The following is a 61392-nucleotide window of genomic DNA, read 5'->3' on the forward strand; positions in this document are numbered from 1 at the left end:
CTAGACTCTCACAAAATAAGGGTCCAAATTCATAGTACTTCCTTCCTTTCCCACACGTTGTGTGACAGGAGCTCCCTCCAGAGGAACCAATCAAGGTGCTTTTAACTGTGAAGAGCTGTCAGGAAGAAATTCTGCACACACAGTTCAGCCAAAGTAGTTTCTTGTTATTTTACTTAATATCTACAGGCATACCTGTCCCACCTAAGTTGCAGTCAGCAACACTCCCTGCAATTTAGCGAAAACTGAAGAGAAGAAAAATGAAATTTGTATACAATTCTTAAAATATTTTTTTAAAGTGAAACAAAGACAAGAAGTTGATTCATACATGCAGTTAGCAGAAATTGGTTAACCATTATCACTATTCACACATTTTGAGCTTGGTCTAAAAGCCTTTAGAATTTTTGCTGAAAGGTTATGCAGACATTATAGAAGCTGAAATCATTTGTTACTTTGCAGGATAAAACTTATACTCTTATTTCTTTCCTAAACTGGCCCATAGTTACAGCAATGGTTAGGAATGCATATACATCTGACTAGTTAAACATCCACAGCTTATTTTACAGCAGTACTGCTGGCTAAAAAGTTTTGGATCTCTGAATTGTGGTTTGTGGGATCCTGCAAGGCCTTGCAGACTTGTTAGAGAATTTCTGTAGGGCTAGATAAACATCCTGCAGAGTGCTTTGTTGATTCTTCATAATTTATGCCAATTTTTTCAGTTAATGCACAAGATTACATTATGGCTAGCATTCAGCAAGTGCTGGATATGAATGCAAAAAATCTTACGTTACTTTTATTTGCAAGTAAAGAGGTTCAAGAATTGCTCTCTTGTTCCTATTAGCATAATTGAATATAATGTTTTATCACCAAATATACACAGTAATCCAGCAGTGTAGCTCAGATCAAACAAATAAATTACCATACCAGACATTGATGCTGTCAGGAAGTCAGCATCTTAAACTTATGGTGCCCAGATAGAAGCAGTATCAAGTTCAGCAAACCTGGAAGCAAGTTTGGCTGCTGTACTGAGTTTAGCACTAAAATATTTTAATATCAATGCACTGGAAAATAACACAAGCTGTAGATACAGAATAAAAATACTGAAGATACTGGTCTCCAGGGAAGAACTGGTCTTCCAGTTTAGCCGGAAGAAAAACATATTGCAGATAAAAGACAAATGTAGGATTTTTTCTTTTTTAAGAAGTTCTCAGAAATGGAAGTGCTTCAGTTCCTGCCATACTCCACAATTCACAGAATCACAGAACAGTTAAGTTTGAATAGGACATCTGGAAGTTATACAGTCCAACCCATCTGCTCAAACAGGGGCACCTGGAACAGGCCGCCCAGGACCATGTTCAGGCAGTTTTTGAAGATATCCAAGAAGGGAGACTCCACAACCTCTCTATGGAATTTAATTGAGTCTCAAATTCTCTCACAAATCCAGCAATAGACATCCTTAAGACCAACATCAATATATTTCCCAATCAGTGCTGAAGTCAAAATCACTATTGTTCTCTTCCTTGTTTTCTAGGGGAACGGGGAGTGTTAATCTAAGGAACTTCATCCACAGTTTCATATAACAGAATGATTACCTAACAGTTTTTTGTCAGTAATTACACAAGCACTGAAACACACGCACCAGCATAGTGCCCAGATTTTGAGAACACTGGCTGAAAGGTGAACATCAAGGCGTGGATATGCAATCACGTACTCAGCAGTACATGAAGGACCCACTGACAGACCAACCAGGCTGAAACGTAGCTACAGTCTGAGGAAGATCAGACATTTAAATTAGTTTCGCAATGATAAGACCTGCAAAATGAAATGATTTAGATCCAAGATAAAGCAAGCATTACATCGTGTTTCATACTCAAAGCATAAACAGACTGTTGAGCAAGAAAGGACTGTTTATTTTCTAATGTTGTTTTCCTTCTCTAAAATGAAATAGAAATATAATAGTTATAGGAAAATTTAACCTAATTAAGTATTTTCCAAAAATGCAATGCTAGAACATTTTAGGATGACAGTTTGTAAGAAAGTAAGCCAGAACTGCACTTTTGAAGCAACAGCTTTTTATGTAGGGCAGAGTTTTATGGATGCGTCCATCCGAGTTCCCAAACACATGTTCCCTACAGGGAATCAAGCATACAAAACTCCTCTGGAAGCATCAGAAAAGTGGCACAATTCTAATGGACAAAGTAGCTAAAAAAGGAGTTCCTTTCCCTTTTCTCTCTTACCAGATTTCAACCTCAATTTTTGAGGATTTCTATGGACCTCCCACAGCATCAGACACAAAATCCTCCTCAGAGGATCAGCATTGAAGCTGAGCTTTTTGAATATTTATTTTCCTTTAAATTCAAGTTCACATCAATTGAAACTGTCTACTGCTATAGATACCTGTGCAAGCACTTCTGGTGAGAGTTTCAGTGCCCTTGCTGTTGCTTGCACCTGACCCTTCAGCAATACCAGAAACACCAAAGGCAATTCCCAAGTCCACAGCAGAAGCTCTGTGGCTGGATGACCCTGGCAGCATACTTGTGCAACTCACATCTGAGCTGAAATACATCATCCCCCCCAACCCCAAAAAAAACAACCAACCAAAAAAAACCAACAACAACGTAAACAGGTGTACAAATAGCATAGATATGCTTCAAGTTTTATTCTTTGAAAAGGAATATAAGGACCCCGAAAGACTTTAATAATCTCCAGAAAGACTAAGAAATAATAGTTAATATTTTACATTTAAGGATAAGAAGTTTCTTCCTTGTTAATGCAAGTGAATGTTCTTCTCTGATTATAAGAATTCTGCACAGTGCTTCTTTCAATATTTTCTGGTTGCTGTATTTCTTTATGACTCCAATAGAAACCATGGAACTAATTAGCATCCCTGCAACTCAGTTCCAGGATCCACTGAAACACATTTGAGTATGTTTTTAATTATCACAAACATTGATGTATTGTTTTCTAATATTAGTCTACAATGCCTCAATTACTGCTTTTTTCTTTTTGTTCTTATACTTAGTTCCTCATATCCTGCCTTAAGAGAAAAATACTTATCATATTACCTCAAGCTGAAAGATATCTTACCTTTAGCAGATTTGTGCTGGTCTGGTCTGGACAAATGTAAAACTATTTTATTAAGATCCTTTATGAGTAGAAATAGGTTTATTTAAGTCAAGCTAAATACAAACTTCCATTCTGTATTTTGAATTTTAAAATATTTTGTTACAAAAACATCCTGAAGATCCTCTATGACCACATTTAGTGAACTCAGCCTTTTTTTCTGCTAGTTAAAAGGTACAAGATGACTTTATTTCAAATAATTTATTGACTATTAAGCTGCATTGCTGAATGAGTTGAAAGTATATTTACTATACTATTTTGAAATATATATGTTTATATAAAAGCATACAACTGATAGGTTTAGCCATTCAACAGCACCCTTCAAACATTCAGAAAGGCCAAAGGTCATGCACTAGCTGATATCTTCAAAAAAATACTTACGGGCTTTTCAGATGTTTAAGTCCAAAGACTGAAGTGTGACAAAAGGCAAAATGTCACCTAAAGATACTAACAACACTCAAGTTGAAGCAAACTGGTAGATACTGCATCCTGAGAAGATTTGCTATTAAACAGAATAGCTGAATGATTGTATAGCTGTGGCTCACCTGTGAAAGAGAAGCAACAGAAGGAAGCAAGAAACAACAATCTTCCCAGAACACACCCCAGAAGTACTCAAGTACTTGTTTTTACAAGTGGAAAAGAGATTAGCTTCAACAAGCCCACACTTTATCTTAAGGGAGCAACAACACAGCATATTGTTTTGACCCAGTATTCATCTAATTGTTAATCCAAGCCTCACAATTAATCAGGTAAAACTCTAGGAATTAGTAAATCCATTATTTGTGTGTAAAGCATAAATTGAAACTATATGCTACTGCTTTCATTATTTACTTTTTGAGGCATATATGGCATGTAAGATTGAATTAGTTACTTCACTGTGTTACAGCACAGAGGGAAATATTTTACTTAGGTTTTTTAAAATATACATTACTGTTCTATTTTATCAATATAATACCATTACAAAGAATGAAGATTCCATACAAAAATGTAAAACGACAGTTTGGGAGATAAGTTTTCTTATTATCAATATAAACTGCCACATAATCTTCTTACAAGTTCCAGGACATACATTAGATTTTTCTTCAGGGATGATTTTGTATTTTAATAAATAAATAAATAAGAACCAACTTTCAAGAATAAAGGAATGTGACACCTCACTTCTTTCAGAGTTGGTACTGAATAGTTCAACAGAATGCAGGAAGCCTTAAGGGCAGGTGAGAAAACCAGTTCAGTTCTGACTATTATCAGATTGTTTTCTTCCCCAAATATTTCCTTTCTGTCTTTACTAAAGATAATTGCCAATGAAATTCTGCCTCTCATACAAAATAGCTCGGTTTCAGTAAGTTTTGAACAGCGCACGTATCTAGAGGCAGATTTAAAAATAACCAGTAAAAGTAAACAGGGTGACTTTCCTGATGTTTTTACACTAAATGCAGATTGGTACTTCTGCAAATTAATTTGTCGTCACTTTGTAACTGACTGAATACCATGAAATTGGAAATGCAAAGCTGTTTTCTCTTGAATTAAGCATAGCAAAGTCACAAAGGAGTATGCGCTAATAAGGACAGCAAAAGACAAGAAGCCTATAATATTGTCTCCCTGGCCCTAGGGATAAGATATTCCATGACCCTAAAAGGGATGACAAGTATTTGCCCAGTGAAGAATTTTCCTAGATGGTCTGATTCTGCACATGTCCCTTGTTCCTCGCTGCTTAGAGCATTAATGTCTCAGCCTGAATCAGGCCCTTTGCTTGCTGGTGTGATGATCTTTATTAGCCAAGACCACCCTGCTAGTTTTGGATTACTTATCTATTGAACAAAAGAAAATATTGACTAACCTGTTTAGCATTACATCCAATGGCTTAGAGGTGTGATATCCTCTTCTAAACACCGCTTCAAGGAGAAGGCAGAGATAGGAAAAACTGTGGGTATTTGAACATGTGCAGCATTCTCTGAGTAATTAGGAAACTACCTGTTGGGAAATAGATTTTACACGTCAGAATGAGCAAGTAAAGTCTTGTGAGGGCATTTTCTTACTCTGCATATCCCTTTATGTTAAAACTGGTGTGACTGTCTCATTTTGTGTTCTGCATCTTATTTCAGTTGCAAATGCAGTTCTAATGCTGTGTCAGACTTATTTTTCTTTCAGTAGAAACATTCTATTTCAGTAATGACTTGTCCTTCTGTAGATGGCTTTCTTATTCTCTTCCAAAGTCAGGCCTTCCTGATTCATTGCATTTCCTGATTTTATAGCAAGATGTTGTGTATGGTATATTTGTTTATTTTTTTTCACATTCTACTTAGAAGTCTTTGAGTTGACTGTAAATGTTTTATTATTTTACATTACATTTATGAAGTTTTGCCTCATCTTTCTTCAGAGCTACAGAACTTCATTTTAGATTATGTGATCTGTTTTCTGTTGCCTTTAGTTTTAGAAGCTCTCCTATTAAACTTTGCAGTAAGTACCAACATTCTTTCATCTCCCATTATACAGAACCCATCCTTCTGTTGTAAGCTGCATTTATTCCATAGGACTCCCATTTCCTAATGAAACTAAACACTTTTTAACTCCTACCCACGCAGATTTTATCCCTGCACATGGTTTGTGGAAGTATTCTGGAATACGACGATTGTCTTTAAACACTGAAAAAAGACAAAAAAAAAAGCTGTGGATCCAGCATCTCTTTTCTTTATCCTATCATTGGCTGAACACAGGTGGCTACTCAGAACTCACTGAATCTGTCTAGTTAGTTAGCTCTGCTACATTTGCACTTGCAAACAAGATGCTGGGAGTTTCTTTGCCAGTGTGACAAATATAGTGATTGAAAGAAAATGGTAAACAGATTATCTAGAACTAGAGAGGTTTCCAACTGTAACCCCATCTGTGGAGGGGTAATCTCAGTGCAAATATGATCAAATTAAAATATGCAGTGGGATTTGTTGTCATTAATTTTGTTATACATGATATCTGGTCATCCTATTGCTCCCAGAAATGTATTTAATATAGATGAAGTGGGTATAAACAAGAAACTAATGTTTATGTCAGCTTTCCTATATTTAAAAGCAGTGATCATTACACAACCCTTTGGTTGGCAGTAAAATTCCTCTGTATGAATACACATTTAAGTGAAGATGAAAACAGTTCTACTTTGTAATGGAGCAAAAGTTCTGAGACACAACTCTTTATCTCATTTGTAATTCACTTTGGGTAAACCATCAATCTCTTTCTGTTCCCATATGTCTCTCCTATGGAAATTCAACCAAAATCTGACAGAAGGAAGCACAAGAGAGAAGAAACAGCATGTTTAATAGAAGTTGCATTTCTAACTGATATGAAAGGCAAACAGTAGGCAGGTGGGACTCCTTGAGTAATGTGATAAGCACTGTTTCAAGCAAGAACAAATATGGTCATCATTTCAGTAAAAGCGGGATTGGGAGAAGCAATAATTCAGTCCTAAAATACCTGCCAAGCATATAAAAAAAATAGACATTGAGAAGAAATACTTTTCTTTGTTAACAATAAAAGAAAACCAGGCGTAGAATCTAAGCTTTCCTCTGATTGAAGCTGTGTTACTGACACTCATGGCAGCAGAAGGCATTTCCTGACCATGTTCCTACACGCAGAATTTGTATACCTCGTTGTTGCCAGAAAACTAACTTTGGAATAACAAAATCATTGTCAACCTGGGGATGAAGTGGGGACACCAGGTCTAGCGAGTGCATTTGGGACTACAAAATAATGTTTCTTAAAAATAAAGAAATAAATCCACTTGGACAAATATGGAAAAACAGTTCATTAAAAAAGAAACAAAATGAAATATGTTAAATTCCCTAGTGACTTCTCACAACCTTTACTGCATTAGTAGGAGTACAGACCACAGCATGGCATCTGAACACTATTAAAGGATGCAGACCACACAAACAGTTCAACAATGCTTCCTTGGGATAAAATATTATTGCTCCCAGTACTAGTCTTTCTGACCATGTGTGTTGAGGGTTTAAGGAAATGTTTTTCCCACTTTAGGAAAAGACTAGATCATTTCATTAGGCCAAAAATAATAAATAAATTTTACTTGGAGACATTTTGTCATCACTGCACAATGTTTTGTTAAAAGGTACCCAAGTGAGCACTGAGCAGATCAGTGTAGCAGTACGAATTTCTTTAATCAAGAGAAAACCTAAAGCAGAAAGAATATCAGTCTGGCTCCTAGAGCTCACAGGAGATTAATTTTCAGTTTGATTATCGTTTTAGGAAGCTGTTTTAAAAACTTTAAAACTTGTCTACAAATTACCTAACAATTATTAAAGAAAACAGATCTTAGCAGTAGGGTATTAAAAGAATACTTTGAAACATTCTAAGTCAGTGACTACAGGTGGAGGCAGTACAGAAGGTCCTTTGGATGCTACACATAATTTAGATATGGAATTGTTCCCTAACTGAAGCAGACTTCTTTCTCTTCTTTGTTCCTTTAAGAACAACCTCTTGTATTAAAGGAAAAAAAATGTTTTTCTTGAACTAATAGATATTTTTGCTATTACTTTGTAAAAAGTTTCCAAGGTCATAAACACTTGAAAAGGTGAGCTATCTGTATCCTTCCCTTTAACATTTGTGTTGCTCTTTTTTCCATTCTATCATTGTTTTTAAAGGTAGTTAAATGTGAAAAGCATAATCTTGTTTATGAGGAAAATGTTATTCAACATAATCAAAACCTTGCTATATGATTCATTTTCCATTTCAGACATATATTTCAACACAGACAGTGACATCTGGAGTTATACAGTACGTACAGGCCCTGATCCAAAAGCTTTTGAGAACAGACTATGTTAATTTCAATTGGCCCTGGATTGGGTCCCTAATCTGTATCATATTGGCTCTTTATTGCATGTATAATTAACATCAGAAGTTTCTTTTTAACATGAGACATACAGCGATTCACCAAGGATCTTAAAAAGTTGAATTTTAAACCTTTCATTCAATTGGTAAGCAACATGATATATTAGCAATCATGGCTTACCACTGCCTGCTACTTTTCAATGTAAAGCCATACTAGCTTTCAGGAGCTCTTTTTTTTTTTTTTTTTAAACATCTAAATACCACATGGACTACAACACATAAAGGATAAGTGAATTCCTTTGCACCTTCTATAAAAAGGTACAGAAATGGTCACAGAACCATAGAACATCCTGAATTGGAAGAATGCACAGGGAAAGCTGAGTCCAATTCCTGGCTCCACAAAGGACTAACCAAAATTCTAACCAATTTCTAAGAATAATCAAAATGCTTCTTGAAATCCAGCAGTCTTGGTGCTGTGACTACTGCCCCAGAGAGCGCGTTCTGGTGACTGCCCACCCTTCTCAGTGAAGAACCTTTTCCTAAGACCCACCTAACATATCTCCACGTCATTCCCTTGGATCCTATTCCTGGTCACTAGAGAAAATATCTTCCTCGTTCATAAGAATGTGGTTATTATAATTTTTATCTTTTTCCCCCTCTAATGGGAATAGAAGGTGATGTTTTTTGAGGAGAAGACTCTGGAAATCATACCCTACCTTTCTGTTACAGAACAAAACTACTATTAAGATGGATTTCTACAGTATGTTGCGTTTCCTTATGTTACAACAGACTGATCCTTCAGATAAGGTATCATGATTATCATCTGTTCTTCTGAAATTAGTGGGATACAAGTTGAGTAAATACAATGGTATTTGACCCTTACTTGATAATGACGATGATAGCCCCTTGTCTATAAAATAGTACTGATCACTGAATTCAGTCAGTTCTAAAAACTATCTTGGTGTTCTTACCAAATTTGGCCTAACAACCACCACTCCCACCCCTCAAGATTAAACTAAAAAACCCAAGTCCTTTAACAGTGTAAGGATTCCTTAAAAGCTGATCTTGTAAGCTTCTCCTTACAAACAGTGGAATTACTGTTTTACCAAGACAATCTGCTAATGTTTGTTTGGCAGGAATGTACTTTGGTTTAATACTACCTGTGGGTAGATATGGACTCAATCTTAACTCATGGTGACAAAAGAAATTAATCCTTGCTCTCTACTATATCCAAAATAAACATAATTAATCAGGACACTGTTAAGAAATATCTTGCATACAGAAAGTCACAATCACCATATCTCAGTTTTCATATATTTCAAGGCCACCTCACAGTTTAACTGCCTATCTAGTTTTTTCTCTCTTCCCCAGAATAAGTGGTCAAAGGGTAGAAGGTTACTGCTACTGCAGAGACTATGCAGAATGTAGTCTAATGTTGTCGTATGAGACTTGAAATCCATTTCATATTTCGAGGCTAAAAAAAAAAATGCTTGCTTCAATAGAAAGCTTGTGTTCTTATAAGCAACAATGCTGTACCTCTCCTGACATTGGCTGAAAGACAAAGTAGTACCAAACTATTAAGTACTAGATCCAGTACTTAAACTATTCAAAATCCTTTTGAGTCTCACATGCAGCTCAGCTATTCCACTGCACCTTTGTTCAGCGCATACTGATGAATCCATAAAGAAGCTGGCAAGTCCTTAAGGCACAGTTCAGCAGCTCAGCAAATGGGCTAATTCTCACTAATACATTCTTTAAAAAATAGGAGGTAAATGTACAACATTGATTTTACAGTACCAATATTTTTATAAACCTATTTTAGTCCTATCAATGCCTTGTCAGTGCTTGAAACACACAAGAAACTCTGTTCACGTTACCAATATAGATATTGAAAGACAGGTTTTCATCAAATAGTGAAACTCACTAAGAAAACCTCTGCTTTCACACAATATTTTATTTGTAAAAAATGTTTAACTGGTGTTGAAACTCACCTTCACCACCAAAATTTGTCTAGTTACAAGATCAATAGTTCCATAATCTAAATCATCCTTTTGTTCAATCTGAAAATGTTTTGTCAGAAGAAACAGCTTTAATAATTTCAAGATGTTACTGGAATAAATGCTACTGGCTTGAATAGCCATTCTACTTGGCAAATTTGTGTAACCAGCGTTCACCACACCCTGATGAGAAAGAAAAATAAGTAGTTGTCAAAGCTTTCATGTATTATCTTGGAAACATTTCACATGTTCTCCACAGACTCAGTGCCTGTTTTATACATGCTAGTAAATCAAATTTGCATATTACTGTAGACATGCGTTAGTAAAGCTTTGTTTCACAAGTTAAGAGTTCTGTTTAAAACTAATAGCTTACTCCAATGCATGGCCAAAGAAAGTCAACAGTTTTGTCAGGAAGCCAGAGACTAAATGAGCTGAGAGGCCAGTCAGGGAACTAGTTACGAAACCATATGGTGCTTATTTTTGAGAATAAGAAATCAACTACTACTTCAAATTTGAAAACACCTCATGACTATCTGATAAGAGTCACATCGTACAGTGTGTTTCACAGTTTAACTGTACTCTAGTCAATCCCAAAGAAGGAGATATAGATACCTTTAGATTTAAATTCTTTGTAAGTACTTCTAGAGAAAGATCAAGTTTCTTTTGCATCCTTTCATATTATTATGCAGACCATCAAGAAAACCAAAAGAACTCTAATACCACGCTATGAAAACAAATCATATTGAATTCTGATCTTGAATACTGTGCCCTAAATGATCATTTCTTCTCATTGCATCATTCCAAAATGGCTATATTGATGTTGCAGTTGCCAGTTCATCCCAATTTACAAGGTAAAATTGAAGCGCTTTTAGTTGGAAGGTTCTTTTCACCTAGCTTTCCAGAACAGGACAGAGTATTTATTTACTGTTATGAGGAAAATATAAAATGAAAGCTGCAAGTATTCTGTTATTACTTTATGCCCATCTTCGCAAGTTGGTTTCTAATGAGATACCTTGCCTCAGGAAAATTCTCGCATACTTACTGAATTACTGGCATTTTTATTGCTTCAAATAATGGCTCTCTACAAAGGAAAACAAATGACAGTACTGCAAGAGAGAAAGGTTGCAGCATTGCACTTATTACTAATGAGGGTAAGGCAGAAAACAACAGGTGCCTAGAGCATTTTTCTTATTGCGCATAACAGAATTTGAATTATTTTTATGCTGCAGGAATCTCACAACTTTGGTAAGTTTTCCCAATCTGTAAGCTATTTAAATGAATAGGTAGAACAAATCTTTGAGCCCCACACAGGTCTTCTGCATGCCTAAAAAAATCCACTGCAATACCAACGCGGAGTAATGTGGAGCACGAAGTATAAGAAGAAAATCTAGGCAGGGCACATAGGGAAGAGATGCAAGCAACATCCAAGCTATTGATTATATGTAATATTAGATAAGCTTTGGCAGATACAGCCTGAATGAGAATAAAAAGTAAAAGGAATATTTAAGTTTGGAAAGAGATGCATGAAAATTAAGTATTTCAAAATTTCAACAGAAAAATAATAGAAAGATTTCTTTCTCTTGGAAAAAGGCAAAACTGGTCTTTTTTCATTAAATTAAAATAATAACAACAAAATTCTCATTACTTCTGCAAAGTGTAGAGTTGGAAATTACACCAACTTTGCTATTTTTAATCAAGACCCAAAAATCCTGATTTAAAATAATTTTGGCAATTAATTTAGCAAAAAGCTCTAGAGATGCAAAATCAAGGGACAAAAATCAAGGCTCATCAAACAAAGCATCACTTTAAACTTGCAAGTTTATGAATAGTCTTGATTTCAGCACTTTTATTATGTTTCTCAAACCTGCCAGCATGTTTTGGCTTCTAGAATTAGGTCATTACAGAAAAATAACCTTCCATTTAAAAAAGAAAATTATCCCTGTAACTAAGTTGGAAATATGACACCTGAAGGGGATCGTGAAAGAGTAAGCTGATTACACCTTCATATATTTTTAAAACAGTCTCACAGTTAGGACTGCACTGTTTTGAAGAAATGAAAAATTGTATGACTTGAACTGTTTAGATGGCATTTCAGTATGTATTGATTCAATATAATATTCTGGCAGTAGCAAAAAAAATTGGACCTTTGTAATACCATTATACACTGCATGATTTTATCAGATCACATCCAAACTTAATCTTCATCTAAAAATGATAATCTTGAGTTTAATTCTACCATGCCTATTGTAAAATAGTGACACAGGATGAGATCTTTTAAAAATATTGAAAACAAATGTCTAAATTGAATTCACTCTTCTGTATTTGGATTTGGAATGCTCAAAAGTCTTGCTAATAAAGCTCTAAGGATGAATTTAAGGGCATGTTTAGTGTTATTGTTAAAAAATGATGTTACCATGCTTGTAAAAGTCATAACAAAATATTCAAGGATGGAATGGTGTCTGGATAGCATTCTAATTTGTGGTTTCATTAGTTAAGAAAGAAAAGATTCTGCTTTAGAACTCCACAACACATTGGTAAGAATGCCATAACAGACATACAGCCTCTTCAAGGAAAAGACTGTCTTCATTATTATAACACAGGTTACTTTTCCTTTCTTACAGTAACATTGGTATTGTTTATATTTCCCCTGCACTTGAATTTGCTGATTTTTAATCTACATACCTTACAAATGTGAAACTCTCCAGGATAAGTCATTTTTTGGTTTACTTTCATCCTAGCTCCCCAATTACTTATCATTCTTTCAATGATTCCATCATGCTGTTAGCAATTTGAATCTTAGCTCTATTTTCCAACTGCACATTTATGAAAGTAAATGAAACAAGATCAATAACTCTAATTAGAAAAAAAAAGGAGTAATTGGGTAGATATATAGTATATGTGACTGCCTCCAAAAGAAAACAAGATAATAATCACATTGTCTGAATATCTAGATATATGCTTAATTTGGTAAGCATATTGTATTAGTATGGACATATGTTTATGCTCTGCTATAGTTATAAGTAGTATATAACTTGGTATAATATCCACCTCTTCAGGCTGCTTGGCAAACATAATACCAATCCTGCTTCAAGACATTCTTGGACATTTCTTTTGAATAACTTCTAATACTCTTTGCTGTTTCAGTAGTAATTCCTTTTAGAGATTCTTCTCAAAGGAGTTTGAACTGCTCCAGTTCTGGAGCAGAAAGAACGGAGATCACAATCATGGGATTCCATTCTGTTTTTCCTAAAGACAGTCGTTGAAGTATTAACAGAGGTAAGGCAATGATGGTTAACAGATTCTCTCATCGTAACCAGATCTGTTAAAGGAAAAGTGGCAAACCCATCAATTCTGCTTAAGAAGTAGGAAATCAGGCTATGCACACTTACCAGCTTTACCTAAGCAGCTTTAAAATTTCTATTTGAAACAAAAATTTCAAAAACAAAATGATCACTACAGTTAATTTCTTAAATTCCAAAATAATTATCTGAGTGTTTATTTTACTAAAGAAAAGCTAAAGTTAATTAGTCCAAACTAGAAAAAGGCTGTTTTTGTTAAGAAGTCATTTTAAGGACAGACTCCTTAAGCATCATCTCATCATAAATTCTCCATTGGAAAATCTACCTGCCTTCTCAAGTAATCACAGTTACTGTTCTCTTAGATAAACTATTTAAATTCTGCAGCAATTAAATGGCACATTTTCTTGTTGGAGATTAAAATACATTATAATCCATTATCAATTATTAAAGCGTTTTTACACCGCTTCAGTTTTCTGCTACAGATACTGTGGTAGTCAGTCTGTAATAATTCTATCTTTCAAGTTGAAATGCTACTCAAGACAGAAGACCTGAGATCTATAAAGAGGCACGAGGAGCACTGCGGAGACAGACAGCTGGGGACACAGATGCTCTCAGAAGCAGCATTGCACACCAGAGTGCAGCCCTGAGGGCTCTGGGGTCAGTCATGTGGGGCTGCAGCCACTGGGCAACCCTGATAGACCAAACTGGTTGCAGGTAACCTCATCCTCAGAGAAGCTGAGGAGGATCAAAGGTGACGTAGGGAAAACAAGGGAAGTTGAGACTAGGAGAGTAATGGGAGGAGGGAGGTTTCTTTGGCTAAAATTGAGCCTGAGGACTGGAAAATAAATGCATTCAAGTGTTTAATTAATTTCCTTCTTTTTCCTTTTTCCCAAATACCCAAATAAGCAATCAGAAGTTTGTGTTAATTAGCAGTACATTAAATCATGATAAAATTATTGAAGTCAATACTTTTGTATGTAACACTTACATGTGTACCTAACAAATTGTTTTTTCAAAGGACATCATTCAGTACAAATGACTGCATACATTTGACTGTAATATTTTAAAGTGTTAAGTAGTATTTTAGATTCTAAGCTGTTTTCTTACTTTACCCTCTACTAAATCCTTTCTAACACCTCTCACTTTGTAGCTCCTGCTGCAGCCAGCCCAGTAATGTCACCAGCAATTATCAGCATCTAGAGAGATCAAACACATAGTAAAGTGCATTCTATGTACGCTTATTCCATTTTATGCTCTGTCTGCAATATGCTTTATCTTCAAAAGCACTTCAGGGTATCAGCAGCTACAACCTTCAGGGAAGCAAAAAAAAAAAATCTTTTCTCAACAGTGCAACATAGTTAAACAGCTGATTTTAGGCTGTAAGAGCAGGTGGTCATCCATACAATGTGCCATATGTAAATAAAAATAAAGTTAAATAAAACCTTACTAGAGACATTTTCCCATTCCACAGTATAAAGACTTCAACTCTGAAACTTCAATAACAAGAAATGCTAATCCTGATTTGATCAGCTACACAGTGGTTCTCCTTTAATATAGCTCTTCTCAGATATGAATTCTGACAGGTGCACTGAAATTGGTATCAGAATGCAAGTTCAGCCTCCGAATGAAAAAAATATATTTTGTTTGAAGATTCTTCATACATGTTTCCAGCACAAGAACCTACTGTGTAAACATCTGTAGCAACTATACCTTCACAAGCAGAACTTGTCCTGAATGCATTATCTGACCAGTAAAATACCTGCCAAAATGGTCAGCAGACACCATGGCTGATTTCTATCTATAACCTAAAAACAATAGATTGTAAGTAGTTACATTCTTATAAGAAAAAACACTCAAATAAATGCAACAAAATTGTGCACGCAAAATGTTACAAACTCCAGAGCTCAGATGTCAGTACATACATTACAGAAGCAGAGTCAAAACCTCTTGAGGTAAATGCACAAACCAAGTTAATTAGATAATTAATAGAAGCCTCTCAAACAGTAACTATGAAGAACAGATTAAAGCAATGTCTTGAAACAATACATTAAAGCACCATTCCAATTTATACCAGTAGTTTGGAAATTAAATGCTTGATGGAGAACAATTGCTGGGAAGAGGACACACATCAAAGGTGTTGGGACATAGAATAGGTAAAGTGCCACCTGAATCTGCAATATCTTTATTTTTTATTGTGCAGAACAGCTGATGTGCTTATACTTGACTGTCTTCCCACTTACAGAGAACGTAGACGTTGCACAGAGCTGCTCCCAGCTATTCCAGGAATTCACAGAATAGATTCCATTGCTAAAGTAACCAGTTGATGATTATATGAACTTTACATGAACTAGGAAAAAGGGTAAACCTTTCAAAATTACCTCCAAAAGGAAGCAAATGTTTGAAATGTGTAAGTTCCATCCATAGATATATGCATCTTAAGCATTCTTCTGTAATTTATTCCTCCCAGTAAGCTATTGCTGAAAAATCTTTTCAGTGTATTGGTTTTTGTTCAGAGAACAGGAGGTAGCTCAAAGTATTCATTAATTTTTTTTCTCATCTTTATTTTCAGTCACTATGTGGACCACACTAGAATAAAGATAATATAGAAAAAACTAATACAGCAACCATATCTAATACTTGTCTTGATTTTTTGTTTGATTGTTTCCAGCTTACTGGGGAATTAAGCAAAGAATTCCTGACTACTTCACAGTGCTGCAAGTATTTAGTATTTTGAAGGGAGGATTGGGGGCTGTTGTTTTCATAGAATGGCTTTGATAGGAAGGGACCTTAAGGATCATCAAGTTCCAACTCCACTGTCAAAGACTGGGTTGCCAACTGATAGATCAAGTACTAGATTAGATTGCCTGGGACCCCATCCAACCCGGCCTTTAGCACCTCCAGGAATGGGGCATCCACAACCTCTTTGGGCAGCCTGCGCCAGCACCTGAGCTCTCTCACAGTGAAAAACTTCCCTCTGACATCTAATCTAAATCTCCCTCCTCCTTTAGTTCCTCCTTCCTTCAATATTTAAAATAAAACTAAGATCAAGAATAAAGTAAAACTCCTAAACCAAAGAGTAACAGATATAAAACCAAATTCACGTAATTGGACTAAATATTACAGCTAAGTGCACTCAGTGCAACATTTGATTGTCCAGATACGGATGGCAGAGAAGTTAGCCTACTGTCAGGTCTGCAGGGCAAGATAAGCAGTCATTCTGGGAATTCCTACAAAACCATACAAAATAAACAAGTACAGAGTGATAATTCATCCCCATTTAAGTTAATAGCAAAATTTGTACTTCACTGAAATCAACTTTTGCCCAGAAGAAAACAAGAGATCAGTGAAAATTAGTTATTCATCGCACATGTCTTGCCCTGAATCAACGTGGATTTCTGTATTAGTAAAAAAAAAAAAAAAAACTATTTTTCTTCTGTGGGTACCGTTTAATAGTTGCAGACATACTGTTCTGAGATAATAATTGATTTTGGTCCACAGAAAAAGAATAAATGTTAAATATTTCAAGATAAGTTCATATAAAAAAAATCAGCATTGTTTAGAGCCCTGTGTTAGAACCACTGGATGGAAATCAGAGAGCTTGACACTAGGTTAATTAGATTTGAATCATTTCACAGACAAAGAAGATAGAATGCGTAACAGGAAAATACTATTCATCCCTGTAGCCAGATTGATTAAATTTACTAGAGTTGTCATCAAAACCTTTTGAAGACTGCATTCATGATTTTGTTTATGGTTCTGTAAAAAGAAACAATATTGACTGCTGACATTATCATGGCTTGCAATTTTTTCCCCCTTAATTTCACAATGGCTGAATACACGAGAACTGATGCAACTTCGTCTCCTTCTGAAAGCAAACCAAAACAGCAGCAGCTGCTTTTAGTAAGGTGGGAAGATGCATCTCCAAGACACATCTTAAGTCATGAGGTTCAATGTCCTTCAAAGGCAAATGCCACACAATCTTTACCATGAACTTAATTTGCCTTTGGAGATACGTAAGCAGGAAATGTTTCCTACTGTAAGCTTACACAGATACCATTGAAGGTACAAATTTACTGAACCAAATTTTAATGCTGTGGAAGATATTTCTTCATCTGACATTAAAAACTTAAAACATAAGGTACTAACCTTATCTGTTACCTACCACAGTCTTCACACAGCGTGCTACTCTCTTAAGTGTAGAGTGTAAGGCTGAAGGTCTCAAGAGAAACACTAGAAACTGAACCTTCAATGGAAACGAGGGTGATAACACTGTGATAGTAAAATGGGAAAAAGTGTAAAATGGCAGGGAGGTCTAAATCTATATTAGTTCAAAATTCTTTGGGATATCTAAGCCTGCACATACACAGCACAAAAGAAACGGGGAAATGAGATTCATAATCGAAGCAGATACAGAGTGAAGACTGATGTGACCTCAAGTACTTACAAAGTATTTCAAGCAGTAGCAGCATGAGAATATAGGTATCAGAGATAGTGCTTTCTCTTATCAACAGCTTAGCTTTCACTTCTAGTGTGAGAATGAAGGCAGAACAAACAGCAGCTCTGCAAACTGCTGTAAGTGCTGAGACACTGTGTTGAGCAGATATTCTATAAAGCAATATGAGATCTTGGTTTGAATTGTTCAGATTCATAAAAGCAAACTAATGGTTTGATTCATCTCAGTTCTTTACACATCCCATTGCTGTTTTGTTAGAACATTAGCTTCCGAGTATCAGATCTAATTTCAGATTAAAATTAGGCAAGGTTTGGCAAAACCTTACAGAAAAATACAGATTTGATAGAGTTTAACCAGAAAGTTCAGTTTAGTGATTTTCAAGACAGAGATATCCATGTCCTGCACAAGTTTTGCAGAAGTAAGAAATTTTTGCACATCTGATGTTAATTAAATAGGAATGACCCAGGGATAGGCCAAGCATCCTTCCTCCTATGAAGAACTTATAACCTTTTTGGATATGCAGAAAGCAGAAAAGAAATGCATAAATACTATAGATGCTGTATACTGTAATACTATAGATGAGGAAAACATTGGAGATATATTTATGAATGTCATCCAAAGTGGGATGTTATAATATCATAAGAAATAAAAAGATGCCTAAAAAGATGACTTTTGAACAAAATATCAGTGGCAAACAAGTGGCAGTGAAAATGCCTTGTTCAATGAAGCACTTGTGTTTGTTATCTTTACCAATTGATTCTGCTTGAGATGAACTGTTCAAATTTTAAACCATTTCAATATATAGTCTATGTATTAAATAGACAGTATTTAAATTAGGTTTTCTTAATGAGTTTCTTATATAAGTCTAAATGGCCTTGAAATAATTTCCAAAACTGAATTGTTTCAAAATGTCTCTTGCACTGAATATTGACTCGATGGTTTGGCCAGTAATGCAATGGGATACTGCACGGGGAGCTGAAGCTCAACTAGCAGGGAGAATATTGCACCTTCGGTTGTCAGAGGCTGTAAGTTTAGGAGCAGTAGCAAATTCTTTTACTCAACTCACACTGTCCCTCAAAATAAACACAGCAACTTCAAAGACAGCTTGGACTGGAACCCATAATCCCAAAGATAATCCTGCCTGCCTGTTGTGACCAGTTCACTCTTTCGTTTGCAAACAAACTTATGTTACACTTCTATTTACATAAGAGATTATCATAGAAAAATAACAAAAAGTAATATGTTAAAGCTATGACAAATACAACACATTTATCATGCCACCAATTGCATTTCTTACCATTCATTTTCCTGGTGACTCCCACACCCGGGTCTTTACAGCGTACACCTACAAAATAGAAGACAAAAATACAAAGACTTTTCCCTCTAATTCATAGTCACTTAATTTTTAATCAGGTCCAAGGACACAGATAGCATTTCAACTTTCAGTGGATTTCAGTATATACAAGTTATAGAATCATAGAATCATTTGAGTTGAATGGCAGCTTTGAAGGTCACCCTATCCAACTCCCCTGCAGTGCACAGGGACACCTACAGCTCATTCTGGTTGCTCAAAGCCCTGTCCATCTTCACCTTCATTGTTTCCAGGAATGGGGCCCATCCACAACCTTTCTGAGCAATCTGTTGCAGTGCTTCAGCACTCTTATCATAAAAAATTGTTTTATTTAATCTAACCTAAATCTCCTGTCTTTTAGTTTGAAACCATTTCCTCTTGTCCTATCACAACAGACCATGATAAAAAGTCTGTCTCCTTCTGCCTTATAGCCCTCCTTTAGATACTGAAAGTCCACCATCAGGTCTCTCCAGAGCCTTCTCTTCTCCAGCCTGAACTGCCCCAGTCATCTCAACACCTTACAGATTTTGAAAACTCCATCCATGTATCAAATCCAGTAAAGTTTTATGTACATAAGTAATCCTTACAGAAATATAATCCCTGGCTGACCTTAGTGGGATTGTTAGCGTGAGAGAAGGTGGCAGGATTGGTCTCTACATTTTCATAAATAACATAGAACATCTCCAGATGAACGTTCCGCTGTTAGTTTTTATAGCGCCTTCCACAGCCAGCCCACATGGTCTCACAAACACATTTGTAGCTGCCAAAACAATAACAAATTAAAGTTTGGTTTATAAAAAGGCCTTGGCCCAGACTCTGCATATACAAGTTCACATGCTGTTTACTCTGAAAAAGGTGTGGAACTGACCACAATGAGGTGACAACCCCAATTCCACTCACACATGAGGTGGGAAAACCAATAACACAACTGCACGATGAGGAAAGGACACTTTGTTTTTCCTGGCTCACGCGTGAACAAGCTGTGTTGTATTAATAAAGAAATGAGGTCATTTTGTAAAGCAGACTGTAGAAATGCTGCCTCTTCCCCCTTTGTACATATCTACATGTGAATACGTATTTATGTATTTCTATGTAAATACAGGGTTTGATTAAAAAGTAATGCCTCCTCTTTTACTGTGTTGACCCACAAAGCAGAGGCAGATAGTGGCGGTATGGCAATAGAGACTGAATCTTCCTACCAGTAGTGTTTTTGTGCTCTTTGTATCTGTCCTAGTTTCCATGCAAGTAGGAGAAAATACTTTGATTGATCTACATGTATATGTGCACACATTCCCATGCTATGTTCCACATTGTTCAATATACAACTGCATAAAGGACCACACATTTTAATTCATAAATTTAATGACATTTTTGTTAGTCAAGAAAAAAGCCCTGTAGATCAGTGTTCCACAAAACATGTATGAACTCATAGCTATCAGGAAGGTTCATGATCTTACCTTATTTGCACTAGAATTTATAACTGAGCATCTCTAGTTCTTTTTCTTAAGAAATTTCATATTTTACAGGTCTACAGCTTTGGTAAACATGGTATGGCAGGTGCAACTTAATTGCCAAGTAAAACTTAAATGCCAGAGTAGCCCAGATGTAGTTCTAAATTCTTAATATTCTTCTACCTTTCTGATTACAGGATTATTTGTATGTGTAGTAAATGTACACATTGTCAATTTTAATAATAACACTGCAAGATTAGAAAGAGTTTCGTATTAATTTTTCATTGATGGTGCAAGGCTAAAGGAACCAGGTCAGTAGGCAACTCTGCCAGCTCATGTGTAGGAGACAGATTTTATTTGAATACCAATTCCTGAAAAAGTCTTGGTAAAGTGGTGGAAAACTAAGAAGTCTTACACAAGAAATAAGAGCAGCATCTCAGCACTGACACATTCAAAGGTGGCTACAGATGGTAAATGCATAAATGGAAAAAAGTTTCCTAAAATATGAAACCTGCTGGCAGTTGTTTGATTTTATTTCTTTTTTTTTTTTTAAGAATATATTGAGGAATTTTGATCATTCAAATCTCCAGCATTTCTTCATACTAAAATAAAATAATCAGAAATGATGAATAAAGGCACTTTTATACATGTTGGCTGGCCACCTATGTATAACTGATTTTTATTTTCTGTGAATTTAAGAGGTGCTGGCAAAGGAACTTCTGAGATTTTTATTTGCTTTGGTTGCTCAAATAGAAATTAAAATTCCTTATAGTATAACTTCCTCTATAAATCAAATAGGTTACAAGTTTTCTGGAAACTGACATCATTGTCAGAAAATTACAGTCAGAAGCACCCTACTAAAAAGGCAAATAGGTCAATCTTTATATGCATCTCTAATGCACTCATGCTGTCCGTATTAAGTATATTAAGTAAGCTATCACAGAATTTGTTCAGAGAATTGCAAATTGGGATTTTTCCAGATAACTGCTTATCTTAGTAAAATCTTTTGAGAAAAGAAAAACATACAGAATTAATTTGGGGCTCTTACCATTACTTTCATCTCTACCATCATAGTTGCAATGTTCAAGGTAATCTAGGGATCAGGCATAAAGTTTGTAGTCAGATTATTAGACCAACAGGTATAGCTGAAAAAATGAACACCCAGACACTGACAACCCACATAGAAGCAGTCAAAGCCCACACAAGTGTCTGTGTATTAAAAAAATTCCTAAAGAGGAATCCTAATGTGTAGTGATCACTTCCCATAATTTAGCTTTAAAAATTCTTCCATTGTTTCACATACATACGGGATCTAACAAACAAGATGCAAAACTGAACCATATGAACACATATACAAATGCAGATATGAAGTACTATTTTGCTTTTAAATGCCAATAATTGCTGCTACATTTCTATTATACAAGAAGTGACCTTTAGATAGCATTTGAATTTATATTCAGATACATTCTGTTAAAAAAAAATATATATATATTATTACAAATCCTTTGTATTCACCATTATATCAGAAATAACGTATGTTTTGTGGTCTGTCAACTTCACAAGGTTTAGAAATCACTTCGATTGCCATCCAGTTTCTGGGTGTAGTATCTCAAAACTAACACAAACACATACTGAGCAACTGATAAGGCAATGCAGTGAAGTCACCCATCCTGTTTACTGTAGCCAAAATAACACTCTTCAGTGCCCTTTTTGTTGATCCAGCTATCTTGGAAGTATAAAAACATTAACAAAAAATCTACTTAGTTAAACCAGATCACATCAATTTTATGGCCAAAGAACGTTTGCTACATGGAGATAGGAAAGAAAGGAAAAAGCAATCAGTTATCCTTTGGAGGAATGAACGTCTATGAAAAATGAAGCACACACTGAAAATAATAGAACAAAGAGTACTATATGAGCACTCTTCATCTGAAAGAACAACATGAAGATACAAAGCTTTGTTATAATACAACATCCAGACACTTAAGATGTCATACAGTAACTTCTTGAAATGTTAATTTAACATTCTTAATGCACCCTTGTTTCTCTAAAAACCTATGAGTACGTCCACAGTGAAAGTAACTTCTTTAGAAAACAATATTTCTTCATAAGGACTACCAAAAAACCATGGACAATGATTCTTAACAGAGGTTTTAAACATTCATTGCATACAATAGATTACTCAGCCAACGGAAGACAGAACATTACTCAGCTACTTAAAAATGATATTAACTGAAATCAGTCTGGTTTGCAGCAGAAATAGGGAACTCTTGACCTACCAAGTATGAGACTTGGTTGTGGTTTGGGTTTTTTTGTTTTGTTTTGTTTTCTAATTATTACACTAGAAAGTCTGAGAAGAGCCTTGACCAAAGACAAATGAATACTACATTACCACAACATAACCACATCCTGTGTATTATTGCACAGTCTAACTTCTGAGATGTTGCACATATATTTTATGAAAGTGAATTATAGCAAGTTTTTTGTTTATTCTACAAATAACTTCGCCCTCCAAAATATTTTAAGTATACAGATTTCATAGCAAATGGTCAAGTTAATATTTCCTGTGGGTGCTGTGATGATACAAGTATGTTAAAACCAAAAATATAACTTGCTTATCCACTATAAATTCAGTGGAAAATTTTAATAGAAATCAAAAATGAAAAAACAGTGCAAAGATTAACTACATTATTTGATACCGTGTGCAAGTGATGTGGATTACATATTTATTTTTAAAGTAATTTACCCTGATTTATAAGCAACTTTTGGTTAAAGCTGTTATTTGGACATCCAGAAGCTGCTAAAGGTTACAGGATTGGGAACGGAAACATTTCAAGGAGCTGTACATCCTATCCATGTTTCTACTGACATCATCCTTTCCTCATTCTCAGGTTATTTACAGTACTTTCACTGATTGATGTAAATATTTTACTTTCAGGAATTAGTGAGCAAACTTGACGCAGTTCATCTATTTTATTTTAGCTGGCACCCCCAATCTTATCCAGATGTATATTGATACATCATACAGCTATGCATGTATATCACTACAACTTAAATGTACTTTTTTTCCCACTTGGTGAGCTAAGTTGCATATAAATCATCATCACTAAAGGTGTTTCTTGCCTTGAAATACATAAGAACCATCAAACATTTCCATATGAAAAAGCTTTGCCAACAAAAATCACACTCACAAGATTGAAACCAACTGTTAACTAGCAAAATCAATAAGTAAATAAACCAGTTTTTCATGGAATCTTAGGACTTGAAAGGATAAACAACTTCCTCTAGACTACCTTCTACCTCAAAATAGTATAAGGTCTACCTAAAAAATTGCTGGCAATGCCAAGAATGACTATTCCACCATCTGAGAAAACATATACAGTTCTCTATTCTCTTCATTCATCAAGCATCTAATTTGATTCAGCTACAATTACATATGCCCTATTCACAATTGACATGAAAAATCAATTTTTGTTTTCAACAGCTTTTTACATACCTGAGAGCTGATATCAAAGTTCAATTTTCAGTGAAGAATACTCAGTTTCACCTCTCTTTCCTTTAAGTCATGCTTTCAAACATTTAATTGTTCTTTTCAGTATTCTCTTTTCTATTGAGGGTCTGCACTGACCCTCAAATGTAACAAACAAAACCAATCATACTAAAGTTGAGGATGTACTGCTCTTAATAGATCAGATAGATTACTTGATATTGGACTGTCTTTTTAAGCACCTTGAATAACGTCTCCTTTTCCTTACAACTTCATTCACTTTTAACTCACATTAAATTTTAACATGCTATGGCACCAACATCTTTTTTCTATAGAACTGTTACATGCTGAACTGTTTCTATCACTGCATTTAGGCAAGAAATCTCCTAGACTCTGAGAAAAGACTTAAAGACACAAACAGGTCATTAAACCTCCAAATCTGAATCAAACCAAAACTCTGGAAAAGAAACCCACAAAACCAACACACTCATGTACACCATTTACTAAGGTGAGCCAAAACAGCAAAAAATATCCATGTGAAGCATACTGTTTTTTTCTAGTGTTCACCAGAAGCTTTCCAGTACTACGTAATTCTAGGAATTGTAATCAAAGGTTTAATTGCTGCAATTATTGAAAAACATCCCCTTCTACAGACATGGAAAGGTTATTTCCCAAGGCTCAGAACACTAACATATTTTCACAATTATTCATGCTTTTACACAATCCTTGATTCTCTGTTTTCTGGAGCTGTGCCAGCAGCATTAGGAGCTGTTTCCTCTTCTAAAGTTACCACTGTGTGACTTTTGGAATATATACTGCAGCTGCAGTTCAGAGTTTTCTCTCAATTCCTCTACCTGATTGCACTTCCAACACCTTATATGTGGACAGAAAAACCTACAGTTCAAGGGATTCAGGGAAGGCATCTCTTTGCCTTCCCCCTGCCTGCTAGATCAAACCACCTTAAAAGCCAAAGCTATCTACTTCTTTCTGATCTACTTTTCAGCATGAGGAGACTGCAATCAGCTTTTAATTTATCAACAGTAATAACTAGTCTACCAATTTTCAGCTGAACAAGAGGTGTGTGTAGAAGAAAGATGGCTAAAAAATCATGACAATTTCAATGACATGAGCTAAGGGGCATTAAATGGGAGTAGCAGGCAGCAGGCACAACAGGGAAAGGAATATTAATTTGTGAAACTCCTTGCTGCAGGATATTGTAGGTGTTGGAAGACAAAGCCTTTGGCAGGTATTAAAGCACAACCTTTAGTGAAAGTCCATCAGCTGTAAATTGTTGGAAGTGAGGAAATTAATGTGAGAAAGCAACGCTACACAATTACCCTAGCTTTATAGTCTCTATAGCTGTTTGTTGTGGGACACCTGGGACAAGGTTCCTGACAAGACAATGCAATTTGTCTGGCTTGTTTGGCCATTTTTAAGACCTAGTAAAAATTAAACAGAGGTGGAAGATTTTGCCCAAAGAATTTACAAGAGACAACTGAATTCTGCCAACACATGTACAAAAAAAGTTGTTAAACTAACAAAGATTGAAAAGCTGACTTTTTTCCTATAGAAATATATTTTTCACTAAGAAATCTGGAAAGGAAGAATCTTAAGGCTCATCATTAAGGATGATGAAAAAGATTAGACATCATAGTTCTTTAAGTCATCATTCTCAAAATATTTGAGGTACTCAGTAGACAAAGTTCAGGATTTGTGCATTAAACAGCTCTAACTATCATCTCCCCCACTAGTGTCCCTGAGCAACATATTAACTTAAAACATGTTCAGCTTGCAAGGACCCCACTCTCAACCACTCTCGGCCCTCTCCACTGCTTCTTAAATCACCTATCGGTTTCCTGAGGAAAAAAGCCTATATATCAAGCATTACGAAAAGATAAGAAATATAGATTATGTCTTAAAAAAAAAAAAACAGGAAATTCCAAGATAGATTTTACCTTGGTGTAAATGCCTATTGGCCATCTTTTTTGGTGAATATACTTTATTTAGTGGTAGTCATGCTGTCAGCACTTATCTACACACACCTTAAAACCACAAAGAGAAGACCTGGGATTTACCTTTAAATCAAAACACATGGTTCTCTTTTCTTTGCAAGTATAAAGCAGAAGAGTATAAAATGATATAGTAGTATGTCTCAACCAACTTCAAAAATGGAAAAGATCATTCAGTGTAGTAACTGATAAATTTTTTTTCCATAGTTATTTTTTTTTTATGAATCTCAGTAGTTAAAAAAAAGTAAATATTAAAATATTTAGGTACATTACGTGTAAAAATCACTGTTTTCTTAATGTACAAGCTTAGAAAATACAAACTAACCCAAGCAGAGGATTCATGAAAGATAAACTAGAAATCCACCCACGGGAAAACATAGATTACATGGAAGAATTAACACAAGTACTGGCACCTTTTTAAATAAGGATGCCTGCTATGAACAAGCTAGGGCTGTGAAGCACTGGGCAAATAAAGCCATTGGCCAGAACTGTTTCTATTCCCTCCTGGCCACTGATGCCAAATCCTGTGTGCACACCTGAAAGCAAGAGTAAATGTACATCTGCTGAATAGCTGAAAATCAGCTGCCAGCTTATTCAGCTATCACATAGACAGCATCAGGCAACAGGTATAATTTCTGAAAATGGAAAATGTTGTCCTAGACTAAAGCAGACATGAAATAGAAGAGGGAATGATCTCATTAACACTGGCATTCAGTGTTTATACAGTCCCTCCAGTGTCAGTAGGTTAAGAAACTTCCTGTGCAAGCCAATTATTTTATTGTGGTTATTATATAATCAACAGTTTCTCTTCTTTATCCTTCCACATCCTCTAATTTTTTTTTTTTTCCTTTTCTGTTGTTGCCTCTAGAAGACCACTTTCCATCCTCCACAGCAAAATAAATGAACTAAGGCATTTTTACATATCAATAGCCAAGTTTTTCTGGGTTTAGATAGCAACAATAAAACTCTTAAAGTAAGTTGGTCTGTTGTAAAATAATTTATTTTGTGAATATTCAGGGGAGTCTTTTTCTGCTGTTTTCCTACTTCAGTAACATGCCACTGGAACATGGGGTTCTGGGAAGTTACAGGACAAGATTGCTTACAGAAAGATGAAAATGTGAACATGAAACAACCATTATAAAGAAGTTATCTTACTATGAAATTTTACAACTTCCCAGCAATTAATGATTTTTTTTTTTTAATTATATAGTCTCACATAGCCATTATGTGTTAAAGAAGAACGAAAGAAGCACATAGGTTGCTCTTAAAGTAATATCTATTTCCATGGAAACTACAACAGATGCAAAGAGCACATAGACCACTATTTGACTGAGCAAATTATCAGCTACAAAATACTTTTTTCCAAAATAGCCACCCCCACTAGCTATTTTCTCTATGTTCAACCTCCACACCACCAGTATCCACTTCTGACACTGTGGGCCATAATAACAAAATAGGAGGCATTAGCTTCAGAAAAGCCTTCAGACAACCAACTTGTTCAAGTCCTTCAGTCATATTCTATTATCAGTACTTAATGTAAATATTTTTAACTATAGCAGCAACCGTGCATTTTAGGAAAAAAAAACCTTTGGAGGGCACTGTGAAAAAATACACTTCCCTACAAATTTGAAAGATGACTAATGTTATAGGACAAGAAATCCATCATGAACTAGTAAACACAAAGAGAACACATCTTCCTGAGACAGAAGAATAGATTGGACAAAGGAAGCTGCACAAGCAATTTTAAATGGTCACCTTATTTCTTCTGCTCTTTCCCAGGCATCTGCTTTTGGTTACTACTAAAGATAGGACCCTAGATTAGACATTTAGCCTGATTCAGGTTAGGTTCACCCCACACAAATATATTTCTTTATCACAGTTCCTTTCAAGTGACAAATAATGGTATCAAGGCAAGTCTGATTTTTCTTCCTCTTCAGAAATGGAGGAGTGTTTATGATTTTTCTCAGTAACAGGGCTGCTATATATCAACACTTTACTTTCCAAATTTGCCATTACTTTTGATAACGCTGTCAGTATCTTCATCTCTTATTATCTTCCTGTGTTTCCTAATCAGCTCTACAATTCATGTATTTTGTAAAGGAGTGACTTACCAGGAGTTTTACACCTGTAGTCAACTTGCAAAAAATTTCTTCTAATTAGTTCTAATAGCAGAACCCTGAAAGTTTCTGGTAAGTCACCTGATTTTGCAACTACTATAAAGAGATGATGTGATGTTGGTCATTTCTTGCATTTAACCACTGGGGCGTTGTCTTTTCCAGCAGAAAGTCAAAGGAATTTTTAAGTAACTGAAACTTCTACTAGAAAAATTTCATTCCTACTCAATATCACAACCCATCCTCTTACACAAATGTAATCACACATACAGCATACTTAATCACAATGCACAAAAGAAGATTATAGAATTCTTGCAAGGTGATTTGATTTCACTTCTATCTACTAAGCGCTAAAAATAAAACTCTCTAAATTGGCTGTTCAAGAAAAACCTTGAGCTATCCAGCTGATACTGAGAATTAAAAAGTAAACAAAGACTTAATAAACTGAGCTGAAAACTCAACGAGCATTTAGCACAGGAATGTGCATTTCTCTAACCCAGTACTTGGAAGCACATCCTATTGTTAATTTCTACAGTAGTGTTCAGCCATACCCTCCAACAGTTACACATTCGCGTTCATATCTCATACTGCAGCTAACCACATATACAATACAGCCAGAAACACAAATTCTGCTTCAGCATAAATATCCTAGAATTTAATTTGTTGTGAAAGCTGTTATATTCCAATAACGTAAAAAGAAATATCTTTCTGAAATGAGAATATTAGGAATCTTGTGGAAATTTTGGAGTACTATAAATCACAGGATACAAGCTGTGAAATATGAAGAAAAATACACAGAAACTATGAAAGCAGACCCAGGAAGTCAGAAGAACAGGTAGAGACTAAAGCTACTAAACTTATGTCTTTTAAAGCAACAATATTCTCAAGAACGAAACTGGAAGCTCTGTTAAATCAGTGGGGCAAAAAAATGTGATTTGTATTAAAGAGTTCAAGCCTCATCAACATAAAAGTAACATAAGTTACTATGACAGGAACCAGATTTTATAAACAAAGCAAGTTGTTCTGGCATTCCCATAAAATGCTGATATTTATAAAATCCACTGGAGGTGATTTAATGGCATTAATTTGATGCAGCAATGATTTTAAGGTCAAGTTGTGCTCTTTTAACAAAATCAGGAAAAACAGTTGTACTACATCTGCCTACTTACATTTCAGTTAATTGGCACTGTCCTGTGCTGCTCATCTCACACAGCAACAGTAATGATATAATACTAATTAAGAATGGATAGTCTCACTATAGATCTAGATAACTTTAAATCTGAAAATGTTTATATTCATGCAGCATGGGAAATAAGTAGGAGGAGATAGTTTTCTAGTTGCACCTCAGTTTCTATGATCTACTTGCTTTTACAGAAACATAGTGGGACAAATCACAACTGGAATAATATGATTGAGGGCTACCAGCTTTTTCAAAGAGATAGGCAAGGTAGGAGGAGCAGGATAGTTGCTCTCTATGTTAAGGAGTAGATAGACTGTGAAGAGCTGTCTCTGAGAAACAGAGGCAAGTCTGGGTTCAGACTAATGAAGGACATTTGGTGGGCAGGGTCTACTACAGGCCACCTGAGGCTTTCTCACTGCAAGAGGTGTCACCCTCGCATCCTCTCTGAGGGTCTCTCATCCTGATGGGGAATTTCAACCACCCAGACATCTGCTGGGAAAACAACACAGAGAGCTGCAAGTGGTCCTGGAGGCAGGCTTGGCTATAGCAACCACAGCCTGGTCAAGTTTGTGATTTTGAGGAACATGGGCCTGGCAAAGGGCAGAGTTAGGATCCTGAACTTCAAGAGAGCAAAATTTAGGCTGTTTAAGGAATTACTGGATAAAACTGCCTGATATTGTACTTGGGTCAAGGCAATCCCAGGTATATGTATGGACTGGGAGAACTCAGAGTAGCCCTGCTGAGATGGACATGAGGTTCCCAATGAATGAAAAGATGGATATGAGCCAGCAGTGTGCCCTTGTGGCCTGGAAGACCAACAGTATCCCAGGTTGCACCAAAGATGGGATGGCAGTGGAGTGAGGGAGGGGATCATCCATCTCCACTCTGCCCTTATGAGGCCCCACACACTGAATACTGTATCCAGGCATGGGGCTCCCAGCACAAGAAGGATGTGGAGCTGATAGTGATAAGAAAGGGGGAATGGTTTGAAACTAAAAGAGAAGATTTAGGTTGGATCTTAGGAAGAAATATTTTTTACTCAGAGGATGGTGACGTACCAGAACAGGCTGTCCAGAGAAGCTACAGACGCTCCATGCCTAGAGGCTTTCAAGACCAGGTTGGATGGGGTTCTGAGTAGACTGATGCTGTGGCTGGCAACCCTGTTCATGGCAGGGGGTTGGAGCTAGGATGATTTTGAAAGTCCCTTCCAACCTAAGCCATTCTATGATTTACAATTTGGGGGATTTCTTCAGTTTTGCTTTTAGAATATTCTACAAAATAATAGTGATACAGTTACAAGTTATAGTGATACTCAGAAGCCTTCCCTGGATGAAACACTGATACAGATGAAACGCATAAGCAGTTTTTTTATTGTTTTCCAAATATATTACTCTTATTGCATAAAGGAAAAAGTAGTTATTTTAGGTTATTCATGGTACATGCTAGATAACCTACTATAAAAGCAAGTACTGGTAGAATATGATAGCAGTAGGACATATTTGAGAGTCTGCTCATTTATCTCATGAAGACAGATCCTTTATTTAAAACAAATCAATATCTGTTTTTCCCCCTCTTTCTTTTTTTCTTTTTGGTAATGCTAAGAATAACTAATATGTTGTTATACATAACTACTATACATAGTTACTTTAATTTAGCAAATACTCAACTTAAGCATTTATAATAGAGATAACTTAAAATAAATTATTCTCAGCACATCTAAATTGTATACACAGCCACAGTCCAATATAAATATGATTCTCATAGATCACTTCTGCTGTTTTATTTCTCCCTGAAAAAAAAAATACAAATATGCTTTTCAAAAGATAGCACAGTTACTTGTTCAAAGAATAAGCTCATACAAAAAATACATGGTGCATTAATAGCAGAAATCAAGAGCTCATCAGTAATGAGAGTAGTAACAACAATCAAAAAGCCTTAAAATGAACACTGGTGACCAGAGGTGAGCTGCTGCTTTCCCCTTCGTATCCTCGCAGCTGGGACACAGCCACCACCCAAGGACAGGCCTACTTCTGCTCGCTGATGGCCACCTGGTGGTTGAACTGGCAATTCAAGATAACAGTGCATTCCAATTAAAAAAACCACCTGAGTAAAGACACTGTCAAAAAGAGAAGCAAAGGCTGATCTCTGCATATGAAGGTGAACAGTTAGATATGTCTTGCCACAAAATACTGCACCAAGATTATTAACTGAAGGAGGAAACTACTTGATTCACTTAATTGAACAGGCTTAACAAAATGCGGTCACAGTTCTTTGTGTAATTTCACATCCAAGATGTACATTCATTAATAATGAGTTTGAGATGAATAGATTAGTGTGAACTAAACTGTCTTTATGGCAACCGTGAAGCAGTGTAAATAACTACAGAATTATGACCATTATTAAATGCTTCACACAATCCTGTATGCGAAGCAGTTGATAAAACAGCCATTCTGATGAACATTCCATGTATTCTGACATTAAAGAAGGTCTTACATACACATTTTGAATAAGATACACTGCTTTGGCTGAGAATATAGCTTTATTTGTCCTAACTGGTCATTGAGTGTTGTAGCTAGAAATTGAGCAGGTATTTCTTTGAGTAGAGTTTTATGATCCAAATTTATGAAGGAGCTGTGACAAGCAGCAACAACATTGAGAATAAACCACACAAAATCACTTCAAAACACCAAAATGTATTTTGAAAAATGCCTGCATATGCAGTAAGCTGGATGCCTGCTACTCTGCCAACTTACCCTCTGCTCAGAGGCACAGAATTGATAACTCATAGCTGTTACAAACTCATAAAATGCAAAAAAAAAAAAATACAACCCATATGAATTTGCATAAGTTCTTGTTCAGAGTTGCACATGCAACTTTACCTGAAAAAATTAAACAGAGGAAAAGAGTACTTGCAACTAACATTCAATATGAACTGGATGCAAAAACTTTTTAAAACAAGCATTAGACTCTAGAATAACATTCCCCCTCCAAAGAGAAAAGGAACAGTTCTCTTTGTGCCATAAGAATTAAGTTACACTAAAATATAAGAATTGTCATTCTGTAGATGCATATGTAATCATTAAAGCTATTTTAACAGTGGTGATGGTGACACTTTACTGAAATGAGCCACAGCATGCCAGGTGGATTACATAGCCACAGTGAAAAAAACAGCAACAAATACACAAATGAGAAACAGGTTAAAAAAAGGTAAGAGCTGGAAGAAACTGCTGAGTGTCATGGAAGTTCTGCCAGTATGAGCTACATTAAAACTTCAAATTGCTCATCATTTACACTGGTACTGCTTCCTCTATTTATCTCACTTCATGAAATTACTGTCCTGTAACAGAACTGACTTGGTAGTCATCATATTTCAGCTGCTAGGGGACCATAAACAAGTTCAGCCGCTGTGCACAAGAGGAGAGAAAAGGAAATAATCTTAACTTTAAGCACCTGAACTGAACACACAGATTTCCCAACCTACAACTCCAGCCAATAGAGACAAGTCAGCAAATAAGTGAGACTTCTCTGAATCATTTGTTAGAGGACCATACACTTCCACTGATTTTGGAGGAAAACTGGGAAAATTTCACAGTTAATCACATCACCTGCCAAACTTGACTCATGTGAACACCTCCAAGGCTGCTTACACAGACTGGCTCACAAACAAGACATCCTTTTGCACTACAAATGAAGAGCTCTAATTAAATCCTCAGATAATAGACTAAAACAGAAAACTAGCCAATAAGATCCTTATCTTCCCTCTAAACAAAGATTACACATGGGGAAGAACATGACTCATTACGCTTTAGAACTAAGGTTCCAGATTCACCTGATAAGAATTGTTTTTCTCCCCCCAGCAAAAACCCAATCTTAAGCTATCACAATAAACAACCTACTCCTAGAGTGAGAATCAAGCATACATCATTAAGAGTGAAATCATGCTACCTATCCTTTGAAACATTCATCCACTATTTCCTTAAAAAATTCACAGTGCAATATCTAGGGGAGGAGAAAAAATATTGTATTTCCAGTCTCTTGCTTATGATAGAGCTCCTTACTGTCTGCTGTGTCATAAGCCAGGCTGCATTTTCAGTGGCATTATGACAGAATACTCTTTATTTCTGTAAATGCTTTGGTAAAAATAGGAATGATCTTCTGGTTAAATATTGTGTACTGCAGACAAAACTGTGGCTCAAGACAAGTACAGTGCATGTTTAACCACAGAGCACAGCTTGTGTTTATTTAAGGATTGTACTGGAAATGCCAGTGATTCTTTTCAGCTGTCCCATTGCTTTCCCCCCTACCCCCCTCAATTTTTGTTTAATTTTTTCCATGGATGTAATAAAGCAATGCTCAAATTTGGAAAAACTAGAAACATACAGTACTGTGTAGCAGATGACTGGATATTCTAAAGAGATTCCATTAGCAGTGCCTTGGACATCATATGATGCAAGACAAAAGCAAGCACTCATAGCAGCCAACTGGAATTAATTCTTCTACAGTGACAACAGAGGTTGCAACCTACAGCTTGGAGAAACAAAGAGCTAAGAGTGAAATCAGAGGCCACCCACATATACAGAGGTGATATAAATCAAGTGTCCTAAGCTTGGTCACTGATTCCAAATTAACAAAGCATCTGTCCTTAATTCACATACCCTGAAGGTTAAGAGTGAAGCACAACATAAAATGTCAAAACTGAACCACACTGGTTAACATAAGATTACCCAACCCTGTAGCTTGCTGCAACATGCAGTAATTATCTCAGTCTAAAACACATTTGGTTTCACCCAAATATACATTTTGCTTTGATAGAAGAAAAGTTCGTTCAAATTATAACTGTTAATAGAAATACCATCTAAGATCCTGTCAGGCTGCAATACATATCACAGAAATGTTTCTCTTCCTTGCAGATTTTTGTTTTCACTTTGAAAAAACCCCTCTAGCATGAGCTGTATGTTTTGTGTTATGCCACTACACCGATACTTAGAATAACAAAGGCGTAATTCACATGAAACCTAATAAGTAAATATTTAAGAAAAAAAATGAGTAAGAACTTTTAGCTGATTGAGCCCATTTACCTCTTGGAATGAAGTCACAAGAACTCATAGAATCACATTGGTTACAAGAGACCATTAAAGGCCATCTGGTTCAACTCCCCTGCAGAGAACAGGGACGCCTACAGATCAGGTGCTCAGAGCCCCATGCAGCCTGACCTCAACTTTCTCCAGGAAAGGTGCACCCATCATCTCTCTGATCCAGAACTGAATTCTGTTTGCTCTTTTCTCCACAACACCAGGTGGCTCAAGTGAAAACAGCAAAACAGAAGATCAGATCTTATGGTTTCCTGTTTTCATCTTATACTATTTTATATTCTCATACAATTTGGTTTTAGACACATGCAGTACTGTCCCTATCTTTATAATCTCCATCTCTTCACAAGAAAAGACAGCCTGTCCTGGAGAATGAGTGCTGCCCAAAAGTAGTGCCTCCTATTTTATGTCAGCCCATGATGTTGCCAGAGGCAGATGTTGGCAGTATAACAGTAGAGATTGAACCTTCCTACCAGCGTTCCATTGCACACTGTTGCCATGTGACAGATGGCAGCAGAGGGCAGTCTGATAAAGTGGTATCCGACATACAAGCATGTATGAAGCAAAGGGGTGGAATTGAATTTCTCCAGGCACCTACCTGGATATTCATTGATGCTTGCTGAATGTTTCTGGAGGCCGAAGAGTGAATGTGAGCACAGTGAGGTGGTGGGTGGTGCATTTCAGCAGTGGCAACAGCTGATGCAGATTGTTCTGAGTACAGTACACACTTGTATAGCACTGGTGAAAATGCACAGTTAATGGCAGTGACTATGTTGAAAAACAGTGTTTTGTAGCTGACAATCTGTCCTATTCTAACAGTGTTATTGTGCCTATTGTAGTTTCCACAGAAATAAAAAGGAGACAACTTTCAGAGTGACATCGGTATGTTCAGAAATGGTGCTTAACCTGTGTGCTCTGAATAGCGATTTGGAAGAGTTTCTTCTGTTTTTGAACATGCAAATATCTGTGGAGCAAAAGCAACATATTCCTATGAACTTCTTTGGCTATCCGACAGGTATTCGTCCATACTGTTCAACCTTTTAAGATATCACAATATTTCTCCCAGATATTACAATTTACACTGTATTATTACAGTAAAAGAGAACCAAAGACTAAGAAATCACAGGATTGTTGGAAAGAGGCAAGTGTTTCACTCCTCAGTAATGCTGATTTTGGTTGCCTATTTTGTCACAGCACAGAAGAATCTTAATTGTAAGCAACTGTCATTAGATGTACAGAAACAAGTTTATCAATGGCCCATTTTAATACCAGCTCAAAACAAAATTTTTAAATCCTCAATACTTGAAGATTCTACAATATCATACATGCAATGGGGCCTTTTCATAGCTACTACTCCAAGCTATAGCCATCTAGAATTCCTAAATTACAACTCCATTTCTCTTATGTATTATAAGGCTAATCTATTTTTCTTTAACTGTATACTATTCATTTGTAAAATGGTTTTACTAATTCACAGGCCCAAAGACACTGAGCGTAGAAAGCTAAGTCTTTTACAACAGAAAAGCAAAGAACCAACCATGAATTCTCGCAGGTTAGAGAAGCCAAAGTAGCATTTGTATGTTTGCATATGTCACAAAATAACAGAACACCATAGTGATTGATGATAACAGAATAGAGATCATAATCAGGCAGTGAATTGGTGACCAAGTCCTTGCTAAACCTGCACTTGAAATCATAGAGCAGCTGAATTCATTTCTTTAAATAGGATTTATGTTTGAAGTCTGATTTCAGCTCTTCATTTCATTAACCATCTTAAGCTAAGATAAACATGCACACACTCCGAGTCCTTTATGCTATCAAGAGAATTAAGTACTAAAACATGTGTAGATGTTTTGCTAAACAGGTTTTATTTTTATCCTTTTTCACTTCCTGATAAGCTGTCACAATGACCACATGGTACTGGATGTTTTCTTGTAAAGGACTCCTAAACCTTTTCCTACTATAGAATTTAGTATTAACAGTCATGAAAGATATGTAAACTTGCCATAAGTTACATAAAACAGATCACAACAGCAGTCAAAAAAAATCAGACTGCTAGGCAAGACTATTAAATGCAAAATGGCATATACAGTCCTTTCATTCAGAAAAAAGACTACAGTATACAGCTTCTGATATTTTTAGACTGCTCTTACTTGGAAAAATTGTAATGCCTATAAAGTTCTAGTAAAACACTAAAGAAATGAACAATCTCAGCATAAACATTTGTTCCAGTGTTAGAAGTACTAACATTAGTTTAACAACTGTATAAGTTTAGGCAAAACTACTCTTTTGTTTAGTAGAGCAAAGAATGAGTTTTATTCAAAACATCAAACTAATATCTTCACTTTTGTAAGCTTTTAAAGGCACTATTATATCTATTCTGCCCAGTACACCTGTGTGCTTGGTAAGTCCTAAAAACTGAAGTTCAAAAACATTAGGGGCTTAAATTTAACATTCTTCCCACAAAACTTAATTTGTGAAGTCATGCATGAGTTTAGACATTATATGGCATTTATTTCTAAACAGAGCACTAAGAAATTCTTTTCCATATACCAAGAAAGGAAATAATATTCTCTGAAATTCATCCCAGTCAGCATCAAGTAATTTTGATGAAAGCACGGTAAGATAAATGTTTCATTCAAGTTACAAGCAACCCTAGTTATAAAAGCAATTATAATCTTCATGTCTACCACCATGTATTCGTGATTTAATTTTTTTCTAGATTTGACTCATCTGTATGAGAAGTCCTTATATTCATAATAACTGATACTCCAAGTATGTAGTGAATTATCATCATTCTTCAAGTGAAATTGAAATTTCACTAAAGACAATCTTCTACCCCTACATCCTTAATTGCTTATTAAATACAATTTCCTGTTTATCAAAATACATGAGGGAATGAAAATAAATGCAGATTAAATGGCATGCTACAGCTTAATTGCTTCTAGTTCATATGCCATGACTCCAAATAAATAGTTTTAGGAGTGTTCATTCATTTGAATAGATTGAATAGAAATCCTTCTCCAGAGAAGGAAGTATGTCAAACCTTCCTGTGAAGGCTTCTAGCATCTTTTCCCATTGGTACAAGATCTGATAGAGAAGGCCTTAAGTCAACTTCAGCTCTAGAATTATCACATACTTTTCATTGGGCAGAACTCCTCTGTTTCTGGGAAAGGAAAACTAAGATGCAGATCCTTGCTTAGTCTTTGGAATAAAATTTCCTGAAGTTTGCTGCTGAAACAGGTGATTAGTTAGTGTCTCAAAAGAAGAAAGTCCATATCCTGTAAGAAATAAGGAGGAGAACAAGGGTTTTTTTGTTTTGTTTTTGTTTTTTTTTAAAGAATTAAAAGTTTTGGTAGAATTGTAAAATAAGAAAAAATGACAAGATGTTAATAAGCTCCTATTGTCAATTACTCTGTAAGAAGTGCCTACATGACAATCAGTCCTTCCTTGTATTCTCTGATGGGTACCTTGACTTTCCCAACTTCTCCAGAGCCAGTATTTTTCTACTCCATGTTAGGAGACAAGTTTCTGATACTCTCAGGCCCCTACATACCAGTCTGTCGATCCAGAATATATGTTCATGATGATCTACCTACATATGACAAGTGGGATCAATGGATAGTCAATATGACAGTCAAACTAAGTGATTTTACTGGCATCTTTATCTACCTAGAAACACACTTGCAATTTCCTGCCCTTTTTCTTGGCAGCTTCCAGAACAATGTTCTTCGTTTGTCTACAACTAATAAGCAGAAGTATTTAAGAGTCAGATCTTATAAAATTGATTTGTAAACCTCTATTTTTCAGATTTTTGTAACCTGGCTCCATCCAGAATAAGAAAAAATACTTCAGGAAGGTGGTGGAGTTACTTTAATAAGTTTTTTTATTATATTCAATAAAGATAAGATATATCAAGGTTTACAGGAAACTTAAAATGAATATTTGAAAGGGTCTCCACAGAAACCATCAAGCAACAAGAAGTCTACCTTTTGCATTTCAGTGTTTGGGGAACATGTTTTGGGAAATGATAGAAGGGCCTAGCAAATACATCTCATGGAGAGAGTAGTGGTACAAGAGCTATAAAGGGAACTAGCAATATTTTTAAATTTGGAATTGAACAATGAGAATTGTATCGTGCCATTTTCTGGCTTCAGAGGGTAATTTTTCAAAGTATTCAAGAAATTTAGAGAACAGCAATATCCCAAACAACAGGCACTCAAAGTGAAAGATGGAGATAAAATGAAAATAGAAATAAGGCAGCAGGTTTCAAGAAATCTTCCTTGAACAACTTTTCATGTTGCCAGCATTTGCAACAGTATTTTATATAGCATTAACTAAAAACAGAGGAAATAGACATGCTCATCAATAAATATTACTTTAACAACTCTAAGTAGAAGTCTGTTGACATTTTTACCTAAAGGTATGTTGGGTATAAAAATTGCAGCTTTGAGGGGTTTCTAAACATTAAATAGAGCAGTGTTTCACATCTTGTTTCCTGAAGTTATTAAGAGTTACTAGAGTACTTCTCTGTAACAGTAATACAGCAGTTTTGAGCTACTGGAGTCAATTTCAGAAGAAAAACACTTAAAAACAGGTTTGCTTGCTTTTAGCTAGGATTCTAATATACTTGTTTTATGGACAGAAAAACAGTTTTGGTATTTGTGTAACTGTGAAATATGCCCTGCACTATCAATGTGCTAGGTCATCTGGCTTAGACAGCCACAATACTTCTCTTTAATACCGATCCAAGTACATGTTGTTCTGGAAAGAGTTCAACAGCAGTATTTTCATCTAGAGCCAGAATGCACTGGCTTTCCATTTCTATTGTCTTCTGTACTTTATCTTCAGTAGGGAAACATATATTAGTTGCACCATATTTAACTTAATTTTATTTAGTTTTACAGGTGTGCTAATGCATTTGGATAATCTTTAAAGAAAACAGCTGTAGGAAATGTAATTATCTGCAGTATTTCTCCAGATAATTTGTAGAACAAAGCTTAGGTCAAGATACTAGATGATCAAAATGGAAGTTTTAATCTTTACTAGCAATCTAAATGGAATTTTAGATCCACAGTCTTCAGAGTTTTATATCCCAACACAAATGCTGTATATCATAGTTCATTCTCGCATCTGAATAATACTGCCTAGACCATCTACTGTTTATTTGTGAAGTATGAAAGCAATAATTAAAGAGGATTAATATCAGCAAGAGCTTGACTACCAAGTTGTGTTCAAAACAAAAATCAAATAATCCTCTTCCAGTTAGTCAGTATGAAGACACATGGACTGCAAACTGCCTTCCTGAGAAGTAATGCAAGTCCCCATGCTACACGATGGCAACACTAAGAAGCAGTACTAAAATCCCAGCTACTTCCTAGAACGTACAGCTCTGACAGATTTGAATAATTTTAATTTGTGGTATAGGATTTTTCTTATGGATGGAAAACGAGACATCTTAAGCAAAGTGTCTGACCTTGCATGAATTATTTGTGAACAACAATATATGTGCTGCATAAAGCCTTTTGATTTCTAAGAACTGTAGACTAAGACCTCAGAAAAGGTTTTTAAGGTATATTCATATAATATTTTCCCCCATATTTCTGCCTCAAATCCTATATCTCACTAGCAAGAGAAAAATGTGTTATTTGCCAAAGCTGTGTAAAAAATGCTGAAGTTACCACCCATCACCCTCTACACACAAATATTTAAAAAGTTCTACAGTACTCCTGCCATTTTGCTTATATTGGTCACAGGAGAAGCAGTAACACCCACTTAACCGTACAGACATTGTAGGTGACATTTCTTCCATAAGGATGGGAGTTAGTGTCACTGTAACTTAGATTCCATAATAAGATGACCCTTCTGTTTCATAGCATGTTGACTACACAGTTTCTTTTGACATCAATAGCCTGCTCATTTGACTAAGGCACCTCAGGAGCATTCTAGAAATGTTAAGTGGTATGAGCTGCTATAAGTGGGGCAATATCATGGGGCAGAAGCGTCAGACAGACATCACATTTGGTTGAGACTGAAAGCCATTAGTAATTCAGATGAAAGCAACACCACCACTCCTGCTAAGCCCCAGGGAGCACCACTTTTCCCATTGGTACAGGATGGTTTGCATGTGTAAGTTGGGGAGGGGCAGGAGGATTTTATAGTATAGTAACCTTATTTCTGTCTCCCAGATCAGAACAATGAAGAGAATGTCATACAGTTTCTGAAGCAGCAGCTGAACTCCAGGTACTCCAAGTCACTGGACAAAGTAACACAGTGACTTCTTCCTGCTTCTTTCCAAAACCTCTAATTTCCCAAAGCTATAAAGGATTAATATGTAAAGGAGCCTGATAGTACTTTCACAGAAATTGGAACACTAGCAGCTTATGCTACAGACATCCTAGAGACAGCAATATAAAGCTGAATCAGAAAGTGTAAAATTTAACCTTACTTTTCAGCTAGCACATTTAAGTGCTACCTTATGATTGTAACTGAACAGAGTAGCTCTGCCTCTCCCATCTTCTCTAATTGATGAAGTCAATGTAGTTCATTTCCAAACAGTCCTAGAGTCAGCCTGCATGATCTAACAGTAGCAAAAGTAATGATCATTGTTTATATGGATAGCTGGTACAAGATGTTTAAATGCATTTGTAAAAGACCAGAGCAACAGAATAATGATGAACAGAATCACATTCACATATTACACTCCTGCTGACAGCATATTGTTCTTTTCATTTTATCACTATCTGTAAAATTGCTTGAGGCTTATCCATTGTTAAGTATCTTAGGTTACAAACAATCCTTTACATGCTGAGTTTTAAGCTGCAATGCCAAAGCCTCTGAAAGTACACATGAAGCAGGACTCCTTAAAAAGATATTTAGTTTTAAAATAGTTTCCATTTAAAAAAAAAAATCTGATGTCAACATTTTCTTATGCAGCAAAGAACAGAGATCAATAATTACATGACAAGCCAAGCCACCATTAGAGGAGCTATTCAATTTTATCTAGTAGAGCTCTTCATTTGTATCTGACAAGGTCAAGAGACTGCAGAGTATTTGTAGAATGTGGAAAAATTAGTGACCTTTTTCAAGGAATATAATGCCACGTGTGATACAGGAAAAAATAGAACAGCGTTTCTCTTTAGATTTCTCTAGCTGACAAAGCTAAGTAATGTTATTAGAAATCTTGAAGCTGTGAATTCTTGTGTTAAAGTGAACAAGCCTAGACTTGGGACTTGGCCACATGCAGAATAAGCAGTCACCTGAACCACTTCTTCTGTGCTCCTTCCCATCTAAACACACTTATGCCCGAAGTCACCTCATTAATATCTTCCTGAAGTTTGGCACAGGTGGGGAGAATTGAAAGGTAGGCACTGAGCAGTATTCATACATTAAAATTCAGGTACCTATAACATTATTTATGAAGATACGGCTTCAGCATATATAGAATTCCAAATAGTAAATCCATTTCATAACATCTTGTTTTCCCTTTATAATGTAAAACCCCACAAAACAGTCTCTGGAAAGCACAGAATCCATGTTTGCTGAGAATAGAGCCAGACCTGGATGCAGAGATAAAGTAAACAGAAAATGAGTATTTTGCATGTGAAATACCAAATACTTTGAGTTTTTCCCACACAGGAAATTAACAGGCTCTTGAATAAGACTCATAGCTCAGTATAAATCATCCATTACTTTTGGTAAGAGACAACACAACAGTGCCAAGTAGAGATACCATAATTGGCTGCTAAATTGCTGACCCATATTTAGAAGCAGTAAAATTAAATTAAAATAATCAGCACAGGCCAGTTAGCCTGTCTGTGGCACTGCGCTACACTGCTCTATACTGTCTGTAATACTGCTCCACAAAGTATTTAGAGTTTCCCCTCTTAAGGGTTGGCATGATTTTTTCAATGCTTCAAAATCTTATTTGCTTATCCTGGCTGTAAAAATTTTAAGTAAACTGGTTTTCAGTAAGCATTTTTAAACCATGTACCCCTAAATCATCAAGAAATACACACACACGATAGTTCCAGTTGGCAAGGACCTACAAAGATTAAATCCAACTGTCTGACTACTTCAAGGCTAACCCAAAGTAAAAACAGTATTGAGAGTATTAAAAAATCTCTTAAACATGGACAGGCATAGGATATCAACCTCCTCTCCAAAAGCCTGTTCCAGTTTCCCACTATTCTCATAGTGAAGAGGTTTTTCCTCACATCTAGCCCAAACAGCCTCAACACAACTTGTAGCTATTCCCCCTCATCCTGCCACAGAAAAGATATGGGCATTCTCCCTTCTCTTCCCCTCCTAAGATGGAGGTAGAGATCACCGTTTCTCCAAGCATACGAACACATGGAACTCAGCCTCTTTTTGCAGCTTTGTTGCCCTCCACTGGATGCACTCAACTATCTTAACCCTTTTTTGGAATTCTAGAGCCCAGACTGCACGGAGTATTCAAGATGAGGGTGTGCCCAATACGGCATGACAATCACCTCTTCCAGCTGGCTGTGTACCCTGTGGTTAATGCACCACAGAACTTGGTTTGCCCTCTCTGCTGCCACAGCACACTGCTGGCTCACACAGCCTGTCAGCCAGGATCCCTAGATCCACCTGCACAGTGCTGCACCCCAGCCTCTCATCTCTGTCCATATTTATATCTGGTATTACTCTTAACCAAGCATGCAGTCTTGGACAAAGGAAGTCTAAACAAGCCTTTCAGAGTCAGCCTAAGCACTGGGACCTGTGTCCACTAAAGACTTGTTTGCTAAACTCAAAAATATATTCCTTTTACTGTGAAAATTGTTAACCTTTGGTACCATATAATACTTTGACTGCTTTACAGTTAAAATACTGTAATGCTGAGGGGCAGTAACTACATCCAAGAGATTTTTAACTGTAATCTTGTTCCATTTCTAAACAGAATGGAATCAAAACTGACCATAAGAACTTGTTGTCTACAATACTGGTAGATAACACTCAATCTTAATTTCCTTAAGAAACTCATGGTAAGTTCCAATATTTATAGCTTTTAACTAGCTATATATTAAATATATACAGCAGACCACTTCTGAAATCTGTTCAGCAGTGATCTTCCTGAGATTCTACCCGAAAGTAGCAGTAACCTAAAGAAAGTTTCACAAGTGCTCACAAAATGAAGAGATCCCTGCACCTAAACAGTCAGGAAATTATTAGGATGCAAAATGACTTTTTATTCCATTTATGGTAAAGAAAGGAGGCTCTGTGTACTTTATATGGGTCTATTCTCATTCACATTATGAATTCCTCCTTTTCCTTTGAACAAAACTAATGCAGCAAGAGAGCAGGATCCAAGTTTACAGGAGAAAGCACAACTTTCCTAAGAACAACAGTCACCTAAGTTTCCAAGATAGATTCCATTTTCTCTATTTCATTAACTCCTCAAAGATATCTAGAGCCCATCAGCCTCCTACAAACCATTACAGTAAGTCCTCTCCTTACAGACTGCAAAAGCAGTAGGAGACAGTACTAGTGCGCTCTGTCCATGATAAAGTTGTTCTTTTCATTCCTCTTATGGTATGATCAGACAGTCTAAAGCTGTTAGGGAGTTCCAGCCCATGAATGAAAACATAACAGTTGATGTGAAAATGAGAAGTGTTCATGTCTCATGAGCTAAGAATTTGGATGAAAGAAAACTCCAAAGAATCAAAAGTTGTCTGTCTATTATTAAGATCCCTATGAGCAGATGCTCAGCTGGAAATCTGCCCCTTATACTTCACTCTGCATTTTAAGTAGATACATACAGTAACTGTCTTTCCCCAAAAGATGACCTTCCATAAAGTCAGAAAATTATGGCAATAAATTCTTAATCTATGTGAGAAGTCTCAAATCACCATCCTTACTATTAAAATGACAATCAAAACAGGACTGGCACTGCAAGGCATTCAGGACATGGTAATACAAGAGCAAGCATTTAACATTTTACTTTAGTATTTAGAAGCTACAAATAGTGAAAAATTGGGATCTTTCAGTATGAAACCAGACAAGTCAGGAAAATATTGCCATCTGGTATTAGTAAGAGAATCTACTCAGTGCACACTAAGAGCTGAAAAACCTGCAAATAGATTTCTTTTTCCATGACACAAAAATGACCAAGACAAATTACTAAATCACAGTGGAATATAGTATTTCAAAATGCAAGCCAGGCTTTGCCAGTCCAGTAATCCATTCCAGATTGAATCCTCACACCTTCCCTCATTTCTCTAATATGTGCTTTACAAGATTCTGCAGACAGACCATGAGCAGGACATTACTTCAGATTTCCTTTTTTGGGAATAATATCATAGAAGTTCTAGCTACATATTCTGATTTTTTTTTTTTTTAAAGACAAAGTAAACCTAAAATAGCATGTTAGAAAAGCTCTGAGAGACGATTACAGAAACGTTTCCAAAGCTGCCAATCTACTTGTCTTTTGGAAAAAATCTTTTAGAATTAAGTGTCATACTTAGAGATAACTTTTTACACTGTGGTTATAAAAAAATATATAACTCTAAAAAGAATAAAGAATTAAGTGTAAGTCATCACCACAATTATTGAATACAAATAGTGAGTGCTGTTCAGGAAAAATCTAAAAAAATTGGTGGCCTGCATTTCTCACTAGGGACATCCTTAGCAAAGAGGAAGTCCCTTAAGTGAACAACCAGAATTATCTCAAAAACTGAGCTTTCATGTCCTGATAAACAAAATTGTGGAATTGGGAACAGTTTTTCAGAAAAAACATAGTAACTACTTAACAGCAAAAGTACAGTGCTGCAAGTAACTGAATAGTTAGGGAAGAAGTTAAGCCTCACCTTCACAATAGTAGCAGTCAGTTGATCTGTGCAACAATTCTGTTTCAGATCTCTACATCATATCACCTTTGCTGTGTATTAAGCCCACTGGTAGCATCCCTATTATGTGGACATTTTTCATTGTAAAACAACTAATTTCCCCTGCAGTTTCCAACAGTTTTTAGAACAATAATAAAAATGACAGTACATTTTACAAGATTTAAAACAAATGAAATTAGAGTTCTGGCCTCTATGCTGTGTTTGCATAGCAACTGTGTTGAATGCAGAATTAAGCCAAGAAGACAGAAATACACTTAGCCTGCTCACAACTGGAAAGGTACCTCATTCCAGGGAGCACAAGATTATTTTACAATGTAAGACTGACTGGAGACTCAATAGGTCCTTAATGCTGTACTTCTGTGTTTGGAAGGAAGAGTTGAGGAGAATCACCCTGGCATCAGGTGTTAATTCAGTCAGAACTAGAACAGGAAAGGAGAACTGAAATGCGTGGCACAACTCAGTCTTTATGTAATCTTTCTGAATTTGTGCATCCAAAATATTGCAGGAAAAGCAGCTTTTATTTGTAAATTTAAACAGTGGAATAATCTGGCTGTACAAGACAACAGAAATAAGATGAGATAGTACCATTCTTTGTGCTTTGTGAAAGAATGACTGCAGTTACGAAGGAAACAAATCATTCTGTCTTAAATACATGGGCAAATTCATTTACATTATATGTATGCATACGGACATATTCAAACAGAACTGCTTTGAAAATTGACAGTTACTCACATGGTTTACTATAAAAGGACAGTGGATCTAAGCTCTGTACTATTAAATTTCCAAACTATTTAATAACAAACTGTCATTAATGAAAAAGTGGATGTGTTGCCAGTGTTGTCAAATCCATTAGAATGGAGGAAAACTCAGGGGGAAAAAAATGAGTACATTCATGGAGGTTGTCTGTAATTTCCTTCTCAGTAAGGATCTTATTTAAGTTTCACTTGTATGATAGAAAGTACATAAGTATAATTGTGACAATCCAAAATTCAGAACAGACTGGACTGCTTTTCATTACTGCTCTGTGTGACTTACATGTGTCACTAATAGTAGCATGATTTTAACATGGTATGCATGAGAGAAGACTTGAAGAACTGTTAGCATCTGGTAATTTTAAAAAAAATTAGAGAAAAGCTGAAGATACCAAAAATAAGGAATTTTTATCTCACTTATTTGGTTATGACCAACTGCACTGATGGATGGTTTGGGGTATGTGGTGTACAAGTGTTGAAAGATTAAGGGCAACACATCAGAGAGAATAGGAAAAAACTTACTGAGCATCATACAGTCCATCTGCGTTGGCTATACAACAGATACAATCAAGTAACTGACTGGCCAAATTTAAGTCTGCTTCAGCAATTGGGTCATCTAAAAAGCAGTTTCAAATTAATTCACTGACACATATTGAAGACTCCTGTGAATTGTCTTCAGATACATCATCTCACTTAAAAGACAGCCATGCAAAAGTGGGAGTTCATGCTTAAGCCCTCCTAAGTACCACTTTACAACGAGCTGTTTTGTTTTGACACTTATGAAGTTACCTAACATAAGGAATTTTGCTGACTATGAATCTAACAGTACATATTAAGGCCTCTAATCCTCCTCATTTTCATCTCCTCTATTTAAAATAGATTAATTATAGCATATATTGGCATCTAACATCTTATTTACTAGTTCTCTTTAGGTGAGCACTAACATCTGTTATTACACATTACTGTCATTCTTTATCAGCTGTTTTTAATTCTTAGTGATATCTATTGCCTCCTTTGAGAAGCCTGCTAAACAACTTCTCAAAGTTCCCCTTCTCACCACACAAGTCCTGCAGTTTAAGTACCAGTATTGTATGGTAACAGTCTGAAATCTACTATTAGATGACTAAAAGCTCTGTAAAAGTAAATTATTTAAAATAAGAGTCATCTGTGGCATCTTTGCAATAATCACTAGTACTAGGGCTAGAGGCACAACAGTAGCAAAACAAGATAAGGAGGATTCTAGTGGAATCAACTGAAATAAATTATTTAATAATTTATTATAAAATTATAAAATATGCAATAAAGTTCCATTATATAAAATCAGTAAATATTCACACAATTTCTTGGTGTTTTCATCTAAAATTTGCATAAAGTGATAAAAAAAGGAGACTGAGAAGAGAATACAAAGCAGAAAAGTACACAATCTCAAAATAAAGGGTAAAAAAAGAGGCAAAATAAGAAAAATGATATAAAAAGAATTCCAAATCAAGGGGAAAAAGATAAAACTCAATTGCAGTATAGGAATCAAGTTCTTAGTATGGTAAGAGTTCTCAGTGTAGAAAAGATTCATCCTAAATAAGAAGCACTGATATATTAAAGCAGAAAAAAAACTAAGGCAAAAGGAAATAAAATACAAGATATAGGGGAAAATAACATAGGATAAGCCACAGTAAGTAAAGATCCAGGTGTGCTGCATTTAATTCTGGCTCAAGAAACAAAAATAAAACAACTGTCAGAAAATAAGGGATAATCACGCAAAAAGGAAAACAAAAATTATCAGAATTTCAGAATAAAATATATTTGTAAAAGGAACTAATCAGAAACTGCTTATACAATAATGATTTTTAAGTATCACATAATATATTCCAGGTGAGCACTGCAATTTGTTCAGATTTTCAACCAACGTATTATATTGTAAAGCTAGGCATGGACTTCGAGGTTTCTTATCCAATCACCAGTATATTGCCATCACCTCTTCAATTCTACAGAAATAAAAGGTGATTTCTCATCTATATTTTCCCCACTTTGATTATTTTCAGTGTTCATATACCAAACGTAAAACCAGAAGGAAAGGATAAGTATTTATTTGGAACATCCATCAATGTGACACTTAAAATACTTAAATCACAAGTTAAGCATTACAAGTATTTAGTAATTATTCCTTAGTACAGCTACATCTGTATGTAGTGTTGATAAGACAAAAAGATAACATCAAGTGTAGAGTGCAATTAACTTTGGAATGAAAGTGCTGTAATTACAATAAAGACTTCCTGCTTCTCCCAGCAGATGTCACTGCAAGGCAGGTGCAGTGAAGGCACAGAGGTTGAAATAATTGTAAAAATGCAGCAACAAGCCAAACAGGTTCTCTTGCCCACGCAACAAGAGCACTTTTTGGATCATTTAAATTCACAATAGGAAAATGCAGCACAAGATTATTTTAGCTAAACTACTACAAAAGCTGGAAATGCTTGTACAGAAGAAAGAAATCTGAAAATAAAACTATTTCCTTAATGAAGTGTACATTCTAAATCTTATTATTCTACTACACGCTATCCTCACTACTGTGAATTTTCTATTTTTCCTTTCAAGTTTTTTAACGAGGCCATAAAAAAAACAAAAGTGTTAGGGATAAAATAATAAATCTGATCTCTCATGCTCATTTCCAATTCTTATAAAGCTATGACTGTTACAACATACAAAACACCAGCTAAGTTACTGTCATGAAAAGGAAATGAGACACAGGAGCTCAAGACATGTTAAGCTCCCTTGGTGAGGCACCCACATAGATCTGAGCGTAACGCTGCATCCTGTGAATTCTTGGCTCAAAAGAAGCAGACAGTGGCTCTGAGCTGATAGATAACTACAGTGTTCTGTCAGACTTTTTTCCTCACGGATGACTTCCCTTCTCCTTAGGCCATAAAACATTTTCCTATTCCACGTCTGTTGCACAAAGGATGTTATGCATGCAAAGCCATCACAGCATTTCATTTTCAGTCCCCAAACTGATGCCACACATTACAGGGGGCAGAGGCAGGGGAAGCACAGAAAAGTTTCCCCTGGAGCCAGTTGGCAAGAGAAGTGATGTGAGCTCCCAAACAGCCACCTCCCTCCAGCATTTTCTCCAGTGCAGCAGGAGATAGTGACAATGACAGCTTTCACCATGCCTTTCCCCATTGCTAAAGCACCCTCCCAGGCTCTCTACTGCATGTTCTTGTTTATTATTGTTAACAAAGATTGGAGAATACTTCATTAAAGTGAAAGATCTGCACATCATCTGCTTGCTAAACATCATCCATGTATATTATTGAGTAATACTTACTGGAAATTTAAATGACTTGAAATATTATTCCAGCAGATCACTAAGGTTAAAAGAAAAAGATCAGATGAAGTATGAGAAGAAAAGTTTCCTTGCAAGGATAGTGAGAACAATCTGACAGCAGAACATTTTACTTCAGCAGCTGAAGGGAGTCAGGATATGGGTGAAGGGTACTGTGATTTCTAAAGCTTCAGAACACTCCCACTGTGGAGACATTTTTCCAGAAGTCAACTGTAGATGGCTTTTTTTTTTTAAATACTGCCTCCTGAGTTCCATTTTAAGTTAATTTTTCTGAAAGATGATTTCATAAAGGTCTGTTTTAAATTAGTCTCAGATAATGCAATGCACCACAAAGGCAAAAGTTATGTAAATGACTCTGAAGTGTTTAATTTTATGTAGCAGATATTTTTCAGTCAAATATTGAGAGACACAGGAGAATCTGAAGCTGGAAGACACTGTACCTACTCTGTTCCAAACCTGAGCTGTAATAAGAACAGACATCCTCTGAGTAGGTGTTCTCAATGTTTATCCCAGTTAGCTTACCAGAGCAAGTACTTCAAACAGTGCACTCAGTCTGAAAAAGTACTTTGATCAGCAGGCAATATTTGAGAACTAAACACAGCCACTTGCACAGGGACTTCACAAGCCTCATGCCGACATAAGTGGTTACGTACTTCTCTATGTGACGTAGGCACTGTTCCTGGATTGGCTGTCAGGGTTCTGTCCAACTCTCACTGAAGTCAGTGAGATTTCTCACACAAATTCTCTAAGAGAATTTATCACCAACTGGGCTGCTATTTCTACTGTACAAAAAAGTCGCAACTAAGCAATGGAGCAAATAGCATGCCAAAGATTTTGACCTTGTATCTCAACCTCCTGCTGGGTTTGGTAAAGGTAAAAGTTGGATATCTTGAAAGAACCGTGGCAGTCTGATCCTCTGTTTTCTTAAGGAAAAATATGAATGACAATCTCTAACAGCTTTGAAAGACTAAAAAAAGTGAAAAATCAAGTGGATAGAACAATTTGCATGACTGAGGGAAAAAGTGTTTCTACAGAGATCTTCCCATTCAGAGAAGAGTGGGAAAGAGTGAAACTTCATTTTTGACTGTTATTTCAATAGCCAGATCTACTTAGATCATCCAAACTAAAAGAATTAATCTTCAAGTTCATTCAACCATCACTTCCAGTACTTTGGAAGTATGGTAAAGCATTATCACCCATCTCAGAGGTATGAATTCCTGAGTCATGATTTATGCAGGTTAATACACTTTAAGGATACTTTCTAGACATTTTCACTTACACAGTAAGTGTACTGAACCACACATCTTGCTCCACTGGATTATAAATCTGGACTCTAAACTGTAATTCAGTTGAAAGCTAAATATAACTTGCAAAGTATTTAGCTGAAAAGTTCTGGTTCTGTAGGACACACTGCAAAAGAGGCTTCCTTTGAAACTGAGATGCCATAAAAGTTTTTCTTTCTTTGAAGTACACAAACTTTGCCAACTTTGAACTAAAGGATCTGTCTTATTCAAATGACCAGGGCAATGATAAAAAGCTTGTATTAATGTACCAATAATTTTAGTATTGATGCATCAACAACTTTGTTAGTACTACTTTTAAGGCTACATCTTCATGCAATAAGAACTGTGTTTTAACCAATTTATTCCAGAGAATCAGTATATTCTGATTTTGCTATCATATACAAGGACATCTGAAATCAAATCGAGATCTGCTGTGACTGGATGCAGCTCTGCCAAGCTCAACAGGTGAATTTCCCTAACATTGCTTCAAAGACCATAGTTCAGCACAATGGTAACAAACAGCTCTTACCACTAGCAAGACTATTTGACAAGTGACTTTATTACTTCTTTTAATCACACACTTTAATCGTTCACAAACTTTAAATTCTACATTCAATTACAGTTGAAGCTACTCTCAATAGGAACCTCCTTTGGGAGAGATTCTGGAAATAAAACAGTGCCTTCAGGCTAGCAAAGTTCAAGACATTTTTCAAGTTGCCACAGCAATTTGAGTGATGTAGCAGATTACCCATGAGCTAATGTGGTTAACTTAATAGATGAAAAAAATCAGCCCCCATTTTCATTTCTGCTTCTTTTGTTTACTTCGGTGTGACAACAAAATTACAAGATGTACATATTTCCAGTGTCGGTTACTGTTAAAGTAGTCATCCACAAATGAGTTTGGAAGAACATTCTTATGCTTTCGACTTTCCAATTCAAAGGAATTATTCATTACACAAATTAAACAGATGCTTTAAACTCTGAAGGAAAAGATTTCTCTTGCAAATACTTCCAGCCTCCATAGTTCTCTAGAAGAGATTCTTACTACAATACATGGTTAAGAAGGGATCTCAAAATAACAAGGTAGGTATCTGAATCAAAGCATCGTTTGCATGGGTTTAGTTAGCTAACTCCCTGAAGCACTTTTAAAGCACCACATAAGATCTCAAAGCAGACTCAGCATTCACTTCAATGAAAAGGTTAATTCAGATCAAAATCTGATTATGACATTTGCATCATTGCAGTAAGTTTATCTCACACAGGATGAATTCAGGATTCAAGAAAAGTTACCAAAGAAAGAACAACATTTTCCACTGGGGAAAAAGAGATCCTCACCACAATTATTTCTCAAAGTAAGATATATCCATAATACTTGCAAAAGAACAGAGGTGACCTTGATAACATCTGAAAGCTGATGTAAACAAGGCAATTGCATTCTTGATCCCTTAGAGTAATCAAAGCCTCTAAGTTATTAAAGTAGGTAATAGCAGGAGAATCATCTTTTCTGACTGGCTGGCTATACTGGGTTTAATGCACCCAAAACATTGCTTACTGTTTGCCTGCCAGGAGACACTGTCAGCTCATACTGAACTTGTCTGCCAGGACATCCAGATCCCTTTACACAGAGCTCTTCTCAGTCTGTACCTGAATCTGACATCATTTTATCCCAGATGCATTACCAGCCATTTATCTTCTCTGAATTTCACACCACTGTCAGTTGTCCATGAAGATATGCTTCCAATTTAGAAGTGATAAAATTCAATTTAGCTCCCACAGTACTAGCCAAAGGATCGAGGAACCCATTTTAAGGAGCTCCTCCTTTAAGAAGCAATAAGTCTGCCAGAACATTTATACTTTGGTAGCAGCCATTGCTAGATTATGCTCTGTGTGTTCAGTTACATCTACTACAGATCCTACTGTTAGAAGTTCTGTAACTAAAAGCATTACTTCAGATGTTAAAGTAATTATATTTAACATCACCTTTTTTAAGCTTGATAAATCTGTCCTATGCTACAAAGGAAAGCTTGAATGTTCATCTCAAGAGAACACTATATGAACAGATAGAATGTATTCCTTTAAGTTCAGTGCATACTATACAATGTACCAACAACACAAGACTAGAGAGCACTGGAAACAGAAAAGAGAAAGCCATTTTGACACATTGCTTTGTTCAGTGTCATTTTTACATTAACACTCTAAAAGGTAACAAAAGGTTGCACTGAACCTAAGTTGCTTAGGTTTTGCTGAGGCCTGTTCATTGCTACATTTCTTTAAGTTTACAATGAAAGATGCTCAGCTACCCCTCCCTACCCTAAAATAAAGGCAAGAGTATGCTGCTAATAGAATCACATTATTACTATTGGATGGGTTTGCCAGGTACCTTGGGGGATATTGATACAGTAGTGAGAACTCCGTGAGGCCTTACCACAAGTCAAAGAGCTGTGTCCCTCATCTTACATACTAACTACAAACGCTTCTCCTGATGCTGTCAGCTCACAGTGTAAATACGGTTCTATCCCTTTTCCAATATCGATATCAAGCTGCTTTTGAGCAGCTAGGCTCACTTTACTAGCTGACATTTGCTAGATGTCAGAAAAAATTCAGCTTTCGCATTCTCAAAAATTATAAAGGAGGAAAAGCAGACTGTAGCAAGCAACAGATGCTTTCATCAGGACAGCAAAACATTCATGACAGTACTACACAGTCTGAGAAACCAAATGCCTAGTTTTCATCAAGAGACTGGCAATTTAGACCAATTTTTAGATGTGAGCATGTATACATGACTTGTCTTATCTACTTCATCATTTTCCCTGCAATGCCCTAACAAAGCAACAAAAACAGTAACAAAATTTCACAAAATGTTTTCTGAAATATCAACCAATGAGATATATTTGAACATCCCTGGAGTTCTACATTAAACAGTAGGAATGTTGTAAAACATTATTTTCAATTTTCCATTTAATAATTTGTTGTTTAGATAAATCCCAGCCAGAGATTCAGTCCCTTGGAGCCCATACAAAGGATTTTTAGAACAATAAAGACGAAACAAAGTTAACTATTGAGACTGCTGGTTTATTTTTCAGTAGAAGGAATTCCATTAAACAAGTGTTCTAACTTCATCATACTATTCAAATTTCAATTTCAAACATCTGAAGTTGAATTTTTCAAATGATCTATTGCTTTGGATCAAGCTAAAACTAGAAGTGTTGTTTTCAGTTAGTTTGGCACCTGATTAAAAATAATTTCTGATGCTTGGACAGTAATAGATCTGTGTCAGATAGAATACCTGAAAATCACTGCGATAATGAAGTAATAAATGTAACTCATTAGTTGAATCAGGTGGATTATTTTGGTATGTGCAATATTCATTGCTCTAAACTTCTTTAACAACTGAACTTTATAACAGAACAGGAATAATACCCATGTGAAACAGTAAGGAAACAATCAGCACAGATTACACTAATTTCACTAACAGAAACAAATTATTGCTCCTTGGTATCTAAATTTAAATTAAAGTAAAACTAAACCAACACCACATCAAGGAGAATTTCATTATTTACCTGTCCTAATGCAAGTCCTAAAAGCACAAACAGAAACAAAGCCAAAGATGGTGCAGTGTGAGCAGTAACACAACCACATTCCACTCATGCCCAGTCCACTGGGCTTCACACCTAGAAATGTAGAAACATGACGGTCATTGGATTTGCGTGACTCTTCAACATTCACTTCTTTAAAGAAAAAAGAATGCCTCACTTCCATAGCCAGGCCTAGCATCAACTAAGGAAGTAACCCACTGAAATTTCCTGTTATGATCTTCTTTCATTATTATTCATTTAAGCCCTTGGGGTACATTGCTTAACTGCTAGCACTTAAAAGTCAGTATGTTTTAAAAGAGCATTTAATTCTGAGAATATTCTGCATTGTAACATGAAGATACGGAATTCTTCTGGCAGTGTTGCAATCATTCCCACTTCCCCTGTAAATCATAACCATCTCACTTTGGTAAGCTCAGTAATCAAAGGTTGGGGTGGCAAGTAGAAAAGGTGGCTCATTCCACGAGTATTAGGAAAGAGCATGAAGGGAAAACGCAGCAGCTTGGAACAGAAAGGCAAGGACAGAGACAAGTGACAATTCATACAAGCCCAGAATAATTTATCTAATTTTAAGCAACGATGACAAGGGAAAAAATGTTGATATTTGGGCATGACTGCGTTCCAAGATCTTTGTTTTAGGAAAGAAGAATGCTGAAGGCAGAAGACTCCTCCCAAAGGCAGAAGGAAAAACTAATACTACTAAGAGACAATGACTCCTACCAGCAGTCAGTTGGATTGGGTCTCCAAGGATTTTCAGAGACTTCTCTTGAGCTGAAGTGTAAACCGAGCATAAACATGAGGAAAATATATAGCAATTCTGATGTTTCATATTAAAATAAAATCTGTAGAAGCATTCACACCCCTTCCCATAGGAAACACAGACAACTGTACAAGTGACTACTAGATTTCTCTTCAGATGTCTTTTCTATACTATTCTTCATAAAAATCTTAGTCCAAGATCTCTGCCCTTTCTTTGCTGTCTTGGTCCCTTTCTACTTAGGCTAGTATTTGTTCTTCTTAAAGGACACAGATGACTGCTATTAATACTGTAGTGTACTTGATGCCTGAAAGACAACTGATACAGCAGAAAAACCAAATACATTGTACTTAGTTCACAACACAATAGCCTACAAGACTCACCACTGTATGTGGTATATCTGTATCAAATAACTGGTAATAAACTCAAATCAGATTTTCTAACATAATTGGCATTTCTTAAGTAGAGTCAAGCCCTCAGTGGTCTTGGGAAGTTGAAGGTGCTTCTCCATCTCCCACAGTTAGGCTACTTGCAGTTGTTTTTATGTTTGTTTTTTATTCCTGTCTAAACAGTATTCTTAATTCTCTTCCTGCAGTAAGCATGCATCCTTATGGAAGTCAGGCCACAATGCCAGCTTTGCAAATTTTTATTTCAACCCTCTGACAATAGGCTACTGAGAGTTGGGAATTAACATAACTATCTCTAATCAAGTATGCTTGTGATTAGTATATTGAATACAAAAAATAAATGTTTATATAACTAAATTCTACTATCACCTCTCCTAGAGTTCCTGTCCTCTTTACAAGAGAAAATGGAGAAAGCATAAGCATATGAAGGAATTTACTTAATCTCATGCAGTTTAGAATTATTCTAACATTTTAATATGTTCTCATGCAAACCACCAATACAAGAATGAGGGAAGTATAACTAACTGAATTTCTAACCAGTGACAGAATAGTTTTTTCTAGCAGTACATTTCTGTGATATAAACCAGCTTATCCAGTTCACTGCAAATACATAACAGCAATAAAGCTAACACCTACCATCCACTTATTTAAATATAAGACAGCATTTGTTCACTCTATACACAATGTGCTCATGTGAAAGAACTTACATTTTTTCTCTTTAAGGCATTGATGCATCAGGTTAATCTTCACAGAAGCAGGCCTAACAACCTCCATAAATGAGGTACAAAGCTCTCTGAAAATTTATTAAGTAATTGAATATAGTGTTATTCTTCTGCATCAGAACTTCAGATGATGAAATACATTTTTAATAAAGGCACTTCAGAGATTTCAGAGATGAGGAGCCAGAAATTAAGTTGTCCTACAACATTTCAAAGCAGTTATTTTAATACCATTAAACAGATGTTCTTACCTTGCTAAAGTTTATTACGTTATCTGATAATTCAAAGAGAAGTAGAAACAATTCTGTAGAATGACATATGTAATCAGAGTCAAAAAGTGAAGAACACTTACACGCATGGGCAAGTCCTGTGTTAAAGTTGTAGAAGTTGTATGGCTGCAAATATACAAATGCAAATATATGCAAATAAACAGGTTCAACAGAATAGGCCATCCTATGTCCCATCCAGCATTTATTCAAAATAATCATCACAGAATCACACAAAATCATAGAATGGCCAGGGTTGGAAGACACCTCAAGGGTCATGAATCTCCAACCCCCCTGCCACATGCAGGGCCACCAACCTCTCCTTGTAGACTAGGCAACTTCTGATTACATGCTTTGCCTTCACATAGTATCATAGTCTGCAAGTACAACATGTGATTCTTCATTTCAAGTAGCTGAATTACAGCTTATCCCAGCACCTTTGAGTTTTACACTAAGGAAGATAGAGCTCACAACAATAAAATAAGATGGCCAGCATGCATCATTACATATTACTGTAACTTACACAAATCAGCCACAGAAAAAGTAAGAAGGAAAAATCACATGACCTGGCTTTCACAGCATATACAAATGAGGGTACTGTAAAACTACCATGCAATGGACAGTGCAGCAATGACAACAAAGCAGCAAAGCCCTAGGCTACAGCAGCTGAGGATACGCAGCCATAGCACAGAAATAAAGGAAAGATATAGGAAAGATCTACTTACCCTCAGAAGGCCTCAGGTACACATGAATCTTCAGCAAGACATCCTTGTCTCTACTGTTTCAACCCTTAAATGAGGTCTGGGAAGGGGTTGATCCTTGCTCCACCACTTTCAGTCACTCAGGTGTACTGTATTGCATGCACCTGAGCTCCTCTGGGTTGGTCCTGCCTTCCCACCAGGTGCTCAATTACTGCTTCAAGCCATGACTTAGTATTGCCACTACAGGTACCTGCCTACTCAGGAACTCAAAAGTGGTCAAAGACACACATAGCAACTGAATACTATTTATTAAGGACTCAAATAAGTTAAAAAATGAAATTTTACAGGTCAAGTTCTTAAAGAAGAGCCCCCATATTCATAAAGAACATCTCCAAAGCATGTATTCCTACATAACAGTGATATACTAACAACACTATGAAAAAAAAAAGTTTTTGTCACAGTACAAAGACTATCAGCTCTATAAGATGAAAAACCAAACTTGATAGGCTCAAGCCCATGCTACCCAAGTAATGCAGGGGAGAAGTCAGCTAGGAGTCCAACTCACCAGACAAACTAACAGAGATGAAACAGGCCCACAGGTAAACTAGTCTAGCCTGCCTCGGGGTAGGCCCTCACCCTTAAGAGATATAGATGTAGTACCACCACTTCTGAAGACAAACACTAATAATACAGCTCACACAGCAAAGACCAGGTTTTAAATAAAGCATCACCCATGGGCATAGGTGTGGGTGGAGGCCCCAGGTGAGAAGAGGGTAATTAACACTTCAGAGATCTGATAGGTTTTAGGAACTTTCTGAAAAGCCTGTTAAATCATTAATGATCTTTCATTAAGTTCTACTCTTTGGAATGCTACCACCAGGACATCACCAAAGGAATAAATATGAATATATAAGAACCATCACTTCTAAAAGATTAGATATAAATTCTAGCAAGTGTCTTTACTGATGAGGTAGCTGTATGGGAACTATTGAATCACAGCCTGAACCTCTGATTGATCACCTGAGGCAAGCACTGAGTCAGCTATGGTAGTACAGGTGAAGGCAATTCAGCTGCGTGCCCGGAAGGGGGTGGAGCCTGGCTGCACCTCTCCTAGACCCCATTTAAGGGCTGGCTGCCATTAAGGAAGGTTCTCTGCCTGGAGATTGCTTTCTTTGAGTTTTCTTACAAGCCCAAGTACAGGTGAGCATTTTCATTCACTTTTAATTATTTCTTTCTGCTTTGGTAATCTTTCTAGCTATATGCTCTATAGATACTAGCCTAACCACTCTGTATGTTTGTTGATTATGCAGGCAGTGCAGAAGAGCATTCAGAAATGAAATGCTTTGTAGGATATTAAGTGCTTTAGTAGTAATGAGTCACTTAAGTCACTTGTTTTTATTTTCTTCCAAATTTTCACTTGCTAATTGGTATTGCTACTGGTAACATATACAGGTATTGAACAAAGATATGATCAGGTTTTCCAGTTTTGAGAGCTTGTATGAGTGATTTAGAAAAGCATAAAAACATGCTCTTACTTAATAAACACTATATCAATGATGACACACAGAGTAACGTCAGATATCCAGTGTATATAGTGGTTATCTATTTGTTTTTGTTTCCAACAGCAAGAAACACTATAGCGTTTTTGTTGGTATTGGGCTAAGAGGAAGAAAAAGTAATTAACAACTTAAATGCTTCTGTCTTTAATAGGATTTACTGACTGTAACAACATTCCAATGAAGAAGGCATTGGTAATATATGGACAATGCACTTTTAGATGAATGAAAACAATAAAGTGATCTGCTATTTAAATCAGGCTGCAACTCACATAAACTTGTGAGGCAAAAATAAATTCTTCAGCCCAATGGAAAGCTGAATCAAAATACTAAATGTTCCTAATTTATGAGATATGCTTTCAAAGAAAGTACCAAAAATTCTCAGAAAGAATGCTCAGGATTCTTAGAAGGCTTGGGAAGACTTCATAGACAGCTAAGCAGATTGCTAGAAAGAACTAAGAATGTTCTCACAAAGAACAAACAGAATGCTTAGAAGGCAGAAGACTTTTTAAAAAGTTGGAGGAAGCCCTAAAAAGCAGGCAGCACTCCTGGATGCACTGGAAAATACCTAAGTAGTATAGGAAAAATACACATGTATCACCAGGAAAAAATCTAGGATACTGTATAGGAACTGTTGAGTTACAGCCTGAACCACTGATTGAGCACCTGGGGAAAAGACCTGGTCAGTCCTGAGAGCACAGATGAAGGCAATTCAGCTGTGTGACTGGAAGGGGTGGAGCCTGGCTGCACCTCTATTAGATCTCATTGAAGGGCTGGCCCCTACTGGGGAAGGATTTCTATCTGGAGATCCCTTCTTGGTGAAGCTTTCCCCTGTGAACCTAGGATCTTCTCATATGTGTGAGCAATCTTCTTCCCTTCCTTTATAGCACCTTTCTATTGTGCTGGTCCTTCTGTCATCACACCTCTGTAACACCTTTCCTATTGTATTGATTTGTCTGATTGCTATAGATACAATCTATATTTCTAAAAAAATCCTACAAAGTAGAAGAAAATATAGGAGACTTCAAAGAAGCAATTTTCCATGAGCTCTCTTCTCATACTGATCTTGTCAATCCTAAGAACTCTTGTGAGCAGTGTTCTTTTCTAAATGTGTTCAGTTTCCCTTGACACCTACAAATGATTCTGCATTCATAGTATCCTTCAGTGAAGTTCTACAGAACTATCACCACAAGATTCATTGTTTAGTTTATAAATATTACTGTGCATCTTCAAATCCACTTGCCTTTAAGAAAAAATGTTAAATACATTGACAGTTTTAGTTCAAAAAGATCTGTTTGACAAAATATAATCGAAGCTACCAAAAACATATATTCAGCTTAATAGCGTGTTTATTTTTTGCAAGTAATTATTAAAATAAGACAGTTTTTTTAGTTATAGTGAATTGGGAATTACAAACAATATTTTATTCCACCAAAATAGCAGGTATATCCTGCTATATAAAAGTCAAATAAGCATTCCTCCTCTTTAGACTATTACTGCAATATTGCAGGCATTCTTTAAAAGAAGTATAGTTGGCCTATGAAATACAAAAGCAAACAATGAGGGAACATTCCTCCCCATAAATTAGTAGCTAGAAACTGAAAATAAAAAAAAAGCAGAAAGTAATGAAACTGAAAATGATCTGAACACTCACTGTGTTGGATTTTCAGTTTAATATTTGAAACACAGCAAAGACAATGATGGGCAATGTCTGATTTCTCTAAGAACTGATGTCTACTCCCTTGGAACTGTTGGATCTGCAAGGAGAAAGGAGTCATTCTTGAAGATCAGCTGCCATCTAGTGACTATTGAGAAAATTGTGTTGGCTTTGTTTTGCTTTTGGTTTTATTGCTGTTTTTTGAGGAGGTTGACAGTTTAAAGAAGTTTCTTGGTGGTAGATCTTTTTCCACTTTGTCAGTATTGAATCTCGGGTCTGTAAAAGTTTTGGGAGCACTCAAAGGTATGCATTCCAATCCAGAGCAGCCACTCAGCAATGCTTCCCATAAAAACTCATAAATAAGGTTTTCATTCTGCCATTCCCTCTCAAAAAAAAAAAGGCGATTTTGTGCACTTTCAAAAAGCTGTATTAATTTTGTGGCCCTGCTTCACTTTAATGAGTTCCTATGAGGTATTTAGAATTAGCTGAACTAACAACATTGCCTCTTTTTGTACTGTTTTGTGTACAACCCTTGGCCCACACAGGACCATGATAAAGCAGGAAGCCGTCAGAAGGGTTTCCTTATGCTTTTCTGCAGGAGCTTTCAGAACAGACGCCAGACAGCCCTGCTCCTGCAGTGCATCCCTGCCCGCCCCGTGTGATGGGGATCCCAGTTCTGTGTGTGGGGGGTCTCAAGTGGAGTCTGCGTATAATTTAACTCGCAATCAAGCTACTGACGAGACTGAAATTATGCACACTATAGATCTCACAGATGATGGTTTTATCTTGCATCCTAGCAGGTTTTTGCGGAAGTACTGCTACAGCTGGCTCAGACCCACCTGCTGGTGGAACAGGCACTCCGCCAGCGAAGCAAGCGCCACCAGGGCTCACGGGAAGGAGGCGGGAACGTGTGGAGAAAGGCGGAGCCCCACCGTCTGCTCGCACTGCGGCGCATGCGCGGGAAGCGGTGTGGACTGCGATGCGCGGGGGTTGGCGGCCTGCCGCTGAATGCGGGTGAGCGAGCAGCGGGCCGCCATGGAACCGGCGCCCCTCAAGCTTCTACCCCCGGACCCCGGGGACGAGGGCACGCAGCGGTGCAGGCTGGGCCCCGCCGC

General features: G+C 36.3%; 2 long non-coding RNA genes across 2 annotated transcripts; both read right to left on the reverse strand.

The window, feature by feature from the left end:
- Positions 1-2668: 2668 nt before the first annotated feature.
- On the reverse strand, positions 2669-19081 carry LOC116217077. The gene is made up of 4 exons (XR_004161008.1): positions 19000-19081; positions 4958-5091; positions 3502-3665; positions 2669-2907 (listed from the first exon to the last, which is right to left on the reverse strand). It is a non-coding gene; the product is annotated as an uncharacterized LOC116217077 (long non-coding RNA).
- An 11573-nt stretch (positions 19082-30654) lies between these two features.
- Positions 30655-57790, reverse strand: LOC116217092. The gene is made up of 6 exons (XR_004161049.1): positions 57089-57790; positions 56450-56492; positions 56086-56171; positions 54935-54985; positions 54182-54292; positions 30655-31083 (listed from the first exon to the last, which is right to left on the reverse strand). It is a non-coding gene; the product is annotated as an uncharacterized LOC116217092 (long non-coding RNA).
- Between the last annotated feature and the right edge of the window lie 3602 nt (positions 57791-61392).

The sequence above is a fragment of the Meleagris gallopavo genome, chromosome 12, assembly GCF_000146605.3.
Source record: "Meleagris gallopavo isolate NT-WF06-2002-E0010 breed Aviagen turkey brand Nicholas breeding stock chromosome 12, Turkey_5.1, whole genome shotgun sequence".
Classification (NCBI taxonomy): Eukaryota; Metazoa; Chordata; class Aves; order Galliformes; family Phasianidae; genus Meleagris; species Meleagris gallopavo.